We start from the raw sequence: 72,089 nt of genomic DNA, 5'->3' as shown, positions 1-72,089 counted from the left end.
GGGACCGATAGGATTCATGAAAGCCTCAGTGAGTAGCGGTTGTGTTTTTGTTGTGAATATTATTATAATACAGTTGGTTTGTATTGCATATTCTGTAGTTTCGTATTTTCTTTTGTTGATAGTGTTTGTTGTTGGTTTAGGATGTTGTCGTCTTTGTTTGTTGATTTGTTGACAAAAAGACGTTTTGGGATGAAAGAACGCACCCCACTTGGGGCGCATGTCATTTTCCTGGTTGAAAAAAGCCGGGGCAGAAGAGAGGATTCAGCAAAGGAGGTTGTTCTAGTAATGTACTGTCAAATCGTGATATATCATACATATATCTCAAGAAGTATTCCTTAAAAGTGTTTTATTACAATTCAGCTAAGTATCAATTGGTTGTTATATCTTGTGTTATTTTGTGGTATGCATACTGTCGAGGTGACATAATTTGTATTAATCGTTGATAACTGATAGTTTGCACTGGCAAAACCAGAACAGTTACTGTTAGTAAAGTTACGGTAAGCCTATGATTACTGTCGATTGTTTTTGAACATTTTAATGAAGTAGCAGAGAAAAGAGTCCATTTGTCTCTTAATAACGAGCCTGGGGGCGTGAAATAGAAATTTAATATATTTAACATCAATTATTTCACGCTTATTGAAATGTTTGTTTAGTTATTTATTTGGCTCTTATAAGTAACTAAAGTGGGTAGAGTAAAAGGAATGAAAAGGGTTGTAGCTAGGGGATGAAGGGACTCTGCGAAAAAACCTTAAGTGATGCCTACAGTGCACCGCAAGAGGTGCACTGACGGCCCTACCATCCTACGGGGGTTTCATGGATAGTTGTGAAAATAAATGGCCATCACCCTATACTAGTGATGCATTAAAAATGGTTTCAAACGGTTCTGTTAACAGGAGCTGAAAGTTCCTAGCTATGAGTTGCTGAAAAACCTCGTAAAACTAATTCCATCTGCTAACAGGAGAAATCCAAACATTACTCTGGACTTAATTTCTGTCTGGGGAAAAGTTTGCATGGTTTTAATGATTTTCAATTGATCAGCTATTTGGTAAGCATGCCCTATTATCTTAAATGATCTGTACCATTAGGGAGCTTCCTATAACCCCTATACCCAGAAATTTTCGGTTGTGAGAAAGGAAATACCAAGTTCGAACCCTCTGAAAATTCTATGAAGTCTAACGCCAACTTTACGCTTAGAAATTTAAATTCGGGAAAAACCTTTATGAATATTGGCCAAAACTTTGACTTAACCTAACTACAAATTTAGTCCATTCTCAGGAAGCTAAAATTCTAAACTAAAACATACCAAGACGCTGACCTGTACATACATTTAATTTGTTTTAATGCTGAATATTGCCGTTTGACGGCAAACATTAATTTCCTCAAACCTTAGGGAGCTTCTGCAAACTTAACTGAGTGGGAGGTACCCAAGCACATTTAAACACCTAATAGGTACCTACCTATCTGAACTTACAAGAAAACTAAGCAACAGGTTAAGTCTATACTTACCACCTGAAAGAAAGTTCAAAACCACCCAAGAACCTGCATAGTAGGTCATACGACCTACTATGCAGAACATGGGGGCTCCTCCACCCCTCCAGGGGCGCCGCCCCAAAGGGGTGGAGGATAAAGTAGTTGTTCAAGAACAGCATATACAAAATTAAAAAGTAAATTTATTACAAAAATTAATAAAGTAAATTTATTACAAAAATTAATAAAGTAAATTTATTACAAAAATTCAATAAGTAAATTTATACAAAAATTTTAAAAGTAAATTTACATAAAATTAAAAAAAAGTAAATTACAGACATTAAAAAGTAAATTACAAAAATTAAAGTAATTTATGAAAAATTAAAATAAATGTAACAAATAAAAAAATTAAATTTTTGACAAATAAACGAAAATTTGACAAAAAATTATTTAAAACTAATCTTGGCAAAAAAAAAAAAAAAAAAATCCTACATACCTGTTGCTAAAGAGAACAGGTTTATCACGCGTGAAGTTTCACCGTTAGAACAGGAACTCAAAGTCAGACTCGTACCAAAAACAACCTGGAAAAGGAAGCTTTAGAGCTGTGCGTAACTTACTTTCAATCGTGTAAATTTTGGGCGTTTCCTCACATCAGGTTATAGGTAAACGCCCACAGAAACCGTTATAATGACTGCCAAAGATTTGTACGAGACTTACGCGGCAAGATTCGAAAATCTCCAGAACAAATTAACTGTACGATATTAGCAATAACATACTAAGTTTCTAGTGTTACTTAGCAGAAGCCCGGGGTTTATGATAACTTGACTAACGAAGTGACAACAATCGATGGAAATCTAAGGCGCCAACTATGGTCTAGGCGCGTGATAAACGGTTTTGTAGTAAAAACTTCACAACAGAACCAATTTCTCTGCGATAAATTAAAGAGGAACTGAATACGCCACTCCTAAGGAAAGTAAATGGCCATTTTCGCAATTTCAAACTCAGTAACATTTTCTAGCTGAAGCTTTCGTTGAGGACATACATAGTCTGATGAAGATTCCTTGTAAAACCATTTGAATGTGTTGAAAGTGTACACAGAATTTTAATACTGAAGTAAATCTCAATAAATAGTTATGAATGATTATCGCTGACATAAAGATAAGCAATATTATTAATATAAAAGGTTCTAGATATAAATGATATAAAATATATTAATTGACCTTTCATAACCACTATTTATATAGAATAACTTTTTAAAAATTACACTCCTTTATTCAGCAACTGGCTTTTTCTGGGAAAATATTATGTACGAGAAATAAAACACTTCATTTCATTGAAAAACTAACTGCCTTAATGACAGCGCTGAATTCCTAGAATTTTCCAGGATTTTGTTGGTGTTAAATTACGGTACTGAAAGAAATTTTGACTAGAAATTCATAAATTCAGCATTTACTATCATTGCAGTAAATATTCTTGTCAAGTATTTTATTATAATCTTTTGAAATATGAATACGTAACTTGGAATAAAAGTAAATCATATTAAAATATTACAATAAAAATGTCATCACTGCAATGTATCTGCTTATGTTTGAATGTGACATAATGTTGAACGTTTCCTAATCGACGAGTATTGGCTGCTGTAGTAAGTTTTATGGAAAATTTTTAGGCTACAAGGTAAAATGTGAAAAGATTTAATTGTTCTTAAGAATAACACGAAAAAATATTCATTTTTATTTAAATGAAAGTTCATTTGAATTGGAATGCACATAAGCTTTGATTTACAGCCCTTTGTGGAACCGTTTGCGATGAATAACAAAACAAACGAATAAAACATATTTATGATAGAGAGAGAGAGAGAGAGAGAGAGAGAGAGAGAGAGAGAGAGAGAGAGAGAGAAGACCTAAGACTAATAATTCATGGTAATCTTGGAAGACAGACGACGCAGGAAAATAAGATTCTTGCATTACTGTTCGTAAAGAAAATATCTGGTGACTCACCAACATTAATGTATATACTCAAGATTATGTTAAGAGGATGAGGCGTTAAAGAAAAAAAGTAAAAACAAGGAAGAAATAGCAAGGAGGAAAAACATGATCGGGTAAAAGAGAGATGGGAGACGTTAGAATAAAGAAAGAAAAAGAGTTACTTGCAAAGAAGTGAATAGAGTTTTTGCTAGAAACAGGGTTTAAGTATGTTTTATGTAAAAAAAAAAAAAAAAAAAGCAATAAGGAAGAAGGAACTACTCAAAAGGGAACGAGAGCCTGAATTTTAGCCGTGATAACTGGCTGTCATTTTCATGACTTGACACTGCAGCCCTTGAGCAACCTGCCATTTGGCAAAGATAGTGGCAATTATGAGGCCCTCCTCATATAATAACACGTAAGGTTATTGCATATCAAAGTGGACGAAGTGGTAATGGAGAAATAGTTGTTCGTTTGGGCAAGTAGAGATGATAACTTAAATGTAAATTGTAGAATAAATATTATTAGATGTAAACTTAAATTTTCCAAATAATTTGCATGAAAATTGCATCACTTTTCCAATTTTTTTTTTTTTATCCATGTGTCAAACAGCGGCAAGAATATGAATCGGGTTATGGTTTATGCTCCATCTCATACAAATGACGGATCTTTGCGTCCTTCGATTTCCTATAAAGTTCATTTTTATTTCTATTTTTGCTGTAAAAGGAGAAAATGAACATCAGCCAAAAAGGAATGAAACATAGTTATTATCTTTTGCTCTTGTTTTTTATATTCATTTTAACTTTTGAGGTGATGATAATCAAGGATATGTGTGAAAGAGTTAAGATTAGTTGTAATTCATTTTTTGTTTTAGTCATTTCAATTTTTTACTTGCATATAGTAACTTTACTGTCATTTATAACCACAAATATAGCTCATGTTAGTTTTATGTTCTTTCTGGCATTTTATGAAATCTTGACTTTCGAAACTTGTATATTTAAAAGGAATACTGTATGGGAATTGTATTTGACGCTTTAAAATTACTTCTATACAAGTGGTATTTTCTTCATGCACACTGAGTATTAGCCTTTTGACGCCCAAATTGCTTTCTTTTTGTCCTGTTGATTTTTATAGTTGTTTCTTGTAGCTGCGACGACATGATCAGGACATGCATGTCACGACTGTCATAGATGTGCAAGAAAAAGCTTCTTTTATTTAGGGGTAAACAGAATTATAGAAGTTAATTGAGAGCAAAAGCTCACTTTAAAATATGAAATCAGAATAGACAATGTCATTGTATTGCGGAAATGAAAATAAACTAGATTATAGTAAACCGATGTCATACAGTCAGCTTTGCAAGACATGGTTGTGTATACGTCTTTATTTGATTATAAATTATTATTATGATATTTTTTAAGACAGCAAAATATTTCCGTGTAAATCTGCACTAATACATCGTATAGTTTCATTTTGTCTTCGGTATATATTAATTTATTGTTGAGTGATTTCTTAAGGCTTATTGGTTAAGTAATTACAACATTCGTTTGCATTTTCTTACAACTTATTTGCTATTCTGACGACAAAATTTATTTATGTTTATTTATATGTGAGAAGGGTTGTGCCACAATTTATTTTTCAAAGAATACCAGTTAAGAAGTTTCATTATTTTCTTATTCTTTAGTTTATTACAATAAATTAGTCACATGTGATTATATGTAGTTTCTCCCCACCCCCTCTATTTGGGGGGAGGGGGTGAAAACGAATATTACTGATTTGTGAAGTCATACTTTGTATTGCAGTGAGTGAAAATCCTTAAATAATATAGTCTTTTCATCCTAAATGTCGGATCTCCCCTTTTGCTTTTCTTTATTTCATAAAACATTGGAGCCGAAACAATCTTGTTAGATTTTTTCTGTGTGAATTCTGTTCCCTTGTTCTTATCTTACTTGGAGTCTGAAAAAGTAAGATGCGTATCAACTCCTCTCTAACAGACTTTTAATAACATTTCCTCTCAAGTCAGCTGTTTTCCAGACTCTGTGGTTCAGTTCGAGATTGTGCTTCGAGTGATAGGCACGAGACGAGCAAAAGGCATTTTCTCTTTCAGGAGAAGTTCCGTGGGTGTTTTGTACTCTGTTTTCGATAAAAGAGACAAATAGGAGGTTTTTATATGCTCTCTCTCTCTCTCTCTCTCTCTCTCTCTCTCTCTCTCTCTCTCTCTCTCAGTACTCGATAACTATGAACATAAGAGTATATGAGTATAGAAACTTAATCCTTATTTTGTACTGTGTACATAGGAGTATATATTGTGCATATATGGCTACATTCAAATACAAAATGATATTTAACAATAACACAAAAGTGAATTAACGTGAAATTATATCTAAGCTAGTATAAAAAAGAATAGGAAGAGGAACTAGTTAAGTACATGAACAATCTAAGTGCTATTTAACTCGTTCTCGTTTAGTATGCTTAAAGTATGGTAAAAAACTTTCATGTTATGATTAAGAAAACCCGTATATTTGGGAGAATATTGATTAAAAATATACTAAAATTATTTCATAAAAGCCTTCGAATTTGGTGATCTGAAAATTATATACAAACAGTTTTGACATAAACAATATCTTCCGAATCCCAAAAATTAATTTGCATATAATCTTCATAATAATAATACTCTCTATATTCAGAGGGATAACTTTCTAATTGAACTAGTAACTTCTAGAAGACTTTAGAGGAAAAATTCGTACCTCCTATTCTTTTTCCTCATCCTCTCATATTTGTTTGTGGGTTGTAGCTGAGTAATAGCTTTGCCGCGAATTTTCATTCATTCTCAGGGAGAGTCATTACTCATGGAATTAATATTTAACATACAAGTTACACTCTTCCATAAAATACATACCTCTGTATTTTCAGTAATTTACATGCGAACACTTTCCTTTTTACTGAGAAATTACAGTTGGACTTTTTCACCCTGTGGTCTTTCGCCATTTGACATTGGACGGGTTGGTATCGTTCTCAGCTAGCACTCTGCTGGGCCCGTGTTCGATTCCCCGACCAGCCAATGAAGAATTAGAGGAATTTATTTCTGGTGATAGAAATTAATTTCTCGTTTGAATACAGATTGAAAGTAATTCAGTACCTTACATTAATATGATGATAGTTTTTTTTTTTTAATATTCATTCATTCTTTTTTTTTAATATTCGAGGCATATTAGCCTCTGAAAGTGCATTTTTATATCAGTATATTATCTATACAGTGTGCTTTTCGACCTGCATTCTTCATATATATTTTTTTTTTTTGCTTTATTCGCTTATTTCTGTTAAATAAAATACTTAAAGCATTTTATATTCAATTTCATAATTACCGTTTATTTTATATTTCAGAACCAACTTAAATATCGATAGGCGTTATCATTAATAAGTGTCACTTTTTCGACATTTCCTAATGCAAGAGACTTACCGATTCTTTAAATTTGTCACTCCGTGTTTTATCAGCCTGACCCAGTTCCCTTAGAAATCCGCTAAGCCCCTCACATGAGGGGCATTAGGTCCCCAATGTCTTTTTTCCTCTGGATTCAACATATTCATTATTTACTTTTGCATACACAAAAGAGACTTGGGTGAACGATGTCTTTTATTCGCAAATATTTACCTCTTTAGACAATCCCTTTGTACTTTATCATATCTAGTGCTCCATCAGCCAGTCCTACTCAATATTGTATTAGTTTTCCAAATATTTTGTAATTATATTTAATTTTTTTTTACCGTTGTTGAATAATTACTAACTCTCAGTTTTTTTTTTTTGCTTCCTAAAAGTTCGTACTACCAAGGTTCATCTCGGGATAAACGAAGCTTTTGCATATTTATTACTTCTCTCGTTTACCGGCAACCGTTTGTTGCTACACTGAATTTAGGAAATGGCACCGACATTTTTGTGACCTAAAGAGCAAGCAGAAGGGCTCCATGTGCAAGAAATAGAGAAGACCAGAATGGGTTGGAAAAAGATAGTATGTGGTAGATCAGATTCTATGCTCAAGGTAGAACGGATCATACCGAAGTCCTGGTAGATTACTGACACGTTAGAATTCTCAAAATAAAAAAAGAAATTAATAACATGCTGAAACCTAAGTCGATGGTACATAGATAATAGATTACAGAGAACACTGCCAAGGTTAAGATTAATGCACAAATACTCCCGGAAGAATCAGCCGAAGACAGTATCATGTAAATGAAAGAATTACCCGAAAGTAATAATGAAAAAGTTAGCAATAAATCGGAGAGAAGAAAACTGAGTGACTTCCACGGGAAATGGTTCCAGTGAAGTTGTCGGGAGTTCTCGATTAGCTTGTAATGGTCGTGCCAAATAATGATTTAGACGAACTTAAAATACGTATAGTAGATATTGTCTCATAAATATTTCTCTGTCTGTCTGTTTGTCTCTCATACACACCCAAACCGAGCCATCTGTCGATATTTGTCGTCACATCTCTTCAGATTCAGTGACATCTTCGTGAGTAATTTGATAATTTGGGCATCCTAATCTCCTTTTAGTTAGTTCGTGTCACCTTTTAATTTCACTCAGAAACATCCCCCACCAATTACTAAGCCTTCTTTGTATTATTCTTCGAATAACATAGGTTTACCAAAGAGACAAGAAAGATAATAACTTAGCATATGGGTACGCTTGTATGAGACAACCGGAAATGTAAATTAGCAACGAAATATTTGCCCTGAGGCAGTTTGCGAAGACAAAGACATTAAAAGAGAAATGCAGAGTTACGAAAACCAAAACCAGTATTTACTGTATAATTTGTGAAGTGGCATAGAACGGAACTGAGCTCTCATAGACAGAATTGTGAGGAATACTAAAGTTCCTCGGGACAAGATACAGCATGACATTTTTAACGTAACACCCATTTTAGTCCTAAGAAATATTATGTAGTAGGATTAACAGTTCATAATAAATTGGGAACAATCTCTTGAGAAATTTTCGGTGATACTAGAGGATTAAATTTCTTTTGGCCTTTACTAGGTAGATGAAGAAGAGGAACTGGAGAATAAAGGGTGGGTGGTGAGTAGGATAGGGAGAGAGAAGCAACACGCGAGTGAAGTGATGAAGAATAAGAAAAAAAGGCGAGGTTTTTCAAGAAAAGAATGAAAAGAAAAGAGGATAATAAGTAGTAGAGTTAAAGTTTGAGAGAATAAGGAAGCAGAGCGATCAAGTCTAAAAAGGATTAAGTGATCAGAGTAAACAAGACCAAAGATGATAATTCCATCCCCTTTTTAAAGGCAAAGCCTATATAGAGTAAGACTTTACTGATAAAACCATAACTTAGTTGAAGGAAGAGAAAAGAGAGAGAGGGAGGAAAAAGTAACTGGATGTTGTAACCAAGGAGGTCTAAATCTTAAAAACTCGTCTACTTGCAATTGATATTGAATAAGATAAATGATTATTCAAGAACCAAACAAATAGAATGGACGTCAAAGAAAAGACATGATATTTATTCCCAGTCCTACAAATGGGTGTGTGTCTGCGTTTTAGTTTCTCTTCTGTGTGTTAATTTCAGATGCTGTCATCTGTCCATCGCACTTTTCTCTGTCCTGCCCTCAGATCTTGGGCATATCTTAGTTTAACCAGACCATTGAGCTGATTGTAGCTCCTAGGGCTGGCCCGAAGGATTAGACTTATTTTACGTGGCTAAGAACCAATTGGTTACCTGGCAACGGGACCTACAGCTTATTGTGGAATCCGAACTACATTATACCGAGAAATGAATTTCTATCACCAGAAATAAATTCCTCTAATTCTTCATTGGCCGGCCGGAGACTCGAACTCGGGCTTAGCAGAGTGCTAGCCGAGAACTCTACCGACTCGTCCAACAAGGAACTAAGATCTTTAAAAATAATGAGACCAGAGGGCTGCAAATCAGTAAGTTGATCATCCATCCTCCAATCATCAAATATCTCTCTCTCTCTCTCTCTCTCTCTCTCTCTCTCTCTTCCATTAGGCGCTATTTCAGTCGTTGTTGCGTCAAGCAGCGTAGGAGTGATCATTATCTCTATTGGAAGGCCTCAAACGCCCGTCAGGCTACCTCTTCCCACATACACCTTCAAAATGTGGTTGAGCGCTACCCTCCTTACCTTCTGTGATTTTACAGCATTGGCACTGGGACAGGCATTGGTTGTCCATCCCAGCGGCCTTTGCTTTGAAAGAGATAATGTTAGGTACTCAAAAAGTAATGATGGATGAAGTCTGGAGACGACAGTTTCATCAATCCATTTAGAAAACACAGCGCCGTGTATGCAGTCATTATCGAATCTTACGCAAACAAGTTACTAATCTGACTTTAGTCTTTATTTTTCTGAGACGTTAAGATGAAGCTGGCTGTTCAGCCTGAGGTTTCCTGAAACAAATAATAAGAATAACTGCGTGTCGCGGTATTTCATGTCTCCCTTCCTGTGTTTTGTTCTTCGTTATCGTCAAATTGTGCACAATAAATTATTAACAATAACGGTACTAATGAGTAATCATATATTTTTTTTCAGAGCTATCAATTCGAATATTTCATGTGGAAAATATTTGCTTTGAATGCATTCAATTTTGGAATGGAGTAAAACAATGAAGAATGCGAGAGTGAGAAATGTAGTAAATTTAAAACTTCAGATTAACTTTCAGGATGTCTGCGAACTTTACATTCTACTGCCTCTCCCTACTTACTAACCTGACACATAATGAAAAATGCCTCTCTCTCTCTCTCTCTCTCTCTCTCTCTCTCTCTCTCTCTCTCTCTCTCTCTCTCTAGCGCTTGCGCGTTCTTCCCAAAAAGTTTTTTTAACGAGTCAAGAAAGAAATAAATTACATTAAAAATATTAAGCACGTGAAATCAGAATCTTCATGCATAGCTCCAGCTGATATGAGAACAAGGGTAATAACATTTCTTTTTCGTCCTTGGAGTCATACATCTTTAATCCTATTTTGTGGCATAATAATGTTTTAGCGAACATAATTGTATATCGTTGTAACTACCGAGGTCACTGCTGATACTGAAACATTAGGACATATGTTCTGAAAAAAAGTTTTCTCAGAGCCGCTGGAAATATTTTTCAAGCACAGCAACAAAACTGTATGACACATGGCAGCACTAAACCAATTTACTTTTTCAAAAGAGTGTTTCCGCATTTAATGTTAAGTGAATGGAATGGCTTTTCCAGATCATAAACTTCAATATACACTGCTAGTAACAATGAGGAAACAGGTTTACTGTTCATGAAGGAATCGTTCTACTTTCACAAATTCCCACTTTGTCCATTTTAGGAAAGCGTCTTCCTTGGGTGAGCCACAACATCTCTCCCCGGCTCCACACCTCTCTCCCACCACACGCCTTTTAATTGCTTAAACAGATATACCGTATCATGCTGGGTATGAAAGAAAATGAAGGAACGAGACGGGGGAAAAGAAATCGTTAGAATATAAGTTAAGCGCAGTCCCTTGCAGAAATAAGATATATATATCATGATTTGATAATTAATATACCCATTTTTGGCATTTATGGCATTAATGTGCGCAAAACTTTGTTTCTAATAATATCATTTACCTAAAATTTTTATCTTAATCTGGTAGTTTCCTTCACAAAGATCGTTCTTACTGAAAGTTTCTCATTTCGCCCTTATTTATCAGTCGTTAGTGATCTAATAAAATTGACATCAGTCAGCTTTGATAGATGTCTAAAACCAACTACAATTTAAATAAAGAAATGGTTACTATCAACTCGAAGGCCCTCCAGAAACACAATGCTCTTTTATACTGATCAGTCCACTCATCGAACGTAATATCGCTCTTAAAAAGTCAGTGTTATTTTATATTCATCTGATTAATATTTTCTATTCTAACTTCCTTTGGCTCACTGTTGTCATCGTCTCGTGAATTTTGTCGCTCTAGTTATTAAAGCATTCTTTTGTCATCTCAATACGTTGAATGTCATAGGGAACGCTTTGTAATTTACTTATGACTTCTTTGTACCTAGCGTTCTAAGGATTTTCTGTATCATCATATCCTCACTATTTCCTGGTACTGAGAGAATATCAGATAGTCTTTTCGATGAAAAATCTCAGAAAGGTGTTCTTAAGCATCAGATCTGTGGTAAGTGCCGGTTCAGCTGATGTTCCTAGGGTTAAAGACTGGTAATAAATAGAGAGAGAACTTTTGTAAAGCGACGTTATCGACATTTAGTGTTTTATTGGTAACAATCTATATACAATAAACGAGTTTCATTGATATTATTATATTACACACACGCGCACACACACACACACCACACACACACACACACACACACACACACACACACACACACACACACACATATATATATATATATATATATATATATATATATAAAATGTATATTAATAGTGTATTTTTCCCAGAGTGTACTTCTAATTGTCGTATTTTTTCTGTACACAAGAGTTATTACACGTATGTAATATTAATAACTGCTGTTAAATTTCATTAATGTTAGATTATAAGTGTCTATTTAAGTTTCACAAGAATTAATAACGTAATTTAGAATCTTGAAGTAACGTAATAGCGTCGTTTAGAGATTACGTCATGTACTCTTTTTTTATGACCGTATCATATAATGGGGCTGTCACGGGATCTCTTTTGTTTTGATTCGAGCGATAAGTCACGTCATCAGACGAGGTAAGAGAAGTGTGCTTGGTCAAGCAAGCATTTTCTTGTTAAAGTCACGAGTTGAATGATCCCAGAGTCTTGCGTGCTTCTGAACATATATCGTTCTGTCTTAGTCAAGGCAGTATTACACAGTATTATGTATCATCCTTTGTCTCGGAAAGGGAGAGCACGTGGAAGTTACCTTATTTAAACTCTGATCAAGTATTGTTTGCCTTTGGTTTCTTGTAAAGAAACGTTTTGGCAGCAAAGATGACGTTATCCAGCTTCTGTAGGGCTCTGGGGTTTTTGATTGAAAAAGTAAATTTGTCATTCTGATTCTGGAGACCTTTTGTGGTGGTTCCCCCTCTCCCTCTCACCAAAAAAGTGAAATTATTAAGGAAAGTAAAATAGTTAGATGTTGGTCACTCCGTTTTGGTAACTTTTGTGAGATCTGATAACATAGTGATAATTAGTATTTATTGGTAACAGCGCCTATAGTGCGTTTTGTGAACAACAGCTGCAATTGTGAAAGTTTGTGTAAGGTACAGTTATCTTACAAATTAAAAAGCCATAGTTTTTTATTTGATTTAGTGTGCTATTCAACGTGAACTGATTTTTGTGAGTGTTTAAATTGATTTATAAGTTGGTGTTTAGATATTAAATAATTAAGTGAATTTATCACATTTTACAGTTTTCAGTTTTGTGTGTTGGTATATTCTTATTGTGTTTTCAAACTATTTACTTAGTTTTCCTTCACATCTTAATGTATCCTAATGGTTTAACTTTTGCTTACATAATTTTGTTTCACATTTTAACAATTGCGGTGATTTAATTTCATTTCACATCTAAGTTCAAGGATTAATTAAGATTGTGTCTCCAAGTGACAGTAATTTTTCTTCAAAGTAAAATTGTGAATTTTGATTTATTAATTTTGACTTGAGAATAAATTATTTGTATTTAGAGTTTTTACAGTAGTGTTTCATTTGCTGACCACCACTGGTAGGAATAACTTTGTGAATAAAGCAGAATGATAATAGTTTTGTTCCTTCAGTATTGTTGAAGTGACTTGAATCGAGGAGGAAAAGTTGCAGTTGTTCAGTGCTTTGGTATATTAATACCTCACAATTGTTTTGATAAACTTTAGTATATTTTGATATCTCACATGGTAGATAAACTTTTGGAAGGGATCACTGTTGACTTTAGAGCATTTAGTCACTTTTTTTTTTTTTTGTTATGAGAGTTCAGGTATCTGTCTGTACGTGAGTTAAGTTTTGAATTCTATGATTGGCATTGTGACAACCATGTAATTGGAAATTTCAGACAATATATATATATATATATATATATATATATATATATATATATATATATATATATATATATATATATATATATATATATATATATATATATATATATATATATAAGGTATATATATATATATATATATATATATATATATATATATATATATATATATATATATATATATATATATATATATATATATATATATATATATATGTGTGTGTGTGTGTGTGTGTGTGTGTGTGTGTGTGTGTGTTCAGGTGTCTGCAGTATTGTCAATGAAGTGTTCCTAAAATACCTGATTTTACAACACACACACACACACGCACATATATATATATATATATATATATATATATATATATATATATATATATATATATATATATATATATATATATATATACATACAGTATATATATGTTGTAGAAAACAATATAAAGGACATTGAGCTATGGTCTTTCTGAGCAATAAAATTTCGCCAATATTGAGTACATCAACGTGCTTCCTCTTAAACTGATGACCAAACGATATTAAGAAACCATTAGCAAAGTGATATTTAATATGAAGAGAGAGAGAGAGAGAGAGAGAGAGAGAGAGAGAGAGAGAGAGAGAGAGAGTCACTTGAATTAATTGCTTGTTGGCTCTGAAAGCCCTCGACGTATTGCAAAGTTATTCTAGGGAAATTATTTTTTGAGTGAATAGGAAAACTCCAAAATATTCTTATATTTCATTTCATAACTATTAAAAGCCATCAAAGCTGATGTTCCATTAAGGTAAATGACTCTTCATCTAATCAAATAATCTTGATGAAGCTCCTCAAGTGTTTTACCATCACAATTGCATCAAGATACATTATCTTTTTCGACTATCCACGCATAGAACAGATTAAGCTGGATTACCAATATTTGTAGTCTTTAACGACGATGAATAAGTAAACGAAAGGAAAAAGAAAAAACGGGTTTTCCTCTCTCTTGTATTTCTGTAATCGTAATGGCCGTGTTATACAGCGGTTACATTATCATTTTGATGAATCGCGCAAAATTGACCATTTAACTATTCATATTTCCAGTGCACTCGTAAGATATTATTTATTAAGAGAATGATGATTTTGTGGCTATCTCTGTTTAACTAAAAAAATCCAATATAAAGAATATATAGATACATACAGGCATACATAAACACACTAAGGAACACACATGCAAAAACACATTATATATATATATATATATATATATATATATATATATATATATATATATATATATATATATATATATATATATATATATATATATATAATTCTAATAGCCACAATGCCCTCTTAACTTCTCGAATTCTTCGCGCTTTTTTTTTTCTTTGGATGTGCTTGTAACTACGAAACCGTACATCCAGACACAAGAAACTGATGACTGTGATTGCCGGTCGCGGGACACGAACCCGCGTCGCCTTAACCACAAGGAGGTCACATTGCCGACCTGATCACGAGAAGAATAAAAGTCTATTGCCTCTCGTACATACATATACTTGTCGTTTTCAGATATATTTATTATAGCTGGAATAGACCCATCCTCACCATCGTAGCCAAGTGGGCAATCGTTTTTATTGCTTTTTAGGCTGAAATATATGAATTTGTTGAAACAAAGCATTGTGACACATATAATTCTAATAGCTACAATTGTATGGCTAGAGTTACATGTGTCTGGTAAAAGTGACCAGTAGATCTCCATATTATATATATATATATATATATATATAGCAGAGTATATATATATATATATATATATATATATTATATATATATATATATATATATATATATATATATATATATAGTATCACATATTCTGCCAATGCAGTTCCCATGTGGCTTCCCCTTCGTAATCATAACAATAACGTAAAAATAATCGTAAAAATAACCCACTCTTGATAATGATGGAACTCGATCGTTTCACATGAAAAAGACAAATCTTCGTCGTTTCCATATGAAACGACAGAGCTCCCATCATTTTCAAGTGGGGGTATTGTTATTAGGCTTTTTAATAGATCGGGGTAAAGTTTGCGGAGAACCGCGAAAAAAGTCGAAAAAGTCCAACTAGAATCGAAGTGCTTCAGAACCGCTCAGTGCTCCCATCATCACAAGAGGCATAATGATACTCATAACCCTTCAAGTTTTCACTAAGGAAAATGTAATAAGCACGTTTGAAAGAATAAATGATGACACTGAATGCGCTTTAAGAATAAATGATTAAAACAAAATTATTCATGAGCTGATGATAGCTGTGGCAAAAGAATGAATAAATTTATACCATGAACGAGGAACAAAAATAATACCTGACTTGAAAAATGTTGTAAGTTAGATAACGTGCTCATCATTGCGGAGGAATATTTCATATCTGCAAGGCAGCTTTCTCCTTGTTTTTAGAGTAATTGGATCTGGACATTTCTTGAAACTGACTGATTCAGTTTATTTATATTGATCAGATTAAAAATTGCTGATAAGAGAGTAATGTGGGCTGGTAAATCCATTAGAGATAAGAAATTTCCAGAGATACTGTTGTTATAGAAGAAATTACCAAACGTTAAATTATATCTCTATGCAAGCGATACTATTGTATTTACCATTATTGACAACAATTACTTTTCTAAAGAACTTTAGCTCTTTAATGGTATAATCTCGTTCTATCGCGCCACCTGACTCCCGATATTCTTCCTTAAGCTCTTCTGAAATCGAAATTCTCTTTCAGCTCTGGTTCCATTTTCATACCACGATTCCTCTCTGAATAGCCACAAAACCATATGATCTTTTTGTTTGATGATGTTAACAAGCAGAAAAGCAAACAACAAGCAAAAGAATAACATTTGTCGAAAGTAACAAATTCTCGAGAGAAACGTAGCAGCTTTCCTTTATTGAAAAATATCAAACGATGCTTCTCAGTTATGCAAAGTAATTGAAATACGCATTCGATATTTCAAAGGTGGCTGATCGTCATGGAAAAAATTCTAGATATCCAGACTCGTTCATGAAAAGATATCGCCCCTTTTTAAGAATGTGTAAGAATAGAGTAAAAATGGTGACTTTTCGATTACAATAAAGAGAGCGATGCTAAGGTCATGCAGAGCTGATCAGGACTTTTCTCGGTCAGTTTCTTTCACCGCAGTTTTCATCAGAGTTCCGACAATGTCTTTAGCTATTTTTAAACGAAAACGAATAGGAATCTTAGCTTTTTCATTATGATTCATGTTTTAAGTCATGCACGTAAAAAATAAAAAAGATTATGCAAAGGTACCAAGAAATGAAGAATGGACGACCAAAAATGCTGGAACCCAAAGGTCAAAAAGTGCGCTCGAAATTTTGCTTTTAACAGAACGGAATAATTCATAAATCGAAGTTCTTTTCTTTGAAATATTTCTTCACTTAGATGACGATTTATTAATGATTTTCATTAATGGAAAGCATAATTTCATATTTCTCAATCTCTTCTGATATATTAGAAATAGTTGATTAGTAAGAAGGTCTGCGGTCAGGTACTGTAGAAATATGCTTACTGGCTGCAGCCCGCAAGCATCAATAATCGAGGGCGTCGTTTTTCAGCAGTCTCACAGAGGTCGTTCAGGAGCGTTGCTGATTAAAACACACACACACACACACACACACACACACACACACACACACACACACACACACTAATAAACACACACAGACCATCTCTTATTAAGGGCACCGAAATAAAATTTAGCTGCAGACGTATTCTCTCTTTAAAGCTGGTAGTTTACCATTTCCTTTCGGTAATTTCCACTCATTTACGGTCATTTTAAATTATGTAAATGCATTGTATTAGGTATATGGTTTATTAACGAGATTGCAAAGGTAGCACTGAAATAACAAAATTAACGTAACATTCGTTATATTAATTTTATTTTACTTTAATTTCCTTCTCAATTTCCATAAGAAATCGGCGTCTACAGTAAAAACAAGAAGAATGCTTTACGAAGCAATTTATGTAATGGTGATGATAAGCGTGCTGATACTTTTATTAATGTGGTTTTATTATATCTATCGTCCTAATATTCTTCATACCTCTTTACTATGAACATAGCCTCAACAAACAACGCCCACAAAACCTAAACACACCTCTAACTAAACCTAAATGCAACCATCCACTAAGCCTAAATACTCACCCCTCACTAAACCTAAATACACATCCCTCACTAAACCTAAATGCACACACCACTAGACCTAAACAAACACCGTCCACTGAACCTAAACACACCCCACAAAACCTAAATACACACCACCCACTAAACCTAAACACACAGCGTCCACTAATTCTAAACACCCCCCCCACTAAACCTAAACACATCCCCACTAAACTAAAACACAACTACCCAATAAACCTAAATGCATAGCCCACTAAACCTAAACTCACCCCAACTAAACCTAAACACATATCACCCACAAAGGCTAAGTGCACACCCCACTAAACCTAAACACACCCTCACAAAACCTAAAGGCACACCACCCACTAAGCCTAAATGCACACCCCACTAAACCTAAAAAAAAAATCCCACTAAACCAAAATACACCTCCACTAAACCTAAACACATCCACCACTAAGCCTAAACTCCCCTCCCACCAAACCTAAACACATCCTCCACTAAACATAAGCACCTCTCCCATTAAACCTTATGCAAAATGCACCCTCCACTAAACCTAAACACAGCACCAATAAAACCTAAAAACATCTCTCACTAAACCTAAATGTACCCTCACTGTACCTAAACCCACACTCCCCACTAATCTTAAACACACCCCTCACTAAACCTAAGTGCACCACCACTAAACCTAAAAACACCCCTCACTAAACCTAAGTGCAACCCCCACTAAACCTAAACACATGCCCCATGCTAAAGCTAAACACAGCCCCCACCCCATGAAACCAAACACACCCCCTGCTAAACCTAAACTCATCCTCTCCTAACCTAAACACATGCCCCTACTAAACCTAAACTCATCCTCACCTAACATAAATACACGCCCCCACTAAACATAACTCATCCCCACCTAACCTAAACACAAGCCCCCACTAAACCTAAGTACACCCCTCACTAAACCTTAACACAAACCTTGATACAGAATTATTAATCACAGGAAAGAAGTGTTTTCAATAATACATTTTTATGGTCTCGAGTACTGGAAATGAGGTATGATAAACCCATAGAGTTTATTTACCACATTATAGGGAAGGTGGATGGGGCAAGGGGGCAGGGGCGTGGGTATGTGTTTGAAACCTACTCTATTACCTAAGTTGGGCCAAATGATGCTCACATGCCAAATTTTGTCTAGATCAGTCAAGCAGTTCGGATTTCTATAGCACACAAACATACAAACATTAATTTTATATTTAGGAAAGTTAGATTTCCTTCTCTAATAAATAAAAGAAGAAACATGTAAGAAAGAAAAATACCCTATATTCTTGGTTGTACAGCTATGCCCTTAAGTGATACTGCATGATTGCATAGATTTCATTCAAAATTCACAAACTGGCAACCTAACATGCTCCATATTTATCTATTTTTTTAATGCAAAAACACGATTAAGGCCGTAATACGTTTCATAAGAGTGAAATCTGTCATATATTTCAAAACTAATAAAATCTCGTGTAGCCAAATTTCGGAAAAACATTTTCAAAACTTCCGTTCACTTATTGCCGATGCTTTAAAAAAAAGTCATCATTAAACCTCAAATCGAGCGTTAGAATTATAGAAAAAAAAAGCAAAAAAATTTTTCATAACATTAATATTGCTTCCAATGCAACTATAAAATTTGAAATAGTCCTATTTGATTGTTTTTATGTCTCAGTGCTGAAAAAATGTAACAGTAAATACAAAAGTACTTTGTTGAACTTATTCAGAGTAGCCACATTAACTTATCTTGAAAAAATTATTTTATATTTGTTAGAGGAATATTTGGATTTTCACAAAAATAAAATTATTTAAGTTATATTTCTTAATAACCACTTCAAAAATTATGGCCTACTAGCAAAAATTCGCCTATGCAATTATTCTTTTGTTAAAGCCAAGATTTTGTTCCTAGGCCTAGATGGGTTAGATTTCTTTACTTACTATAAATACATAGCACTTATCATTCACATCTCTATACTAACAATTTCTGGCCAGAAAGCATATGAGGTTAGCTACACATTCTTGCACTTCAAGTTACCTTATGAATGACTAAATTATACACCAAAAACGAGCAGAAAGACTTTTAAGAAAATAATATTTTATGCCAGTTAAAAAACAAGTGTTTCATAGGCATTGATATTAATACAAATAGATATTTCGATTAATAGCTATGTTCTTCATTTAATTAAAATCATCATCATCTTTTATTCTTCAAAGAACAGGAGATTACATTTCAGAAGGCTTAGCTTTTTTTTTTAAGTCCTATAAATGATTTTGCAACGTACAGGCAGCTTGAACACGGCCTAAAACTTCAGTATTCAAAGAAAACTTGTAATTCATATGCCTATATTGAAAATTTTCTTATGACTGTTGAGCTTATTAGGTCTACTATTATAATGCTGCAGAGGTAGTGACGTCGACCAGCCCGAGGAGCATGTTTAGTGCTCTGTCGTTGATGGCAACATCGACCATATCACACTACGCTTTGATCTAAGCAACGTAAAAGAAAAAAATAATCAGTTCAAATTACACAGATTACGAATTATACCAATGCATAGAAAGGGATCATATTTATATAACCATAGGGAAATTAGTGTTAGCTGTGAATTCGCAAACTTGATATGTATGACATTGGAAATAAAAACAAAAAGTTCAACCTTAATTAATAACGTTATGTTGAGTCCAGATTTCGACGATGGTAAGCAGAGTCACAGCATCGCCTCAGGTTTTAGCATGACTGTACCAGAGCCGCCTGCACGGATTAAAAAAGGGAGACTCTTACTGGTCGGCTTAAAAGATATACTCATTGTGTTCTCCCTCCATCTGACTTCCGATTTTCCCTTTGCCATCTACCAGCACAAAGTGCCTCGGAAAGAAATGAGATTGTCTTCTCTTCCTGTGTGTCTTTCTACAAATTGCGTGCAGGAGCAAAGGGAAAATCCGTGAAAAAATTGGGCACATTTGCGTTCTTCGCACATCAAGCCCGGTCACCCACGAAACAAGAGTGCATATTCGGATTTTCTTGGCTGTAGGTTCTCCTGTGGGCTGTCCATAAGATGCCCTGACCAAAGAGGTCCTTGGCCTCCTTTAGGCTCTCATTCCGAGATGTTTTTTAGACTTGGAGGAAATTCGTAAAGAAGTCATCATGAAAAAGCTGTCACAGTGAACTGCCTCAGCGTTAGTAAGCCTAGACGAACAGCTTGAGAAGACCACGGGAAAAAATACCAAGTCCAGTAGGTGGGCTTTGAATCTCTCTCTCTCTCTCTCTCTCTCTCTCTCTCAAGACACTTGCTTGCAGGTGGATGTTGAGTGCATACATACATACATACATACATACGTATATATATATATATATATATATATATATATATATATATATATATATATATATATATATATATATATATATATATATATATATATATATATATATATATATATATATATATATATATATATATATATATATATATATATATATATATATATATATATATATATATATATATATATATGTGTGTGTGTGTGTGTGTGTGTGTGTGTGTGTATGTGTGTGTGCGTGTGTGTGCATGTGTGTGATTACATATTGTATATATATATATATATATATATATATATATATATATATATATATATATATATATATATATATATATATATATATATATATATACTGTATATATATTAGTCCATGGCCTGGGGGTCTCTGTGTGCATGAGATGTACCAATTCACCCACTTGCCTTTACAGTAGACACCTTGAATTATCTGGAAAATCAGGGTGGACTTTCTGAAACCTGCAGCAAGTGAGAAATTTAGCTTAATTCCACTATATCGGGTGATACTGACCTGGTAAACTCTGGGTAACTGACTTTTAAAATGCCCATATCTCCCTTTGAAAATTAACGTAGAAGGCTCATTTACCACTAAATGTCTTTTAGTTTTAATGAGTCTTTTCCCAATTATATATATATATATATATATATATATATATATATATATATATATATCTTTCCAATGATATATAAAGCCTTTTTAACTTTTAGGGGCTATATTAGGTCATAAATGCCCAAAATGTCACCAGAAATCGAGAAAGTTGATGAAAAAGGAAACATAAAAATCAAAACAATATTAAAGAATGAATGGCATATATTGACAATAATCAACACAGCAACACTATATTATTCAAATAATAAGCACTTTATTACTTTCTAAACACACACAAGCATACAGTAACTTTTCATAAAACTTTTTTTTTACATGCCCATTTATGGTCATTGATATCTAGGTGGCACTTTATCATGGTATGGGGATTAATATTTGATGATAAAGTACTTTGAAAAACTTCTCAAGTTAATAAAATTATAAAAATATATAGCTTGTGCCACTTAAATAATTATTGATTTTATAAATTCTGGATATACATGAAAATTTTATTAACCTATGACGTAGCTTTTTAGTATTAAGGGTACTATGACATTTGCAATGAAGAAGTTGTATTGGTTGAATTAAACTAATTCAAACATCCATAAACAATAGTTTTAATATCAAAAGATAAATTCAAAGGCAGTATATATATTTAATAATGTAAATACATGTATTGAATTTATAATTGAAATGTCTGTAGTTTATTTTCATGGCTAAATATTTCTAAGCTTTAACTTACATTCGTAAAGGAGTCAAATTTACACAAGTTCTTATGGATGAATGACAGTATTTGCTTCCTCATGATTATACTTTTAATAAGATTCCTCATTCCATACTGTAACCTAAAATATAGCTACATGTTGCATCACTTACAACTAAGACACTTTGACATTTACAAAAGCTGCAAGAAACATGATTGCTGGGTGACAGACAGGATATGTTCCACATTTCCAGCAACTGCACATCACAGTGAATTCCTCAGGTATTGGGGCTCTTCACCAGTTACACTAAAAGATCATTTACTTTATAACCATATAAATATATAGGATCAAGGGGCTCCTGTATTTAGGTTTAGATAAACAGAAATCATGTGATATGTGGTAGAGTATGCTTCTTATATGTTGTAATGGTTGCAGGGTAGTGATGGTGATTCTAAAACATGACCTCTTTGGAATGATGATAGTTTCAGGTGATCTGCTGCTTTCCACATTGTTGCCTGCTTCAGTACTTTGTCAAATACTCTTCAGCCATGATAACTCTGACTTCCAAAATTATTTTAGTCTCCAAATCTTTTTAAATATACTTCTGGGTGTGCTTTAGAGTAAGTAAGTTTAGTCGCAAATCTATTTTGTGTAATCACAGCCAGTCAAACACTGCAGGTAACACTTGGCATAGTTCCCTCCCCAGCTGAACAGTCAGTGTATGAATGGCAATATACCTGACTGAATCCCCAGATCCAGTTTTAATCCACAGTTCACTGCATCCTTGATAATGAAGCTCATTCCAGTAAGTTCGCATCTCTGCCACAATTCACAGGACAAACCTGAAAACATTTGCTTCACTTCATCAACCAAGCAAGTCATCAGAAAATACCAACAGAAATCAACTCTGCGTGAAGGTGCTCACTTGTATCGAATGCTTAATGTCGCTAAAGAACGAGGGCACTCTATGGAGGAATTACTTCAATATGATATTTCCTCTGCTTCATATTTTTTTTTATGAGGATGGCCAAATGACTAAAACAACAAAGATTTCCATAGTTCATAAGCTGGAGAAACAATTGAAGACTGAGGATCAAACTACACCTTCAACCGCCATGAAGACCGGATTCATTAGAGATGCAATGGCCAATGTTCAAATGAAGACATATCTAATATCAGAACATTTGGAGATTTTTGTAATAATATGTTAAATGCAACTCAGTGTATAGCAAAGTATAAGCTCAAAAATTTATTTTGTGTTTGACTTATGTTGAAATGTCAATAAAAAGATTCAGCTGTCAGAAAAGGAAAAGAAGCTCCACAGAACTGTGTATGACTGGGGTATGAGTGACGTACTGGCTGGGTGTTATGGTTTATTGCTGTTCCTTACTAAGATAACGACAGTTGTTGTTGTTTTAGATTTAGCTGGCCTTGTGCCAGCACGGGCTCTTGCTTCTAGGGCAGCCTGTAAGAAAATGTACAGAATCTTGGAAGATGTTATTGACGCGTGCGAGCGGTAATGTAGCGTTCACACACAGACAGGTAAAACAGAGATAAAGAGCTCAGGACATCTGTTTGTCGGCAGACAAACAGATGGCGATATCAAGAGATATGATTAACATACAGTGATGAAACATACATCAGTGGAAAGGCCAGGAAATTCTACACGGCCATTGCATGAGATTCAAGCTGCAGATTAATGGATACAATGCAGTAGCATAATATATGTGAAAATGGAGAGAGACATTTGGCGTCTTCACAAACAGAAAACACGTACAGTTTGATACAGAAGATTCGTTGGAACGTATGAGTACATGATTAGAATGCTTGCAATGGCAATGCAAGTAGTGGTGATTGTACATGCATTAAGACAACAATGCTTAGGGAGAAACAGACGGAAATATTGTATGGTTGAAATCGCGTTCCTGTAGAGGAAGAAACGAGACGCTCCTGTTTTGTCCTTGTCCACTTCGATGATGACGATTGACGAACACACGAACACACACGTGTTTGGAAGAGAAGAGCGTCAGGGTCTTACAACTATTACATCAATAAGAAGCTTACCTTGCCTGTGGAAATGGAGAGGTTTTGGCAATCAGTTGCAACAAGACAAAGCTGGAGCCTTCTTCATCAAATGGCTTCAGATTATCCACGGAAAGATACAGCAAGAGAGATTTATGTTGGCAATTTCCCAGAGGTCCAGATGAATATAAGCCCTCAAAGAAGATTGTCTGCTGGATTTGTATCTGAAGTTCCAGAACTGAATTCTGATGTAGAAGAAGCAGACCTACGAGGCATTGTTTGTGCACTTCATGCAGTTCAACAAGGATGTAACCAATTTATAATCCTTTCAACTGATACTGATGTCTTAATACTGTTCTTGCATTACTGGAATTAGCTTCATTATCAAGGATGCAGTGAACTGTGGATTAAAACTGGATCTGGGGAGTCAGTCAGGTATATTGCTATTCATACATTGACTGTTCAGCTAGGAGGAACTATGCCAAGTGTTGCCTGCAGTGCATTCCCTGACTGGCTGTGATTACACAAGCAAATTTATGACTAAACTTGCTGCTCTAAAAGCACATCCAGAAATGTATTTAAAAGAATCTGGAACTAAAAATAATTTTGGAAGTCACCTGAGAAACTATATGTATCATCATTCCAAGAGTTTATGTTTTAAGAACTTACCACCTACTAGCTATGCAAAAATACAACATATAAAAAGGCATACTTTACCACATATCACCTGATTTCTGTTTTATCTAAACCTAAATGGGAGCTCTGATCCTATGTTATATGGTTATAAAGTAGCAGATGATCTTTTGTGCCCAACTGGTGGAAAGAACTCAAAACCTGAGGGGAATTCACTGTGATGTGCAGTTGTACAAAATGGAACATTTCACTGTCTCTGTCGAAGCAGTCATATTCCTTGCTGCAGCTTTGTAAAATGTCAAAGTGTCTTAGTTGTAAGTGATGCAACATGTAGCAATATTTTAGGTTACAGTATGGAATGAGGAATCTTATGACAATCATGAGAAGCAAATACTGTCATTCGTCCATAAGAACTTGTGTAAATTTGACTCCTTTACGAATGTAAGTTAAAGTTTAGAATATTTAGCCATGAAAATAAACTACAGACATTTCAATTATAAACTCAATACATGTATTTACATTATTAAATATATACTGCCTTGAATTTATCTTTTTGATATTAAAACTATTGTTATGGATGTGCGAATTAGTTTAATTCAACCAATACAACTTCTTCATTTGCAATGTCATAGTACCCTTTTAATACTAAAGCTACGTCATAGGTTAATAAATTTTTCATGCTATATCCAGAATTTATAAAATCAATAATTATTTAAGGAAATTGTGCAAGCTATATATTTTATAATTTTATTAACTTGAGAAGTTTTTTTTTTTTCAAAGTACTTTATCATCAAATATTAATCCCCATACCATGATAAAGTGCCACCTAGATATCAATGACCATAAATGGGCATTTTAAAATAAAGTTTTTATGAAAAGTTACTGTATGCTTCTGTGTGTTTAGAAAGTAATAAAGTGCTTATTATTTGAATAATATAGTGTTGCTGTGTTGATTATTGTCAATATATGCTATTCATTCTTTAATATTGTTTGATTTTACCATTTTTCTTCATGAGGTAAATCATCAGCTTTCTCGATTTCTGGTGACATTTTGGGTATTTAGGACCTAACATAGCCCTAAAAGTTAACGATTTATATATCATTGGAAAGAGCTCATTAAAAGGAACATTTTGAGTGGTAAATGAGCCTTCTACGTTGATGTTCAAGGGAGATATGGGCATTTTAAGGTCAGGTACCCTGAGATTACGGGTCGAAATTATCACCCGATATAGTGAAATTGCCTCAAATTTCTCACTTGCTGCCAGGTTTCAGGAAAGTCCACCCTGATTTTCAGATAATTCAAGGTCTACTGTAAAAGGCAGAGTGGGTGAATTAGGGTACATCTCATGCACACGGGAACCCCCCCAGGCCATGTATTATATGTATTTCTTATTTTAACTATATGTTAATCCTAGCAAGAAAAACAGTTCTTAATGTATAGATTATGCAAAAGCATTCAGAGAGCACTGAGGATATATACTGTACTGCAGGACACTACTAAAACCACAGCAGTGAAGTGGAGGCATATTACATTTAATTTGGCATTTCTATTATCTAAATGTTTTCAACGATAAACGGGTTTTGCAATCACTTTTATGAACGTGAGTAACAGTTCCCCTTTCAGACTGTTGACATTCTAAATGCTATATGAATTTCTTTCCTTGTTCTGAACCTGAATCGTTAACGTTACAGATTCTTTTCTCTTCCTGCTTGCCCCTATTGTGTCGGTTTTGTACGTCTATTGATGTCTTTCTACTTCTCGCAATATCGTAGGCACTTTCTCAAAGAGTAGAGTCTTCAACACCCAGAGATGGCTAATGGAATGAGTCAGGCGGAGGTGTCGAGTTCAGTCACCTGCAAGCAAGGTGTCTGGAGAGAGAGAGAGAGAGAGAGAGAGAGAGAGAGAGAGAGAGAGAGAGAGAGGAGATTCAATCAAAGCCCACTTGCTGGACTTGTTATTTTTTTCCCGTGGTCTTCTCAAGCTGTCCGTCTAGGCTTACCAACGCTGAGGCAGTTCATTGTGACTATTGTTTCATGATGACTTCTTTACGAATTTCCTCCTAGTCTAAAAACATCTCGGAATGAGAGCCTAAGGGAGGCAAGGACCTCTTTGTCAGGGCATCTTATGGACAGCCACAGGAGAACCTACAGCCAAGAAAAATCTGAATATGCACTCTCTTGTTTCGTGGGTGACCGGGCTTGATGTGCGAAGAGCACGCAAATGTGCCCAATTTTTTCACGGATTTTCCCTTTGCTCCTGCACGCAATTTGTAGAAAGACACACAGAAAGAGAAGACAATCTCATTTCTTTCCGAGGCACTTTGTGCTGGTAGATGGCAAAGGGAAAATCGGAAGTCAGATGGAGGGAGAACACAATGAGTATATCTTTTAAGCCGACCAGTAAGAGTCTCCCTTTTTTAATCCGTGCAGGCGGCTCTGGTACAGTCATGCTAAAACCTGAGGCGATATGACTCTTTTTGCATCGTCCAAAATCTCAGACTCAACATAACGTTATTAATTAAGGTTGAACTTTTTGTTTTTATTTCCAATGTCATACATATCAAGTTTGCGAATTCACAGCTAACTTTAATTTCCCTATGGTTATATAAATATGATCCCTTTTATGCATTGGTATAATTCGTAATCTGTGTAATCTGAACTGATTATTTTTTTCTTTTACTTTGCTTAGATCAAAGCGTAGTGTGATACTGTCGACGTTGCCATCAACGACAGAGCACTAAACATGCTCCTCGGGCTGGTCAACGTCACTACCTCTGCAGCATTATAATAGTAGACCTAATTAGCTCAACAGTCATAAGTAACTTTTCAATATAGGCATATGAATTACAAGTTTTCTATGAATACTGAAGTTTTAGGCCATGATCAAGCTGCCTGTATGTTGCAAAATCATTTATACGACTTAAAAAAGTAATCTAAGCCTTCTGAGATGTACTCTCCGTTACTAAATAATTTATTTGTAGCGATTACCTGTTTTTTGAAGAATAAAAGATGATGATGATTTTAATTATATGGAAAACATAGCTATTAATCGAAATATCCATTAGTGTTAATATCAAGGCCTATGGAACACTTGTTTTTTAACTGGCATAAAATATTATTTTCTTAAAAGTCTTTCTGCTCGTTTTTGGTGTATAATTCATTCATTCATAAGGTAACTTGAAGTGCGAGAATGTGTAGCTAACCTCATATGCTTTGTGGCCAGAAATTGTTAGTATAGAGATGTGAATGATAAGTGCTATGAATTTATAGTAAGTAAAGAAATCTAATTCATCTAGGCCTAGGAACAAAATCTTGGCTTTAACAAGAGAATAACTGCATAGGCGAATTTTTGCTAGTAGGCCATAATTTTTGAAGTGGCTATTAAGAAATATAACTTAAATAAATTTATTGCTGTGAAAATCCAAATATTCCACTAACAAATATAAAACAATTTTTTCAAGATAAGTTTATTGTGGCTACTCACTATAGACCTAAGTTCCAGCAAGAGGAATACTTTTGTATTTACTCATTTACATTTTTTCAGCACTGAGACATAAAAACAATCAAATAGGACTATTTCAAATTTTATAGTTGCATTGGAAGCAATATTAATGTTATGAAAAATTTTTTTGCTTTTTTTTTTTATAATTCTAACGCTCGATTTGAGGTTTAATGATGACTTTTTTTGAAAGCATCGGCAATAAGTGAATGGAAGTTTTGAAAATGTTTTTCCGAAATTTGGCTACACGAGATTTTATTAGTTTTGAAATATATGACAGATTTCACTCTTATGAAACGTATTACGGCCTTAATCGTGTTTTTGCATTAAAAACAATAGATAAATATGGAGCATGTTAGGTTCCCAGTTTGTGAATTTTGAATGAAATCCTATGCAATCATGCAGTATCACTTAAGGGCAAAGCTGTACAACCAAGAATATAGGGTATTTTTCTTTCTTGCATGTTTTTCTTTTATTTATTAGAGAAGGAAATCTAACTTTCCTAAATATAAAATTAATGTTTGTATGTTTGTGTGCTATAGAAACCAAACTGCTTGACAGATCTAGACAAAATTTGGCATGTGAGCATCATTTGGCCCAACTTAGGTAATAGAGTAGGTTTCAAAACACATACCACGCCCTGCCCCTTGCCCCATCCACCTTCCCTATAATGTGGTAAATGAACTCTATGGGTTTATCATACCTCATTTTCATACTCAAGACCATAAAAATGTATTATTGAAAACACTTCTTTCCTGTGATTAATAATTCTGTATCAAGGTTTGTGTTAAGGTTTAGTGAGGGGTGTACTTAGGTTTAGTGGGGGCGTGTGTTTAGGTTAGGTGGGGATGAGTTATGTTTAGTGGGGGTGTGTATTTATGTTAGGTGAGGATGAGTTTAGGTTTAGTAGGGGCATGTGTTTAGGTTTTAGTTGGGGAGGTGTTTAGGTTTAGTTTAGTGGGGTGTGTTTAGGTTTACCAGGGGTGTGGTTAGATTTGTGGGGCTGTGTTTAGCTTTAGTTTGGGGCATGTGTTTAGGTTTAGTGGGGGTTGCACTTAGGTTTAGTGAGGGGTGTTTTTAGGTTTAGTGGTGGTGCACTTAGGTTTAGTGAGGGGTGTGTTTAAGATTAGTGGGGAGTGTGGGTTTAGGTACAGTGAGGGTACATTTAGGTTTAGTGAGAGATGTTTTTAGGTTTTATTGGTGCTGTGTTTAGGTTTAGTGGAGGGTGCATTTTGCATAAGGTTTAATGGGAGAGGTGCTTATGTTTAGTGGAGGATGTGTTTAGGTTTGGTGGGAGGGGAGTTTAGGCTTAGTGGTGGATGTGTTTAGGTTTAGTGGAGGTGTATTTTGGTTTAGTGGGATTTTTTTAGGTTTAGTGGGGTGTGCATTTAGGCTTAGTGGGTGGTGTGCCTTTAGGTTTAGTGAGGGTGTGTTTAGGTTTAGTGGGGTGTGCATTTAACTTTGTGGGTGATATGTGTTTAGGTTTAGTTGGGGTGAGTTTAGGTTTAGTGGGGTGTGCATTTAGGTTTAGTGGGTAGTTGTGTTTTAGTTTAGTGGGGATGTGTTTAGGTTTAGTGGGAGGGGTGTTTAGAATTAGTGGACGCTGTGTGTTTAGGTTTAGTGGGTGGTGTGTATTTAGGTTTTGTGGGGTGTGTTTAGGTTCAGTGGACGGTGTTTGTTTAGGTCTAGTGGTGTGTGCATTTAGGTTTAGTGAGGGATGTGTATTTAGGTTTAGTGAGGGGTGAGTATTTAGGTTTAGTGGAGGGTTGCATTTAGGTTTAGTTAGAGGTGTGTTTAGGTTTTGTGGGCGTTGTTTGTTGAGGCTATGTTCATAGTAAAGAGGTATGAAGAATATTAGGACAATAGATATAATAAAACCACATTAATAAAAGTATCAACACTCTTATCATCACAATTACATAAATTGCTTCCTAAAGCATTCTTCTTGTCTTTACTGTAGACGCCGATTTCTTATGGAAATTGAGAAGGAAATTAAAGTAAAATAAAATTAATATAACGAATGTTATATTAATTTTGGTATTTCAATGCTGCAGTTCGTTATTTTCTTTTTGTATATGGTTATATCATGAATGAAGCTGCTTGGTTACTTTTGCAATCTCGTTAATAAACCAGATACCTAATACAATGCATTTACATAATTTAAAATGACTGTAAATGAATGGAAATTACCGAAAGGAAATGGTAAACTGCCAGTTTTAAAGAGAGAATGCGTCTGCAGCTAAATTTTATTTCGGTGCCCCTAACAAGAGATAATTTTTTTTTTTTTAATCAACAACGCTCCTGTTTTGACCTCTTTGGTGAGACTACTGAAAGAAGCGACGCCCTCGATTATTGATACTTGCACGTACCGCAATCATTAAGCATATTTCCCAGCACCTGACCACCAGATCTTCTTACTAATTAACTATTTCCTAAAGTATCAGAGAAGGGCGAAATATGAAATTTTACAAATATTTAACAGAAAAATTTCGATTCCATAACTAGTCTTTTTTTTTTTTTTAACCGAACTAAAATTTTATTAATGCTTTTCCATTAATAAATCGTCATCTAAGTGAAGAAATATTTCAAAGAAAAGAACTTCGACTTATGAAATATTCCGTTCTGTTAAAAGCAAAATTTCGAGCGCACTTTTTGACCTTTGAGTTCCACCATTTTTAGTCGTCCATTCTTCATTTCTTGGTACCTTTGCTTAATCTTTATAATTTTTTACGTGCATCACTTAAAACATGAACCATAATAAAAAAAAAAACTAAGCTCCCTAACCGTTTTCGTTTAAAAATAGCTAAAGACATTATCGGAACTCTGATGAAAACTTCGGTGAACGAAACTGACCGAGAAAAGTCCTGATCAGCTCTGCATGACCTTAGCATCGTTCTCTTTATCGTAATCGAAAAGTCAGCATTTTCACTCTGTTCTTACACATTTTTAAAAAGGGGCGATATTTTTTAATGAAGGAGTCTAGATAGCTAGAATTTTTTCTATGACGATCAGCCACCTTTGAAATATCGAATGCGTATTTCAATTACTTTGCGTAACTGAGAAGCATCGTTTGATATTTTTCAGTAAAGGAAAGCTGCTACGTTTCTCTCGAGAATTTGTTACTTTCGACAAATGTTATTCTTTTGCTTGTTGTTTGCTTTTCTGCTTGTTAACATTATCAAACAAAAAGATACATATGGGTTATCACCAAAGGTTGGCTATTAATTAAACAGTGAGATGGCTGAGTGAGACTGGAAGTCAAACAGACAGAATCTGCATGTGAAAATTACGATTAGATACGAAATACTGCATGTGGCTGAACAAAGAGGAATTGTGGTATGAAAATGGAACTATAGCTGAAGGAAGAATATCGGGAGACAGTTGGCGCGATAGAACGAGATATTATACAATTAAAGAGCTAAAGTTCTTTAGAAAAGTAATTGTTGTCAATATTGGTAAATAAAATAGTATTGCTTGCATAGAGATATAATTTAACGTTTGGTAATTTCTTATATAACAACAGTATCTCTGGAAATTTCTTATCTCTAAAGGATTTACCAGCCCACATTGCTCTCTTATCAGTAATTTTTAAACTGATCATCAATATAAATAAATTGTATCAGTCAGTTTCAAGATATGACCAGATCCAATTACTCTAAAAACAAGGAGACTGCTGCCTTGCAGATATGAAATATTACTCCACAATGATCAGTATGTTAACTAACTTACAACACTTTTCAATTCAGGTATTATTTTATGTTCATCTAGTTCATAATTTTAAATTTATTCATTCTTTTGCCACAGCTATCATCAGCTCATGAATAATTTTGTTGTAATCATTTATTCTTAAAGCGCAATCAGTGTCATTTATTCTTTCAAACGTACTTATTACATTTTCCGTAGTGACAACTTGAAGGGTTATGAGTATCATTATGTTTCTTGTGATGATGGAAGCACAGCGATTCTGAGGCACTTCAATTTTAATTGGATTTTTCGACTTTTTTCGCGGTTCTCCGCAAACTTTTCCCCCGATCTATTAAAAAGCCTAATAACAATACCCCCACTTGAAAATGATGGGAGCTCTGTCGTTTCATATGGAAACGACGAAGATTTGTCTTTTTCATGTGAAACGATCGAGTTCCATCATTATCAAGAGTGGGTTATTTTTACGATTATTTTTACGTTATTGTTATAATTGCGAAGGGGAAGTCACATGGAAACTGCATTGGCAGAATATGTGATATTGAGACCTGGTAACAAATTAAAGATTTTTGGCAAAATTAGCAAATATTGATAATATATAAAATGCCATATATAGTATAAATATATAATATAGAGAGAGAGAGAGAGAGAGATATAGAGAGAGATAGAGATAGATGAATAATTTGAGTTCTTTCTCATGCTCACAGACGAACTTATTCACAAAACTGAAACCTGGACATTAAATTAATAAAATAAAAACTAGACAATGGCAGTAAATGAATTATATATATATATATATATATATATATATATATATATATATATATATATATATGAATGCGTTCTGAGGAAACTATTGTCTCTTTATTAGTTAAATGTCTAAAAATACTGAAATTCTTTTACGCTTTATTAGTCTTTCACTACTTTCATCTTGTACGACGGTGAATAGAGAGAAGAAAGAAAAATAAAAAAGCTCTTTCCTCTCTCTTGTCTATTTCTGTAATCGTAATGGAATGTTATACTGTTACATTATCATTTTGATGAATGTCGGCAAAGCTGACCATTTATTAATTATTAAGAGAATAATTACATTATGGCTATCTCTATTTACTTTTAAAAAAATCAATGTAAAGAATACATTTTAAATATAGGTATGGTAAACACACACAAACACACAATGACACACAAACATACACATATATATAAAATAATATATATATATATATATATATATATATATATATATATTATATATATATATATATATATATATATATATATATATATATATATATATATATATATATATATATATATATATATATATATATATATATATATATATATATATATATATATATATATATTTATATATGCATATATATATATATATATATAAATTTATGTATATATATATATATATCTATATATTATATTATATATTGGATTTTTAGTTAAACAGAGATAGCTACAAAATCATCATTCTATTAATAAATAATATCTTACGAGTGCACTAAATATGAATAGTTAAATATAAAGTTTGCGCGATTCATCAAAATGATAATATAAGCTGTATAACACGGCCATTACGATTACATAAATACATAAGAGTTGGAAAACCCATTTTTTCAATTTTCCTTTTGCACTTATTCATCGTTAAAGACTACAGCCAAGTATCAGTTTTAATAGTTCTATGCGTGGATTCGAAAATGTAATGTATCTTGATGCAATCTTCCTCCGTTGGTAAAACAACTGATGAGGAATTCATCAAAGATTATTTTGATTGACGATTGTTAAGGTCTCTTCTAGAGACACCTTGATGGTTACAAATGAGTTTTTACAAAGAAATATACATACATATTTTGTAGTTTACCGTTCCTTGAAAAAATAATTGTCAAAAATATAACTACTTTGCAATTATCAGGGCTTGTCAGAGCCAACTGGCCTGTTAACAATTACCAAGAATTGCTTTTAAAAAATAAATAAATAATAATAAACAAGTATATAATATTGAATAAAAATAAATAGATTAATAATGGTTTATAAAAGAAATGAAGATATATAAAAAGAAAAAAAAAAATGATATAAATTAAAAAAAAAAATTTTATTGCTCCAGAAACAACCATACGAAAATAAATGTTAAAATATTGTTTTCATATATATATATATATATATATATATATATATATATATATATATATATATATATATATATATATATATATATATATATATAATATATATATATGTGTGTGTGTTGTGTGTGTGTGTGTGTGTGCGCGCGTGTTTGTTCCTTAGTGTGTTTATGTATGGCAATATGTATGCATGTATTCCTTATATTGGATTTTTTAGTTAAATAGAGATAGCCACAATATCATCATTCTCATATAATAAATAATATCTTACGTGTGCACTTGAAAATGATAATGTAACCACTGTACAACACGTCCATTACGATTACAGAAATAGAAGAGAGAGAGGAAAAGCCGTTTTTTCTTTTTCCTTTCGTTTACTTATTCATCGTCGTTAAAGACTACAAATACTGGTAATCCAGCTTAATATGTTCTATGAGTGGATAGTCGAAAAAGATAATGTATCTTATTGCAATTGTGATGGTAAAACACTTGAGGAGCTTCATCAAGATTATTTGATTAGATGAAGAGTCATTTAGCTTAATGGAACATCAGCTTTGATGGCTTTTAATAGTTATTAAATGAAATATAAGAATATTTTGGAGTTTTCCTTTGACTAAAAAATAATGATCCCTAGAATAAGTTTATAATGCATCCATCCAGAGAACATATCAAAATATGGCTAAAGTTTATCAAAACAATTGTGAGGTATTAATATATCTCTCTCTCAACACTGAACAACTGCAACTTTTCCTCCTCTTAATTCAAGTCACTTCAACAATACTGAAGGAACAAAACTATTATATTCTGCTTTATTCACAAAGTTATTCCTACCAGTGGTGGTCAACAAATGAAACACTACTGTAAAAACTCTAAATACAAATAATTTATTCTCAAGTCAAAATTAATAAATAAAATTCATAATATATATATATATATTACTATAATATACATAATATATATATATAAATTGAATTAGATATGAAATGAAATTAAACATTTGCAATTGTTAAAATGTGAAACAAAATTATATAAGCAAAAGTTAAATATATTAGGATACATTAATATATAAAGAAAACTAAGTAAATAGTTTGAAAACAGAATAAGAATATACCAGGGCACACAAAACTGAAAACTGACAAAAACAGTTTTATTCTGACGTCGTTTTAATCATTTAATTTTAAACACCAACTTATAAATCAATTTAAACACTCACAAAAATCAATTCATTTTGAAAGACAAAAAAAATCAAATAAAAAAAATCCATTTTTAATTTGTAAAATAACTGTACCTTACTAAAACTTTTACAATTGGTGAAGCTGTTGAAACAAACACAGTTAAAATAGGCGCTGTTTTAATAAATACTAATTATCACTATGTTATCAGATCTCACAAAAGTTACCAAAAACGGAGTTTTTATTTTTAATTTTATTTTTTTTATCTTAAATAATAATTTCACTTTTGTCTCAGTTGAGACAAAAGGGAACAACTGTGTAAAAGGTCTAGTTGAATCAGAAGACAAATTTACTTTTTCAATCAAAATAATTTAGCCCACAGAAAATGCCTGGATAACGTCACATTTTACCTGCTGAAAATGCATTTCTCGAACAAGAAACAAAAAAGGACAAACAATTTTTTGATCAGAGTTTAAATAAGAGTAATTTCCACGTGCTTACCCTAAATTACGTTATTTTCTCTCTCAGAGACAAAAAGGATGATACATAATACTGTGTAATACTATTTTGACTAAGACAGAACGATATATGTTCAGAAGCACGCAAGACTCTGGGATCATTCAATTCGTGACTTTAATAAGAAAATGCTTGCTTGACCAAGCACACTTCTCTTACCTCGTCTGATGACGTGACTTATCGCTCGAATCAAAACAAAAGAGATCCCGTGACAGCCCCATTACATGATACAGTCATAAAAAAGAGTACATAAACCACGCTATATACGTTACTTCAAGATTCTAAATTACGTTATTAATTCTTGTGAAACTTAAATAGACACTTATAATCTAACACTAATGATATTTTAATAACAGTTATTATTATTACATACATGTAATAATAACTATTTGTACATAAAAAATACGACAATTATAAGTACACTCTGGGAAAAATATATATTAATATATTATATATATACATTATATATATATATATATATATATATATATATATATATATATATATATATATATATATATATATATATATATATATATATATATATATGTGTGTGTTGTGTGTGTGTGTGTGTGTGTGTGTGTGTGTGTGTGTAATATAATATCAATGAAACTCGTTTATTGTATATAGATTGTTACCAATAAAACACTAAATGTCGATAACGTCGCTTTGCAAAAGGGTCTCTCTCTCTTTATTAACAGTCTTTAACCCTAGGGACATCAGCTGAACCGGCACTTACCACAAATCCGATGCCAAAGAACACCTTTCTGAGATGTTTCATCGAAAAGACTATCTGATAATCTCTCAGTACCAGGAAATAGTGAGGAAATGATGATACAGAAAATCCTTAGAACGCTAGGCACAAAGAAGAGGTCATAAGCAAATTACAAAGCATTCCCTATGACATTCAACATATTGAGATGACAAATAAATGCTTTAATAACTAGAGCGACAAATTCACGAGACGATGACAACAGTGAGCCAAAAAGGAAGTTAAACTAGAAAATATTAATCAAATGAATATAAAATAACACCTGACTTTTTAAGGTGATATTACGTTCGATAAGTGGACTGATCAGTATAAAAGAGCATTGTTTCTGGAGGGCCTTCGAGTTGATCGTAACTATTTCTTTATTTAAATTGTAGTTGGTTTTAGACATCTATCAAAGCTGACTGATGTCAATTTTATTAGATCACTAACGACTGATAAATAAGGGCGAAATGAGAAACTTTCAGTAAGAACGATCTTTGTGAAGGAAACTACCAGATTAAGATAAAAATTTTAGGTAAATGATATTATTAGAAACAAAGTTTTGCGCACATTAATGCCATAAATGCCGAAAATGGGTATATTAATTATCAAATCATGATATATATATCTTATTTCTGCAAGGGACTGCGCTTAACTTTATATTCTAACGATTTCTTTCCCGTCTCGTTCCTTCATTTTCTTTCATACCCAGCATGATACGGTATATCTATTTAAGCCAACAAAGGGAGTGTGGTGGAAGAGAGAGAGGTGGGCGTGTGGGGGGGGGGGTTGTTGTTGTGGCTCACCCAAGGAAGACGCTTTCCTAAAATGGACAAAGTGGGAATTTGTGAAAGTAGAACGATTCCTTCATGAACAGTAAACCTGTTTCCTCATTGTTACTAGCAGTGTATATTGAAGTTTATGATCTGGAAAAGTCATTCCATTCACTTAACATTAAATGAGGAAACACTCTTTTGAAACAGTAAATTGGTTTAGAGCTGCTATGTGTGAAACATCATACAGTTTTTGTTGCACTGTGCTTGAAAAAATATTTCCAGCGGCTCTGAAAACTTTCTTTTTCAGAGAACATATCATCACAATGTTTCAGTATCAGTGACCTCGGTAGTTACAACGATATACAATTATGTTCGCTAAAACATTATTATGCCACAAAATAGGATTAAAGATGTATGACTCCAAGGACGAAAAAGAAATGTTATTACCCTTGTTCTCATATCAGCTGGAGCTATGCATGAAGATTCTGATTTCACGTGCTTAATATTTTTAATGTAATTTTATTTCTTTCTTGACTCGTTTAAAAAAAAAAACTTTTTGGGAAGAACGCGCAACCGCTTGAGAGAGAGAGAGAGAGAGAGAGAGAGAGAGAGAGAGAGAGAGAGAGAGAGAGAGAGAGAGAGAGAGAGAGAGAGAGGCATTTTTCATTATGTGTCAGGTTAGTAAGTAGGGAGAGGCAGTAGAATGTAAAGTTCGCAGACATCCTGAAAGTTAATCTGAAGTTTTAAATTTACTACATTTCTCACTCTCGCATTCTTCATTGTTTTACTCCATTCCAAAATTGAATGCATTCAAAGCAAATATTTTCCACATGAAATATTCGAATTGATAGCTCTGAAAAAAATTATATGATTACTCATTAATTATAGGTATTGTTAATAATTTATTATTAACAATTTGACGATAACGAAGAACAAAACACAGGAAGAGACATGAAGCCACCATGACACACCAGAAAGTTATTCCTATTATTTGTTTCAGGAAACCTCACGCTGAACAGCCAGGTTCATCTTAACGTCTCATAAAAATAAAGACTAAAGTCAGATTAGTAACTTGTTTGCGTAAGATTCGATAATGACTGCATACACGGCGCTGTGTTTTCTAAATGGATTGATGAAACTGCCGTCTCCAGACTTCATCCATCATTACTTTTTGAGTACCTAACATTATCTCTTTCAAAGCAAAGGCCGCTGGGATGGACGACCAATGCCTGTCCCAGTGCCAATGCTGTAAAATCACTGAAGGTAAGGAGAGTAGCGCTCAACCACATTTTGAAGGTGTATGTGGGAAGAGGTAGCCTGACGGGCGTTTGAGGCCTTCCAATAGAGATAATGATCACTCCTACGCTGCTTGACGCAACAACGACTGAAATAGCGCCTAATGGAAGAGAGAGAGAGAGAGAGAGAGAGAGAGAGAGAGAGAGAGAGAGAGAGATATTTGATGATTGGAGGATGGATGATCAACTTACTGATTTGCAGCCCTCTGGTCTCATTATTTTTAAAGATCTTAGTTCCTTGTTGGACGAGTCGGTAGAGTTCTCGGCTAGCACTCTGCTAAGCCCGAGTTCGAGTCTCCGGCCGGCCAATGAAGAATTAGAGGAATTTATTTCTGGTGATAGAAATTCATTTCTCGGTATAATGTGGTTCGGATTCCACAATAAGCTGTAGGTCCCGTTGCCAGGTAACCAATTGGTTCTTAGCCACGTAAAATAAGTCTAATCCTTCGGGCCAGCCCTAGGAGAGCTGTTAATCAGCTCAATGGTCTGGTTAAACTAAGATATACTTAAGATCTGAGGGCGGACAGAAAAGTGCGGACGGACAGATAAATAGCCATCACAATTGTTTTCTTTTACAGAAAACTAAAACATAGGGCTTTACCTACACCCATTTGTATGACTGGGAATAAATATCATGTCTTTTCTTTGACGTCCATTCTATTTGTTTGGTTCTTGAATAATCATTTATCTTATTCAATATCAATTGCAAGTAGACGAGTTTTTAAGATTTAGACCTCCTTGGTTACAACATCCAGTTACTTTTTCCTCCCTCTATCTCTTTTCTCTTCTTTCCTCTTCCTTCAACTAAGTTATGGTTTTATCAGTAAAGTCTTACTCTATATAGGCTTTGCCTTTAACAAGGGGCTGGAATTATCATCTTTGGTCTTGTTTACTCTGATCACTTAATCCTTTTTAGACGTGATCGCTCTGCTTCCTTATTCTCTCAAACTTTAACTCTACTACTTATTATCCTCTTTTCTTTTCATTCTTTTCTTGAAAAACCTCGCCTTTTTTTCTTATTCTTCATCACTTCACTCGCGTGTTGCTTCTCTCTCCCTATCCTACTCACCACCCACCCTTTATTCTCCAGTTCCTCTTCTTCATCTACCTAGTAAAGGCTAGAAGAAAATTAATCTTCTAGTATCAACGAAAATTTCTCAAGACCTTGTTCCTAATTTATTATGAACTGTTAATCCTACTACATAATATTTCTTAGGACTAAAATGGGTGTTACGTTAAAAATGTCATGCTGTATCTTGTCCCGAGGAACCTTAGTATTCCTCATAATTCCGTCTATGAGAGCTCAGTTCCGTTCTATGCCACTTCACAAATTATACAGTAAATACTGGTTTTGGTTTTCGTAGCGTTGCGTTTCTCTTTTAATGTCTTTGTCTTCGCAAACTGCCTCAGGGCAAATATTTCGTTGCTAATTTTACATTTCCGGTTGTCTCATACAAGCGTACCCATATGCTAAGTTATTATCTTTCTTGTCTCTTTGGTAAACCTATGTTATTCGAAGAATAATACAAAGAAGGCTTAGTAATTGGTGGGGGATGTTTCTGAGTGAAATTAAAAGGTGACACGAACTAACTAAAAGGAAATTAGGATGCCCAAATTATCAAATTACTCACGAAGATGTCACTGAATCTGAAGAGATGTGACGACAAATATCGACAGATGGCTCGGTTTGGGTGTGTATGAGAGACAAACAGACAGACAGAGAAATATTTATGAGACAATATCTACTATACGTATTTTAAGTTCGCCCTAAAATGTTTTAGCTTTTGACCCATTACAATAAATCCAGGGAACTCCCGACAACTTCACTGGAACCATTTCCCGTGGAAGTCACTCAGTTATGTAGACACCGACGTTTTCTCTCCGATTTATTGCTAACTTTTTCATTATTACTTTCGGGTAATTCTTTCATTTACATGATACTGTCTTCGGCTGATTCTTCCGGGAGTATTTGTGCATTAATCTTAACCTTGGCAGTGTTCTCTGTAATCTATTATCTATGTACCATCGACTTAGGTTTCAGCATGTTATTAATTTCTTTTTTTATTTTGAGAATTCTAACGTGTCAGTAATCTACCAGGACTTCGGTATGATCCGTTCTACCTTGAGCATAGAATCTGATCTACCACATACTATCTTTTTCCAACCCATTCTGGTCTTCTCTATTTCTTGCACATGGAGCCCTTCTGCTTGCTCTTTAGGTCACAAAAATGTCGGTGCCATTTCCTAAATTCAGTGTAGCAACAAACGGTTGCCGGTAAACGAGAGAAGTAATAAATATGCAAAAGCTTCGTTTATCCCGAGATGAACCTTGGTAGTGCGAACTTTTAGGAAGCAAAAAAAAAAACTGAGAGTTAGTAATTATTCAACAACGGTAACAAAAATTAAATATGATTACAAAATATTTGGAAAACTAATACAATAATGAGAGTAGGACTGGCTGATGGAGCACTAGATATGATAAAGTACAAAGTGATTGTCTAAAGAGGTAGATATTAGTGAATATAAAAAAATCGTTCACCCAAGTTTCTTTTGCGGATGCAAAAGTAAATAATGAGCTGTTGAATCTAGAGGAAAAAAAGACCTTGGGGACTTAATGGCCCTCATGAGAGGGGCTTCGCGGATTTCTAAGGGAACTGGGCCAGGCTGATAAAACACGGATAGAAATTTAAAGGATCGGTAAGTCTCTTGCATTAGGAAATGTCGAAAAAGTGACACTTATTAATGATAACGCCTATCGATATTAAGTTGGTTCTGAAATATAAAATAAACGGTAATTATGAAATTGAATATAAAATGCTTTAAGTATTTTATTTAACAGAAATAAGCGAATAAAGCAAAAAAAAAAAATATATGAAGAATGCAGGTCGAAAAGCACACTGTATAGATAATATACTGATATAAAAATGCACTTTCAGAGGCTAATATGCCTCGAATATTAAAAAAAAAGAATGAATGAATATTAAAAAAAAAAACTATCATCATATTAATGTAAGGTACTGAATTACTTTCAATCTGTATTCAAACGAGAAATTAATTTCTATCACCAGAAATAAATTCCTCTAATTCTTCATTGGCTGGTCGGGGAATCGAACACGGGCCCAGCAGAGTGCTAGCTGAGAACGATACCAACCCGTCCAATGTCAAATGGCGAAAGACCACAGGGTGAAAAAGTCCAACTGTAATTTCTCAGTAAAAAGGAAAGTGTTCGCATGTAAATTACTGAAAATACAGAGGTATGTATTTTATGGAAGAGTGTAACTTGTATGTTAAATATTAATTCCATGAGTAATGAGTCTCCCTGAGAATGAATGAAAACTCGCAGCAAAACTACCACTTTAGCTACAACTTACAAGCAAATATGAGAGGATGAGGAAAAAGAATAGGAGGTACGAATTTTTCCTCTAAAGTCTTCTAGAAGTTACTAGTTCAATTAGAAAGTTATCCCTCTGAATATAGAGAGTATTATTATTATGAAGATTATATGCAAATTAATTTTTGGGATTCGGAAGATATTGTTTATGTCAAAACTGTTTGTATATAATTTTCAGATCACCAAATTCGAAGGAAACTTATGAAATAATTTAGTATATTTTAATCAATATTTTCCCAATTGTACGGGTTTTCCTATTCATAACATGAAAGTTTTTTACCATACTTTAAGCATACTAAACGAGAACGAGTTAAATAGCACTTAGATTGTTCATGTACTTAACTAGTTCCTCTTCCTATTCTTTTTTATACTAGCTTAGATATAATTTCACGTTAATTCACTTTTGTGTTATTGTTAAATATCATTTTGTATTTGAATGTAGCCATATATGCACAATATATACTCCTATGTACACAGTACAAAATAAGGATTAAGTTTCTATACTCATATACTCTTATGTTCATAGTTATCGAGTACTGAGAGAGAGAGAGAGAGAGAGAGAGAGAGAGAGAGAGAGAGAGAGAGAGAGAGAGAGAGCATATGAAAACCTCCTATTTGTCTCTTTTATCGAAAACAGGGTACAAAACACCCAAGGAACTTCTCCTGAAAGAGAAAATGCCTTTTGCTCGACTCGTGCCTATCACTCGAAGCACAATCTCGAACTGAACCACAGAGTCTGGAAAACAGCTGACTTGAGAGGAAATGTTATTAAAAGTCTGTTAGAGAGGAGTTGATACGCATCTTACTTTTTCAGACTCCAAGTAAGATAAGAACAAGGGAACAGAATTCACACAGAAAAAATCTAACAAGATTGTTTCGGCTCCAATGTTTTATGAAATAAAGAAAAGCAAAAGGGGAGATCCGACATTTAAGATGAAAAGACTATATTATTTAAGGATTTTCACTCACTGCAATACAAAATATGACTTCACAAATCAGGGGGTGGGGAGAAACTACATATAATCACATGTGACTAATTTATTGTAACAGGCTAAAGAATAAGAAAATAATGAAACTTCTTAACTGGTATTCTTTGAGAAAAATAAATTGTGGCACAGCCACTTCTCACATATAAATAAACATAAATAAATTTTGTCGTCAGAATAGCAATAGGGATTATGAAAATGCAAACGAATGTTATGGTACTTAACCAATAAGCCTTAAGGAAATCACTCAACAATAAATTAATATCATACCGAAGACGAATGAAACTATAGTGCTAATTGTGCAGATTTACACGCAAATGTTTGCTGTCTAAAAAAATATCATAATAATAATTTATAATCAAATAAAGACGTATACACAACCATGTCTTGCAAAGCTGACTGTATGACATCGGTTTACTATAATCTAGTTTATTTTCATTTCCGCAATACAATGACGACTAATCTTATTCTGATTTCCTTATTTGCAGAAGTGAGCTTTTGCTCCTCTAAAATTAACTTCCTATAATTCTGTTTACCTAAATAAAAGAAGCTTTTTCTTGCACATCTATGACAGTCGTCACATGCAGGTCCTGATCATGTCGTCGCAGCCACAAGAAACAACAATAAAAATCAATAGGACAGAAATGGAAGTAATTTGAGCGTCAAAAGGCTAACACTCAGTGTACATGAAGAAAATACCACTTGTATAGAAGTAATTTTAAAGCGTCAAATACAATTCCCATACAGTATTCCTTTTAAATATACAAGTTTCGAAAGTCAAGATTTCATAAAATGCCAGAAAGAACATAAAACTAACATGAGCTATATTTGTGGTTATAAATGACAGTAAAGTTACTATATGCAAGTAAAAAAATTGAGATGACTAAAACGAAAAAAATGAATAACAACTAATCTTAACTCTTTCACACATATCCTTGATTATCATCACCTCAAAAGTTAAAATGAATATAAAAAACAAGAGCAAAAGATAATAACTATGTTTCATTCCTTTTTGGCTGATGTTCATTTTCTCCTTTTACAGCAAAAATAGAAATAAAAATGAACTTTATAGGAAATCGAAGGACGCAAAGATCCGTCATTTGTATGAGATGGAGCATAAACCATAACCCGATTCATATTCTTGCCGCTGTTTGACACATGGATAAAAAAAAAAAAATTGGAAAAGTGATGCAATTTTCATGCAAATTATTTGGAAAATTTAAGTTTACATCTAATAATATTTATTCTACAATTTACATTTAAGTTATCATCTCTACTTGCCCAAACGAACAACTATTTCTCATTACCACTTCGTCCGCTTTGATATGCAATAACCCGTGTTATTATGAGGCCTCATAATTGCTACTATCTTTGCCAAATGGCAGGATGCTCAAGGGAAGCAGTGTCAGGTCATGCAAATGACAGCCACTTATCACGGCTAAAATTCAGCCTCTCGTTGCCGTTTGAGTAGTTCCTTCTTTCTTATTTATTCATTTAATTATTTTTTTTTTTACATAAAACATACTTAAACCCTGTTTCTAGCAAAAACTCTATTCACTTCTTTGCAAGTAACTCTTTTTCTTTCTTTATTCTAACGTCTCCCATCTCTCTTTTACCCGATCATGTTTTTCCTCCTTGCTATTTCTTCCTTGTTTTTACTTTTTTTCTTTAACGCCTCATCCTCTTAACATAATCTTGAGTATATACATTAATGTTGGTGAGTCACCAGATATTTTCTTTACGAACAGTAATGCAAGAATCTTATTTTCCTGCGTCGTCTGTCTTCCAAGATTACCATGAATTATTAGTCTTAGGTCTTCTCTCTCTCTCTCTCTCTCTCTCTCTCTCTCTCTCTCTCTCTCTCTCTCTCTCTCTCTCATAAATATGTTTTATTCGTTTGTTTTGTTATTCATCGCAAACGGTTCCACAAAGGGCAGTAAATCAAAACTTATGTGTATTCCAATTCAAATGAACTTTCATTTAAATAAAAATGAATATTCTTTTCGTGTTATTCTTAAGAACATTAAAATCTTTTCACATTTTACCTTGTAGCCTAAAAATTTTCCATAAAACTTACTACAGCAGCAAATACTCGTCGATTAGGAAACGTTCAACATTATGTCACATTCAAACATAAGCAAAGGAAACTAGAAAGCCAGCTTAATCAAATAAGTATAAACGATAGATGTAAAAATAGAATCAGTACGGTATATACGCATTTACAAAAAAAAATTAATACATTGCAATGATGACATTTTTATTGTAATATTTTAATATGATTTACTTTTATTCCAAGTTACGTATTCATATTTCAAAAGATTATAATAAAATACTTGACAAGAATATTTACTGCAATGATAGTAAATATGCTGAATTTATGAATTTCTAGTCAAAATTTCTTTCAGTACCGTAATTTAACACCAACAAAATCCTGGAAAATTCTAGGAATTCAGCGCTGTCATTAAGGCAGTTAGTTTTTCAATGAAATGAAGTGTTTTATTCCTCGTACATAATATTTTCCCAGAAAAAGCCAGTTGCTGAATAAAGGAGTGTAATTTTTAAAAAGTTATTCTATATAAATAGTGGTTATAAAAGGTCAAGTAATATATTTTATGTCGTTTATATCCAGAACCTTTTATATTAATAATATTGCTTATCTTTATGTCAGCAATAATCATTCATAACTATTTATTGAGATTTACTTCAGTATTAAAATTCTGTGTACACTTTCAACACATTCAAATGGTTTTACAAGGAATCTTCATCAGACTATGTATGTCCTTAAAAGCTTCAGCTATAAAATGTTATTTACTGAGTTTGGTAAGTATTCCTTATTTCCTTAGGAGTGGCGTATTCAGTTCCTCTTTAATTTATCGCAGAGAAATTGGTTCTGTTGTGAAGTTTTTACTACAAAACCGTTTATCACGCGCCTAGACCATAGTTGGCGCCTGAGATTTCCATCGATTGTTGTCACTTCGTTAGTCAAGTTATCATAAACCCCGGGCTTCTGCTAAGTAACACTAGAAACTTAGTATGTTATTGCTAATATCGTACAGTAAATTTGTTCTGGAGATTTTCGAATCTTGCTGCGTAAGTCTCGTACAAATCTTTGGCAGTCATTATAACGGTTTCTGTGGGCGTTTACCTATAATCTGACGTGAGGAAACGCCCAAAATTTACACGATTTAAAGTAAGTTACGCACAGCTCTAAAGCTTCCTTTTCCAGGTTGTTTTTGGTACGAGTCTGACTTTGAGTTCCTGTTCTAACGGTGAAACTTCACGCGTGATAAACCTGTTCTCTTTAGCAACAGGTATGTAGGTTTTTTTTTTTTTTTTTTTTTTTTGCCAAGATTAGTTTTAAATAATTTTTTGTCAAATTTTCGTTTATTTGTCAAAAATTTAATTTTTTTTATTTGTTACATTTATTTTCATTTGTCATAAACTACTTTAATTTTTGTAATTTACTTTTTTAATGTCTGTAATTTACTTTTTTAATTTTTGTAATAAATTTACTTTTTAAAATTTTTGTATAAATTTACTTATTGAATTTTTGTAATAAATTTACTTTATTAATTTTTGTAATAAATTTACTTTATTAATTTTTGTAATAAATTTACTTTTTTAATTGGTATAGGCTGTTCTTTAACAACTTCACTTTATCCTCCACCCCTTTAGGGGCGGCGCCCCTGGAGGTGTGGAGGAAATCCCATGTTCTGCATAGTAGGTCGTATGTAGGTTCATGGGTGGTTTTCAACAACAAGCCCACTAATCAAACTTTCTTTCAGGTGGTAAGTATAGACTTAACCTGTTGCTTAGTTTTCTTGTAAGTTCAGATAGGTACCTATTAGGTGTTTAAATGTGCTTGGGTACCTCCCACTCAGTTAAGTTTGCAGAAGCTCCCTAAGGTTTGAGGAAATTAATGTTTGCCGTCAAACGGCAATATTCAGCATTAAAACAAATTAAATTTATGTATAGGTCTGCGTCTTGGTATGTTTTAGTTTAGAATTTTAGCTTCCTGAAAATGAACTAAATTTGTGGTTAGGTTAAGTCAAAGTTTTGGCCAATATTCATAAAGGTTTTTCCCGAATTTAAATTTCTCAGCTTAAAGTTGGCGTTAGACTTCATAGAATTTTCAGAGGGTTCGAACTTGGTATTTCCTTTCTCACAACCGAAAATTTCTGGTTATAGGGGTTATAGGAAGCTCCCTAATGGTACAAATCATTTAAGATAATAGGGCATGCTTACCAAATAGCTAATCAATTGAAAATCATTAAAACCATGCAAAATTTTCCCCAGACAGAAATTAAGTCCAGAGTAATGTTTGGATTTCTCCTGTTAGCAGATGGAATTAGTTTTACGAGGTTTTTCAGCAACTCATAGCTAGGAACTTTCAGCTCCTGTTAACAGACAGCACGAAACCATTTTTTTAATGCATCACTAGTATAGGGTGATGGCCATTTATTTTCACAACTATCCATGAAACCCCCGTAGGATGGTAGGGCCGTCAGTGCACCTCTTGCGGTGCACTGTAGGCATCACTTAAGGTTTTTTCGCAGCGTCCCTTCGTCCCTTAGCTACAGCTCTTTTCATTCCTTTTACTCTACCCACATTTATATTTCTCAATATCTTTCTTTCTACCCTCTGCTATTAATTGTTTAACAACCAATTGATACTTAGCTGAATAGTGCAACTTTGAGGTTTCCTTCCCAAGGAAAATGACGCATGCGCCCCAAAGTGGGTGCATTCTTTCATCACCAAAACGTTTCTTTATCCCATAACAAGCTAAACCAACAACAAAAACACTATCATCAACAAAAGAAAATACGAAACTACAGAATAATACAAACCAACTGTATTATAATAATATTCACAACAAAAACACAACCGCTCACTAATCTTTCTTTCTACCCTCTGCTATCAATTGTTTTTTCATCAGGGAGAATTTCTTTTTAACTTTCAAGCATGCTTTCTATTTTCTTTTCGGACGAGGGTCTTGTCGCGAAGTGGCTGGTACTGTACCGGTGAACTGACGTCTCGAGAGCTTGGCCGTCTTGGTCTTATTTCGACATTGCATTGAAGTATCGATAATGACGACGTTAACGGAGATCTTCTTCGATGTAGTGTGGTATTGTCGTGACCATGCAATGGTTTAAGTGAGACGTAGCCGCAATGTTAAAAGAAGAGCTGGGCTTACGGACGTTTCATGAAGCTCTTAACAACCGAAGAGGAAAGTGAGAGTGGAAGACTTTGGTGGCAGTTGGTTACCATTGGTACCTAGGTTTGCGCACGCCTGCGGGGATTTCTACACGTGCGACTGTGTGATATGTTGTAACTGGCCCCACCAAGGCTCTTGTAACACTGACTGTCACTTGCTTTGCAAATGTTGAGAGCGCTCCTGAGGAGAAAGGACCATTTTTCCTACTGGAGATGCTTCAAGGTGTATTTGAAGACTCTTGGATCTACCCGAAGTTAAGCGTCCTTTTCAACACTTATAATTTCTCAGCAAGATGGGTATCTGCATGGTTTGAATGTTATCAAGAATCTAGGACTTGCTATTGTCACTTTAACATGTATAACGTTAAGTATTCGTGTGTTCTCTAATTATTAGCACTTGAATTATTGTTAATAAATTCATTAAATATTTAGTTTTTATCCATAAGCCTTTCTTGTACTGGGCTTGTCTATGGAACATTAAGAACGGATATGTTTTGTATAAAGAACCTGGTTATGGGATAACTAGACCCATAACAGTTACACTTGTAAAACCTTTCCACTCTCAATTTTCCCTTTCAGCGCTGAATGACCTCATAGGTCTTAGCGCTTGGCCTTGGGATTAAATGCTATATTTTATTCTATTCTATCCATGAAACCAATTTAAAGACCAATAATTCTTAGGACTGGCTGTTTAGGATAGTGACTAGTACGGATACTATTGGCTTAGTGAGTTTGTGAATTTGACACCGAATAGGAGATAAATGAGCAAAATAGTCGAACTTAGTAATCAAAGACGTTCGGAAGATTTTAACACGACTGCCGGTAGATATGAGTTTTGTGGCATTACTAACCGCATCAGGCGTAAGGTCATCACCAGAGTATCAGCTGTAATTGGTCAAAATTTGATTGGATTCCATATGTGAACCTCACTCTTTCATTGCGGAACACGTCAAATGACTTCGATGCTTGTGAGGAGCTTGCTACACAAAACCTTGCCATGGCTAATGATTACTCCATTATGCAGTTATAATTGCAGATACATTTAGAAACAAAGTGGCAGAGATGTTCCTGTGTCTTCAGATAGTACCGATAAGTCCAAATCAGCTGACTGACTCGTGGGGTCATTCTTATCAATGTTGCAGTAAACGAATGGCGATAAAATTGCTAAGGGATAAGTTAAGAGGGTAGCTTTTATAAATGCTCACAAAACAAGAATATAATAAAAAAAAAAAGCTCTGCCATTTTTGCATTAAGTTAAATGTGAAAAGAAGTAAACAAAATGAATGAAGGAAGTTGTGGTGGGTGTGAGGACATTTTGCCGTTCCTTCATACAGGAAGTTCTGTAACCTGCCTTTGTTTCAGTTAACTTCCATAAGCAAAGCCTTTTTTTTTGTTTAGTCATACTTCCATGCCTTTTCAACAATATTAATTTTTCCTCAGTTTCTGATATTTATCCATCCACTTTCTTCGAAATTGCCATAAATTTTCTTTAATGCCAGAACTAAATAAAAAAGAGAAATTAATTTTGGTGTACCAGTATAGAATCGTTTGCTCATTTTTAGCAGGTTCAACATTTAAATAAATTATGAATTATAGAACCTCATTTCATTGGCTCTTTGGCAGATCGTAACCGTTACAACTAACGGGAGTACTGCTGCGATCTTTGGAATACTGTTTGAATGTTGAAAATATTATTCTTATCTTCGTTTTATTCTCAAAATTGCAAAAGTTGATATAAAACTGACTATCGGATCATAATGATGTGCCGTAAATATATCTTCAGTAATTTGTGCCCGAGACCCACCATTTAACCGTTAGCGCTTTGGTGTCAATACTCCGAACCGAAAATCAAACCAAACCTATTTACCAAAGCAAGTCTATGAAAAGGATAGATTTTACAAGACTACCAAAGCATGTAATTGTGTGTGTATGTCTGTGTATTGGACAGGACCTATTTCTGTGTTTATGAAGCAAAAGTTAATGATTCACTGGAAGTCTTTTCTTTCGTCTTTTTAATACTAAATAATCTCACAAAATCATCTCCGATTCCGATTACTCGTACAGCAGTTGAACAATCATATTAGTAAAGAAATTGGTAACTTGAGTCTTTCTCTTAATGAATGGAGCAAAAGCTTCCAACCTCCGTTTCAGTGCATGAACTCTTCATTCCGAAATTGATGTCATTAATTATGTTTGCATTGCTGTCTTTGATTTATATTCCTTTTGTTTCCTGGAATTAGTTCAATTAACTTCCTCCAAAAAAAATTTCCTTTAGCCTTTGATGACCCCATTGCTTATCAAGAAAGCTCAAATGCCAGTCCGATGGACTTTCATTAACTGGTCCATTATGTTTTGCAATCGGCACTCTCTCTATCAGTTTGAATTCTCATTCTCTTCAAAGGACAATGGTTTCTGAATACTGACCTCTCTCAATTATGAAGAGTTATTTCGCCTTCAAAAGTACATGCAGGGCATTAGCGGATCCAGAAAAATTTCATGGGGGGGGGCCCCACCAATTTTATTTATATATTTATATATATATTATATATATTATATATATATATATATATATATATATATATATATATATATATATATATATATATATATATATATATATATATATATATATATATAGGTATATATGTGCATATATATATATATATATATATATATATATATATATATATATATATATATATATATATATATATATATATATATATATATATATATATATATATATATATATATATATATACACATGCAGAGAGAGAGAGAGAGAGAGAGGAAAGCCTGCATGAATGTGAAGAGTCTAACATATTTTACTTTAGTGTAAAATATGAAAGAATCTTCATATTTCATGCATATTTTTTGTATAGAATAAACAAAACTTTCACGAAAGAAGTTGGGCAAATAAACTCTGTTAAATATCGCAGGTATAACGTCCTAAAGACTGACACTTAATGAAATTGCATGTGATCCCATAGCGTGGAATCCATTATTACTTTTTTTCTCTATTTATGTGTACAAGAGAGAGAGAGAGAGAGAGAGAGAGAGAGAGAGAGAGAGAGAGAGAGAGAGAGAGAGAACTTTCCTCTTTATGTTTCACTTTTTATTACTCAATTTTCTTCTTCTCTCCTCGTTTTTCTATTCTTATTTTTTATAACACCAAGGATGCACGCTGTTCCCGCATTACCAGAATTTACGAGACCAGTCTTTCTCTTTCTCTCTCTATGCTCACCTCACAAGAATTTACGAACCTCTCTTTCTCTCTTCTTGCTTACTGTTTCCACCTTACAAAAATTTATGAGACAACTCTCTCTCTCTCTCTCTCTCTCTCTCTCTCTCTCTCTCTCTCTCTGTAGGAGTCGTTCTTTATGGATGCTGTTTTCACCAAGTGTCCCGACATAACTTCATTTGATGTTTATTTTTACTCAAGCGGGAAAAAAGAATTTTTTCCTTATTCTTGGATTATTTCAAACCCAATTTAGTTTCTTACCATACTTTTTTTTTTTGTATTTGGTGGGGCTCTCATGCAGCAGTATCATTGTGCGCTTTCTCTTTCTCTTGTGGAACAATTTTCCGTGGTAGATGTCTATTTTTCTCTTTGCCTCAGAATAAAAAGGAACCTCTCTTCACCTATTCACGGGTAATATTTGTACGCATGGATATTTTGCACATGAATGACTGAATGTGGGAGCGTATACAACTTCGTTTATTCTTATATTTGTGGAAAAAACTATGTATGTAATTTATTTATAAGTTTCTCTTAAACATGTATGTATGTATGTACATTATACTCACAAACCGGTTAAATATTACAAAAAAAGTTCAGATATAGTGTTAATTTTCCTCGAATATATTTTGCCTTCGTTTGCACTCTTCAGTATCTTCCGTACGTCTTTGTTTTTAATTTCTTTGTTTCTTTTTCTTCATATTGCTTTATTGAAAAAATGAGAATTAAGTGGTGGTGATTTGATGATGATGATAATGGTTCAACATAAAACCAGTAAGATTTAAGAATTCCTGTCATACTTTCGTGTTTGACTTATATCTCGTTAGGTATGAATGCGATGTGTTTCTTATTCAACAATAAAAAGTGCAGTTATATCTGTAACTCTCTCTCTCTCTCTCTCTCTCTCTCTCTCTCTCTCTTTCTATTTATCAGTATATTTATCAAGCTCTGGTTTCTTCCTGGTGCCTCTTGGCAATTTACTCCTTGCGTCTCATTTCCCTTTTGAAAATAAAAAAAAATTAAATCACTCGATATGTTTCATTAGAAAATCAAATTTTACAAAAACTTCATGGATTCATTACAGGTAAAATTTTTGCCTTCCTTCTACTATAAACTAAAATTATTTAAATTTTAGTGTTCATGTTTACCTCATATTTTTCCTCTATTTGCTTTAATTCTTTTCTCTATCAGCTATCGGATTATTTCTGTTGGAAAGTCGACTTTGAAAAAAAGAAAATATGCTATCAATAGTATTAAGAAATCTTTGATGACATCGTTCACTATTCAAACCTAAGCTAACGTAGCACAGTTCTGTCGAATCATAACGGAAATTCTGTAGCTTGTACGAAGAACTGTTATTCAGTTACGTGGATTCCTTTGTATATTCACATGTTTCATACTATAAATCATACTAGTAGTTTAATGTTAACCTCAATATACGCCATTTTCTTCACATATTCAACTACAACTATTAATCAAAGACTGCATGCACACACAGAAATAGAAAAAAAATCATGCATAAATATTTAAATCCAGTGTTTATTGTATTTTATATTATAGTTTAGTTTTTTTTTCATTAGTTATTAAAGGTTTTGAAATACAGAGAGCAGAAGGGAAAGAAAGTATTGCGGTTTTGGGGAAAGGAAACTTTTGCAGACTTTCTCTCGATCCCCCGACTGTTATTATATATACATATATATATATATATATATATATATATATATATATATATATATATATATATATATATATATATATATATATATATATATATATATATATATATATATATATATATATATATATATTAATATATATATAAATATAATAACAATAGTTACTCACATTTTTCTTCTCTATGAGCTGTAACAAATAGGGAAATTCTGTCAATATTAAGTTTTCAAATATTAACAATGTAACATTTTTTTCTTGCTTTTCGAAATTTGTCATTAATGAAGTTTTCAAAGATTATGAAACTCGCTTTTAAAATCGCAATTTAGCACATTCCTCTGGACCGCAGTTCCATTTAATATTCCGACTCATAATGAGTTCACATTCTAATGTCGTCAATCCCCAGATATAATGCAAAACATTGTTGTAAATGTCGACACTCTCCAGGTCAAGTAGTGCACATTTCATTTTAACTTGAAGTCATAGAATCTTTTCAAAAACGTTTCGTTTTTACTCGATTCCCTTTCATAGATTGAATGTCCTCATTCAAAGTGATGTTCCAACCCTTGGAATCGTGAAATTGATGAATGGCAGCCCTAGTAGAATCAGTTACCATTTTGCAAAGTTCTTTCAAAATCTTTTTCCCTCGACATTAACATGAATAATTAATTTGATTATGATCAACTGAAATAATAAAACACGTTATTTAAAAGGAAAATCCTTAAGTATAGAATCGTTATATGAGTCTGGTAAATTTCGAAAATATAAAATCCTCTCTCTCTCTCTCTCTCTCTCTCTCTCTCTCTCTCTCTCTCTCTCTCTCTCTCTCTCTCACACACACATACACACGCCCGCTCTTCCCTGAGTAGAATATTAGATTCATATTTAAGAGACGGTAAGATTAAGTGCAGTGAGGATTAAATGCCTTCAGTATTGAAGTTCTAACGGTCAGCAGTTTTTGTTTTGCACTTACTGTTTAATTAAAGCGTTTCTCTGTTTACTGTACGTTGCAGTAAGTAAAATATATTATAGTCAACACTTGCACATTAAATGCAAAATATGATTTTCATGTTACGTGAAAGATTAAAGATCTGGAAATTTTTTCGTTTTATAACATTCTCATTCTCATTATTTAAAGCGGTAATTGGAACAACATTGAAGTAGTTTTTGCATTATAATAATTTTTGTAAACAGTCCGTGTTAAGTAATAATCAAATATTTTAACTGTGAAGAAATAGAAATATTAAAAGATCCATTACAATAATTCCAGTAAACAAAGTATCCACTTTGAATGATTTTTTGTCATATACAGAAAGTTTAGAGAGAGAGAGAGAGAAAAGAAAAGAGACACATACAGAGAGAGAGAGAGAGAGAGAGAGTAAATTACGAACGTTGTATTGATTTTTGTTTTCTTATTAAAATTCTGGTCATTTGAATTAATTCACACACTGTTATTCAGTTAATTATCTTTCGTTAAAACTGATTTGTAACTTATCTTATCAATCAAGTATGAATAAAATCAAAAGCATAGGAGATAAACCTGCCAATAAAAAGGAGGAATTGGTTTTGCTCTGCGACATTATATCAAATATGACAATATTCCTGTGATTTGGGTGGTCTAGCTTTTCCATTATAATCTGTATTATAGAACAATTTGATGCGTTGCTTCAGCTGGATAAAAACTCTGTAGCTTGACGAACTAAGTAAAAGGATCCAACAGAAGGAGTCTTAATCACCGAAGAAGAAAGAGCAAGACAGTTCCCTTCTGACAAATAATCCAATGGAAAACACCCGCCCAGAACCCTCCTGACGGTGGAATGACTCATGACTGCCACCGTAAGAAAAAACAGGCAGCCTTCGTTTAAAAATTTCGAAGAAATAAAAGTTTCCTCGTGCTGTTTCGACTTCCTTGACAGCGATATTCATACCAAAAATTGTAACCAAAAGGCGTTGAAGAGAGTACTATGAATCATTAATTGCATCTAACTTTCACAACACCTTAAAGTTCTTGGTCTCATCTTTTACCGCCACATCAGCTTTCATTTGCCTGCTGAGCTCCATAGTTAAAGGTGAATTTTTCCAATTGCATAATTTCCTACGAATATATGAAAAGTTCTGACGAGTTCCCGTATATATCTGACTGTGGTCAGGGTCAATGTCTGAAGCTAAATCAGCATATTTGTTGCATTTTGTGTTTATACTCATTAGAATATAAATATAAGTATTACAGACATACACCACCGTTACAAAATCATCTGCCACACTTATATTTATATAGTAAAAGTGCGTTGTTTTTCTTTATTTGTTTTTTATGATTATACTTCATCATTGTGTTCTGTTCTTAGAGATATGAGAGTCACTTGGTATATGCATGTTAGTTCATCTATCCTTTATGCCCGAATATCGCTTCTACCACTGAAATTGTAACTAAATTTAGCCATGGGAACAGAAACCGTATGCCAGCGGAGTCAGACAACCTCAGCTGGTCACCCTTCCTGTCACCGAACTTTTCAATTCCGTTGGCAGTTACAGTAACGCTTATTGCTCGTCAGTAAAGCAGCAATATTCAATGTTTGTAATTTGGTTAAAATTCACAATTCCTAACTCGTCAGTACGTCACCGCAAATCTTAGTCTTACGTCTGTAAGAAAGTCTTTGAATTTTTATTTTCTCTTTTCTGATGTAATTGGTAGTAAAAATGCTCTCTTTACTTAATTCTAATGATCTCCTAGAGAATTCTCTATATCTTGCTAAACTTACTCTCCTTTTCTTTTCACAGAAGAAAACAAATCAGGCACTGGAATCAATAACTTTTTCTCTCCGAACAGAAAGTTGAAATTTACACCTAAGGTTCAACAAAACCACAATCAGCGGTCGTTACACAATTTGAAAAATAAAAGTTCGCTAATCTATTTCATAGTAAAAGATACAAACAGACGAAAAGTTTTATAAATGAGTTACATAGACTGAACTCCACTTCTGAATACACAAACACAAATAAATTAGTATTTGTATATATATACATATGTATACATATGTACGTATACACACACAACACACACACACACACACACACATATATCTATATATATATATATATATATAATATATATATATATATATTTTATATATATATATATACATACATACATACATACATACATACATACACACACACTCATTTATTTGTGTTTGTGTATTCATAAGTGAGTTCAGTCTATGTAACTCATTTATAACTTTTTTTACGTCAGTTTGTATATTTTATTATGAAATAGGTTAGCGAAACTTTTATTTTTCTAATTGTGTAACGACCGCTGATTATGGTTTTGTTGAACCTTTTGTGTAAATTTGAACTTTCTGTTCGGAGAGAAAAAGTTATTGATTCCAGTGCCTGATTTGTTTTCTTTTGTGAAAAGAAATGGACAGTAGTTTTAGCAAGATATAGAGAATTCTGCAGGAGATCATTAGAATTAAGTAAAGAGAGTTTTTATACTACCAATTGCATCAGAAAAAAGAAAAAAGAAATTCAAAGATTTTCTCATAGACGTGGAAATAAGATAGATAGATAGATAGATAGATAGATAGATAGATAGATAGATAGATAGATATATGTGTGTGTTTATGTGCATGTGAGTGTGTGTGTATAAACATCTGACTTCATTGAGCTAATAATAATCTTGATAAGGAAGACTGGTAAAGATAAATGATGCGAAGTAAATAGAGTAATAAATAAAGCGTAAGATAAAACTGTCCCGCTGTTTGCAGAAACCAATGGCAAGAGCCGCGGAGCCAGTGGAGGGAGCCAAACTAAGTAATGAGTTTCGATGAGTAACCATTGCCACTGTAGCTATTGGTTGAGGAACTTGACAGATAACAGTGTAGGCATGGCCTCTGCTGAATACTTCTCTTGTGTTCTCGTGTATTCTTCATCTTGTTAGTTTTGTAATTTTGCTGCGTTCTCTGAACATATTAGCGATTGTTTTCTACTATTGAAGGTGTGCTGATGTTGCCGTTCCTAATAATTGTAACAGCGATACTTCTTCTCATTAATAATATCCTCATCATTTGAATATTGGGAATCAGCGGATAACAGAAGTTCCATGATGAAACTTCCTGATTGCACGCGAGTGCATGCGAGGAAGAGGTGAATGATGATACATAATTAGGGACTTAACATGCTGATAGGTTCGTAGAAACGACTGGAAGATTGTACATCGATTTTTCTCGATGTGACCGTCCTTGAAATAACAGCGAGCGTTGTTTTGTTTTCTCTGACATAAAACTTCTTGTCATTTACTGAATCTAGGCAGTAGAAGAGAGGCAGAGCTTAAAAAAGTAAATTTCGTAGGAGTTATCTAAGTCTGAGTATGCTTGCAGAATTGAGTGACCGTTTAGGATGTGAGGAAGACAATTAATACTTTCAAGAATAGAAAGATACCAGGCAAGTGAGATTTTGCTTTATGGTGGTGAAAGCATAATTATGTTGCTGATAAGTGTGTATGTGTGTAAGGTATGCCTGGACAAGTGAAAAGTTCCAGATGAATGAGTGATCAGAATAACTGCTAATTTCTTTAGAGGGATGAGGAACAGTAAAAATCTCAGGTATAGCTTTACTTTTCACAACGGGGAATAAGTATTGTAGAATTGGATGGAGAATGTAAGACAGTTGACAGCAGGATAGATAGGGGAAGAGCAGTGTGAGTTTACACAAGGAAGAGGGTGTGAGGATTTTTTTTTTTTTTTAAGCATTTACGCGAGAATGATAATGAAAATTTCCTCTTATCTTTACAAGAAATGGAGAATATTGTAAGTGTTATGAGGTGTACTGGTAATTGTGGTAGTAGTGTTGCTTTGCAATACAAATGACATAGTTCTGACTGCAGTTATACATTTAGGTATGAAAATTTTGGCAAAGTACGTCTATAAAAAGTAAAGGGCGTGAAAAAAGGGAAGGAAGGGGAAAGAGTTATAGGGAAAAAACACATAATGTTCCATTGCTTGTGGGATGCAACACGAACTTGGTGAAAGAGGAATAATTCAGGATATGGCACCTAGTCACGGATCCCTAAACTTTCACATAAAACATACCTTAGAAAAAGAGAATACAAGAAACCACACTAAAAAAATAGAGATTGCAAGGCGCATGTGATTGCTATAAATTTTTAATATCATTGTAAAGAATTGAATATTCATCCAGAAGAGAATGGAGTCTTGGGCACTGAAGTGTCATTTGATGCCACTTGGATCACACTAGGGCATTCATCCTTGGTTGGGGTAGGCATAGTGATGGAGTGCCACAATGGTACCATTCTTGATGCTCAAGTGTTCTAAAAAATTTGTCATGTTTGTCAACAATGGAATGCTATGCTGAGGAAGAAAAGAAGCCTTCTACGGTATCAAAAAGTGGTGCTCACACACAAGTGTGGTAAAAATTCTTGTAAGTATGCCACATCTGTGGAAGTAGCTGCAGCTGCTAAACCTGGCAGTGCTCTCTTGAAAAGAATTTTAAATATACAATGTTTTTGGGGATGGCAATAGTTCTGCATATAATTCTGTATTAGCCATGAATGATGGAGAAGGGCCTTATGGAAGTGACCATAAAAGTTGTAAAAGGGGAATGTATTAACCATTTTTTAAAAGGGTTAAATACAGACTGAAAGCTCTGATACCGAAAATGTCACTGGTTGTGGAGACAAAAAAAGGTAAGCAAATCAGAAGGAGTGCCATAGGTAGAGCAGTGCAGCTAACCGTCAGTGATATACACTATCTTCAAAATATTTTTGCCCACACTGTTCGTCGACATGCAAGGAAATCCACACTTCATTTGCTAAAGAAGAACCTGGTTGCTACTACTCCTTATTCAACTAGCAGAGATGAGAAACAAAAGCTTACTAACTTGTCCAACAGGCCGTGAAAGCTGGTGCTTTTATAATTAAGCACTAGCCAACAATGTGACGTACCACAACCTCACACAAAAGGTTTGACCTATCAGATCAGTCTGTCAGAGGAGGCCCTAAAGCAGGTTTACCTTGTATAAGGTGAACTCACGGACATCCAGGTAATAGGGAGGCTATCAAGAGCCCAAACGCAAAATTGAAAAAAAAAAAAATTTAAAGGAAAAATTGCATGGTTATTTTACTGTAACTTGTGCATATCAGTTGAGTACCACAGAACAAAATATGGGGTATATGCATGGCAGTATCTTGAATGAAATACTTAGTGGCATACCAAAGGGTTCATTTATACCTAAATAAAAGAAGAGAGGAGACTCAGCTGGGCAGTGGATTCTAGAAAAGAAGAAGGGAAGGAGAACAAAAGGTGAAGGATTTTATGCTCCAGAAGGCTTCTAAAGCTTTTGCACTCCTGTATAGTAGTTGTCAGTACCAACAGACAGTGACAGGAGATTAGGCCTACTGGGGAAACTTCTAAAAAACCAGCCTAGTGTGATACCTCATTAGTGGTCTGGAAAATCATACACAGCAGACACAATGGTACAGTAAGTGCCTGACATGGATTTTCTATCTTGCCATGTGCAATATACAGATTTTAAGGGCATTAAAAATAAATTATTTTTAGGTATTTTAAATAAAAAAGTGTTTTCAAATGTTTTTGTAGATAAATGCCAATTTTCACATAGAAATGTCCATCCCTATGTTAACTACTCAGGTATCAATGTTCCCTGAACTCTGAAACATGAGTGCACTTGAATCTTAATAACTCTTTTACTTTATGCTGAATTTTTAAAATTCAGAAGTATTAGAATCCTTATGCAATTTGGAATAATGTACATTGTGCTTTTTCTGTTAATTAAACATTTTAATTTTTATATTCTATTTATATATCTAATAAGAATATATATATATATATTTTTAAATCAATACTAACTCTATTAATTTTGCCAACATGAAAAATAAACTTCAATGAAATATTCAGATAATGGAAAATACTATAAATTGAGACAGAAAAAACTATATTAAAATATATTTGAAAGATATTATTAAGATTTGAAAATATTAATAAAATTTTACAAAAATACTAATAAGTCACAAATCGTTCAACCAGTTTGTTTAAAAATTTTTGTGTAATTATCTTTAATTACCCTTAATTCATGCAAAAAGTTTGAAACAAATTGAATGATCAATAATGGGAGTAAATGTTAAGTGACACCTCCCCCCTTCAGAAGTCCAACCCACCTGAAGGGATGTATGGGGTGGAAAATCAGTACAAGATCTACTAATCAATAGTATTTTTGTTTTAATGGAGTTCGGCCTGATACCCAGCCGACTATGCCATTCACTAATCTGCTCCATGTCACTACTGAAACCAAAGGCAGCTTCATTTCTCAGAAATGGAGAGCTAACTACACCTACAAGTGTTGCATCATCGGCACATGGAATGCCAGGCCGACAGCCATATCATTTGCATACACTGCGAACAGAAGTGTACCAAGAACACATTGTGGAACTCCAAACACAATAGGTCTTGGTTCATAGATCCCAACAACAGCAGCTCACTGCTGCCTACCTGTAAGGAAATTTTGAAGTACAGTAATCCTAAAACATAACTACCCACTCCAAGATTATGAAGATTATGTATAAGGGCCTTATGTTTTACTAAATTGAAAGCAGTTCTCTTGCAAATGGCATGTTAGAGATTAAAGAACATCCTATACTTGTTGACACTCGGCTAAAAATCGTTTGGATTCCACATACTTGTAAAGTGGCTATAAAATAAGTTTTTATGCAACTTTGGAGAGCACAGGGAGAATAGAATTTGGCCTGTAGTTTGCAGTCTGCAGATATGCCTCTCTTTGAAACAGTCACTGTATTTCTAAATTTCTCTCATCCTCAAATATACTATGTCAACCCATAAATCTATTAAATCTACAACAAAAACCTTAAAAAAAAAACGAAGAAACCAACTGGATCAAATTTCTCAGTAATAATAATCAAATAGTTAAATGGTAAGGGACATAAAAAAGAACTGATGAGGCGAGAGTGAAGAGAAAATGTGTTATATATATATATATATATATATATATATATATATATATATATATATATATATATATATATATATATATATATATATATATATATATATATATATATATATATATATATATATATATATATATATATATATATATATATATATATATATATATATATATATATATATATATGTATGTATATGTATATATGCTTATATGTCACCTCGAAAATGTGTTGAAATAACACGAAAGTGCTTGGTACGCCTTTATTTTTCCTGTGGCCTTGGATATATATATATATATATATATATATATATATATATATATATATATATATATATATATATATATATATATATATATATATAATATATATATATATATATATATATATATATATATATATATATATATATATATATATATATATATATATATATATATATATATATATATATATATATATATATAATATATATATATGTATATATATATATATATATGTATATATATATATATATATATATATATATATATATATATATATATATATATATTCAATTTAAATCACTTATATTTACATTGACAACAATATAAGAAAAAGGGGAATTATTGAGGCAGGGAAACAGAGTTCTGCTGAATAACTAAATTACATTGACAAATAATAGTTGAAAAATGTCGAAGAAATCCACTTCATTGGCACTGTTGGGTTAAATGGCTATGGCTTGGACCACGGCAGGGCACAATCAAAAGGAAGATTACACAGCAAGCGTCTCCATCTGCAATGGAAGAAACAGCTTAATCAAAAGAAAAGTCGAGAAGTGCACCGAAGGTGGCAAGGTATCTCGATTTACGGCACTAGAAACACTTACAATTTAAATTAATGCACTGAAATAATGAGGTTAGGTCTAACATGGAATTCTGCACTTGAAAATGAATGGGAAAAATCAGTGAAAAAATAATAAGGGTACATTACCTTTGTTTGGGTGTTGTCTTAGTTGTAGATAAGGAGGGAGGAGGAAATGAGGCAGTTGTCACTGGAAGAAATACTTGGGCTTAGGCAATAAAGCCACGTGTTGGGAATATGGCCCAGATGGAGCGGGCGTCAAAGGGGGAGCTGCTTCGGGTGCTGCAGCCAAGATGCCTCTCTAAGTTTTTACTCGTTGTGGGTCGTTGTTGGCCATTTTATGACTTCGGAGGATTAGCTTCCCACCCTCTCTTGACACTCCATTTTCTATGATTGCTCCTGGGGATCATTGGTGTGCTGTCTTTGACCCGGTCATCCACATGGCAGGGCCTCTGAACTTTCTCCTCGAGTATATCCTCTTCACCAGCTCGTCTTAGCCTATGGCAGAGATTTGTCTCCAAACGGCTTCGTTCCTGGAACAGAGGTATTCAGAGCAGTCAGGGGTCCAAAGAAAAGGAGATTAAGGATTGTCTAGGGAGCAATAAGTTAGAGTAAATATTAAGAAGGGTATATATATATATATATATATATATATATATATATATATATATATATATATATATATATAAATATATATATATACTTTTTTTTCACCATGATTCATAGCAAACGTCCTTTAATATCCTGTATATTTTCATATATGTTACCGAAGGAGAATTTTTAGTTGATAATAAGTACGCCGTCCCGTGGGCTCGAACCAACGAAGGACAGTCAGGATACAGGGTATATATATATATATATATATATATATATATATATATATATATATATATATATATATATATATATATATATATATGTGTGTCTGTGGGTATATTTATGAGTGATTGTGTTGAAGCAGTCTTCCCAAGCACGCACCCTATATGGGAAACAACCTACAAAAGCTTTTCTGATTTAAAGATTAGTATTTTTCTTCCTGTGTTCGAACTATAGGAGCACTTTAATGAAGGTCCTGTCGCCTATCATGCTCTGTTAATTCATAATAATTTTTTTTCTATTTATCATGGTTTGAAAAGTACTTCATCAGGACGAAGATCTCTTGACTGAAAAGAACCCTTTCCTCTGACAGCTTTTTTCTTGTGATCTCACTTGTAATTTTAAAGAAATGTTTTCCAAAAAAGGGTACATAGAGCGATGCGTTCGGCTTATCCATGTATTTTAAAGAATAAAAATTGGAAAGAGACAGGAAATAGAAAGGAAGAAAAAATAAAAATGAAAGAAAAATGAACAAAATAATAAAAATGGGAACCACAAAGGGATTATCAATTTTTACGTAGAAGAGCCACTCGCGTAAATTTTTCTTGGGTGAAGCTGATCCCGGTGTGGGATTTTCCAAGCAGTGCCTGCCTCAAACAACAAAAAAAAAAACTAGAAAAGTTTATCATTCTAGTATCCAGCACACACTAGCATTATAGCTTTATAATGTTGATCTCTGCGAAAATTGTGGAAATCTTAGCTAAATGAAGCTCAACAAAAATGTTTATGTGTGCTGAATATCTCTGATCATATATGCATGACAGTTATTTTTTTATATGCATACGACAGTAGTGCAGGAATTCACTTAATTTATTGATTACTTCCCCAACAACACACCACACCCAACAATTTTACTCCTCCTCATTCTCCTTCTCCTGCCTCCTCTCTCCAATCAATACCCGGCCCACACACAGAAAAAAAGTATAAAATATTTGAATATGATGTCATATCCGGTCAATGCAAAAATAAAATTGAGCAACATATTTATCGGATGCGTTAAAAATCAACTTTCAGTTTGATGCATCGGGGTAAAAAATGACCGACGTGGGCCACACAAAGATAATATCTGATCAATGTTATCTGACTGGGTCGCGCAAACCGTTCCGAGTATATTATTTCTGAAAATGCAATAATGATGAATATGTTTGTTCAGTTTTTAGTTCTTGTAACTGAGCTTAATTGCGCGTTTCATTAGGAATATGAAAATGTACCACATTGTTAAGAAAGTAAAGAGATTAAAGAGATTGTCTCCAGTTGGCAAAGCTATGCTTAATTTCGCGAGTTTTTGTTTAATGCTGAATTAACCCAGTATTGCTCTGGATAACTTTCGTTAAGGCGACAGGGGTCTCTTTCTTTTTACATGCTTTTATTTAACTTGACTTCTGCGTCTGTCCAATTGTTTAGGTCAAATCTTGTAACTCAATTTTCGACCTGTTCCCTTCGTCCGATGGACTTGAAATTTTGCATGGTTACTCAATCCCGGTGACAATATAACTTACATGATCAGTAGGTCAGCAGTGACCTTTATTGACCCAACAGTGATCTCTCCAAGTATCTCAGGATTTTATGAAACCGGCATTGAGTAACATGCAAAATTTCAAGACCATCGGAAGAGGGAAACAGGTCGAAAATTAAGTTACAAATTTTTACCCAAACAGACAGACAGACAGACAGTACAAACACAAGTCAAGTTTTAAAAGTTTTCAGCTTTTATTAAAATGAGCTAAAAAAGTGAAAAATAATATTTTTTTCAGACACCAGGATTTTCTTACAATTAATCATGTCCACAAAAATAAAAGCGTGGGGCCAAACTTGGAAGAAATAAAAAAATATATATATTTCTTTTCTTGTAGTATTTTCTTCCATGTTTGGCATCTTTGCTTTCATTTTTGTAGACATGATTAATTGGAAGAAAATCCTGGTGTCTCAAAAATTATTATTTTTACTTTTTTAGCTCATTTTAATAAAAGCGTGGTATTTTTACATGGTTTTATTTAACTTGACTTCTGTGTCTGTGCGTCTGTCTGTTTGGGACAAAATTTGTAACTTAATTTTCGACCTGTTCCCCTCCTCCGATGGACTTACATGATCAGGTCAGCAGTGACCTCTATTGACCCTACAGTGACCTCTCCCAGTATCTCAAGATTTGTATGAAACGCTTCGGATTTTTCACAACTTTGACTTGGTAAAATAAGTTAATATCTCTAAGAATTTTTCAAACCTTCTTTGTCTCGACAGGATATCACGTTGGATTTTTTTAGTTGCAGTCATAAAACGGTTACAATTTCTGTCAAAACTAAAAAGTATAGAATAAAAAAAATTTAATTTTTCTTAAAACATGCTTTTATTAAAATGCACTAAAAAGTAAAAAATAATTTTTTGAGACACTAGGATTTTCTTACAATTTATCATGTCTACAAAAATAAAAGCGTTGGCGCCAAAATGGAAGGGAATGCTACAAGAAATAAATAAACATTTCTTTTGTAAAGATATCGATGAAAAATGCTGCTAAATAGTTTTTATAGAGTTTGTGATTCCAAATCAGAACTCATCAAAACTAAAACTTTAGTTCCCATTGAGAATAAAATGACCTGTTGGCAATTCCAACCGAATCGTTATTTATACTTAGGTTTCACCCTCAAAAAATAGAAAAATAAATAAAAATCAAAATGAAGAATACAAACAAAATGGTTCATAGATGTTGCCAGCTGAAGTGAGATTTACATACGAAGGACAAAAAAATTGGACAAGTCAGCGTTTCTGAGAACTTTCCTTTTGGTAAGACCCGTCGGTGCTCTGAATCCAAGGAACGTCTTCCTTCTGCAGGAGCAGTCCGGGACGTTCACCAAAAGAGGAAAATGTTGTACCCGAGGGCTTTAGTCTTCCTGTCCCTTTCCTTTTTCTTTTCATTTTGTTTTCTTGCGATCACGTTTTCATTCTTCCTTCTCTTTCCCTCTGCCGCCGTCTAATTTTGATTTATTTTGACACGTTCTTCCTATGTTTGACATAACATAATGTCCTTCCCTCTTGTTATTTATTCCTTCTATTCTTCTCTTTTATTGTCCACCTATCATTCCATTATTCTTATCTTTGTTCTTATTGTTTGTTTCCATTTTCATTTCTTAGTCATTACCCATCTTCCAATTAGGTTCCTCCTATTTTTCTCTCCTTTCGTCTTCATTTTTGTTTTAAGTGTTCAGTTTATTGTATTCCTCCGTTTGATCTATTTTCAGTCACTCATTTTTACCTTCGTTTTTCCATCTTCTTCTGCAATCGTTCAGACATTTCTGTTTTCTTTCCCCGTCTCCTGGCTTCATCCTTGCTGCATTCTTGCTCTTCGTGGAATTTAACTCTTTTTCCCCATTTTCTACTCCATTTTCTTCATTTTGACCTTTCATAATCCCATTTAGACATGTTCCCGTCTTTTCCCTGTCTCTCTTACTACATATTTATTGTTCATATACCTTTTCCGGCCCAGTTTTTTCATTGTCTTCCGTTCATTTAATATCCTACAATGATTTTATCTACTGTCAATTAGCTTCCTCCTTTTTTCTTGTCCCTGACTTTTTCGCATTTTTCATTTCATATCTACCGTTTTCCTCCCTTCTTTTTCTTTCCTTCTATATCTCTTTTGTTTCTTAATTCGTTGTCTCTTTTGAGGCCTTTATCGTCATATTTTCCTGCCTTTCATTCTCATTTTTCTCTTCTTCTCACTTGTATACTAATATCACACTTGTGGTCCAGTTTCTTGGTAAAAGATGATTGAATATGTAAAATAAATATGAAAATTAACAAATAAGTAGTTCAGCTATTTAAATAAAAAACAAATCAGTGATTAAATCAGTAGGTAAAGAAATAAATAAAACCATAATTTTGGAGATTAAACTATAAATGTAAACATTCTCTTTAAAAACATCTCACATATAAAAAAGTTATTTCAATCACTCCCAAAATATTCCGGCATTATCTTGCCCTCTCTCACCCTGCAACAAGCGATATTTTCATGAAAATTAAAACAAGCGCAATCTCATTTTATTTTGACATCTATATATATGACAGGATTCTCACTTGGTAAAGTCTCAGACACTCTTCATAAATAAGATGCTGCATAAACCCTTACAATAAGAACATTCCTTTTTACATAAAAACCATCACATTGGAACGACACCGTAGAATACTCAGCAGAATACTCATGCGGATTTGAGGGAGCTGACCTAAACGATAAAAGAGTGGAAGACCTGTTGTAGGTTTGAAAATGCTTGTCAGTGACTCATGCCGATGTTAGGAGAGCAAGTAAAAGGTTGACGACAACAAGAGGTGACGGGATTAGGCGTGAAATGTTGAAAGTGCCATTGTGAAACGTGATTTGAGTAGTCGAACAGAGTGTAAACAATGTCAAAATGAGGAAAATGTTCTCCTGCGTGAGGGTGAGGATGACATCAAAAGAAAGTGAAAATGGAACTAAAGAAAGATTCTAGTTGTGTAGCATTACTTACTATAACAGTAGTGGAATTATAAAGCCGCATTTTTATTGACTGGGAAAACAGATGGCAGTTGGACTGACTGGGGAAGATCAGTGGGGGTTGAGGTAAGGGAGAAGGTGTCTGGGACGAGTGTTTTCCATGAAAAATTTGTGAGAATTTGAGAGTGAAAGGAAACTGATAAAAATGCGCCGAAGTTTCTTCGGCGCAGCCGAGTTTTCTGTACAGCGTATAATGCGGTATGCAACTCTCAGCCACGGCCCATGAAACTCTCAACCGCGGCCGGTGGTGGCCTATGTTGTTGGAACATTTAGCGGTGCCAGACGCACGATCATGACTAACTTTATATTTAAATAAAATAAAAACTGGTGAGGCCAAAGGGCTGCAATTTGGTATGTTTGATGATTGGAGAGTGGAAGATCAACATACCAATTTGCAGCCCTCTACCCTCAGTAGTTTTTAAGATCTGAGGGCGGACAGAGAAAAAGTGAGGACTGGCAGACAAATAGCCATCGCCATATTTTCTTTTACAGACCTAGAAACGGCTCAAGAAACTGTCGATAAAAAAGTTGGTGGCCTGTGAGGTTATAAGGTATAAAAGATATTGCTTTTTGCCCGATGGAACTGATGTTAGAATTTCTAGGGACTGGTCTGGAATAAAAATTAAAACAAGGGTGTTATGTGAGGTTCTCTGAGTTAACATCTTTCTTTGATGACAGACACTGGATGTAAAAAAGTTATGCAAAATGATTGGAAAAGTTATTGAAGAGGAAAATCAAAGGTGATGGTTGGCTCATATCTGCATATTACCTGTTGTAGTTTTAAGAAAATATTGAGACGGTTCCAGAGGCAAGAAAGCGAGTAAATGTGAGGAAGAATAAGAACATGATGACGAAGGGTACCTGGAAACGATTCAAATTTTACATGGACCGAAGAATGAAAGCAGTTGGTTTAGCAAGTTTTTGTTGTAAATATACCATTTAACGTGTAATGAGTGAATACATGTCAATGAATTGGTGAATAAAAAGATAATGGTTTTATCATGTCAATGGAACTGAAGCCTGTGTTAAATTTGCAAATACCTCATTAGGGAATGTCATATGTTTTTCTTATAGGGATGGTTTAGAAATATATAAACATAATAACCAACAAAAATATGTTCACAGTTCTATATCGAGAATAACGCTGTTCTCTGACCCAGTTAACATCATTTCCTTTGATCGACGCTAAAACATCAATGGATGCCAATGAATAATAACTGCAGATGAACTGGCCCAGTAGTGACAATGGCCAGTGAAATTATTGTAATTAGCAGGAAAATGATTGGCAGGGTGATGGTTGGCTCATATCTGCATATTATACTCCTGTTTCAGAGGTAGTGCAGAGAAAATAATTGAGACTATTGGCGAAAGTTATCTATTAAAAAGAGTCGCAAGTATTGGGGCTACAGAAAGATTGAAGTAACAATAGTTGAGTGTTCAAAAGATACTGCATATATGCCATGAAACGTTGGAGTAGTTATTGGTTTTTAGAAGGAAAAATGGAGCAAATGACATGTCTGTACTTGGACTGCCAGTTAAATGAATGAAAAAGCTTGATGAACATCAGAGGACAAAAGTTTTGTTTTGACTCTAAAGCATTTACCATTTAATGGTACAATTCACTAACACGGAGTCGTGGCTTGAACTGGTGCAGTGGCGAAAATTATATGTTTTTTTTTGTAATAACCTGGGGGGACAGCAGGCAGCTAACTCTGCTTTACGATTAAAGTCCTTTCTCTCTTAGAAACATTGTCTGCTTCTGACTGAAAGAAAATGATGGTCTGTTGTCAAACCTCCTAACACAAAATAGTAGATGATCATTTAGGCCTCTCTCACAGCAGGTTTGTATGAGGGAGATGCGTTTCAGTAATCACCGATGTAGAAATTCAGTCAAACTGATTACACATTTAACAGGCCATTGAAGGAATGCAGAGTAGAATACAACTTTGATTTCTCTCACTGTTTAAAACCAAAACTAAATTTAAGAGTTTACAAGAACTGTTCAGCTAAAATTGATCGTTAGAGATTCATTTATAAACCGATATAAAGAAGGCTGGATTAGGGAATAAAAATAAATATTATATACGTTTTCTTATATCTGATGGTTTAAAATATGAAATGATAATAATCAACAGAATATAAAATATGACTTCACAGTTCTATATCGAGAATTTAAACATTTCAAAAGATGCATGAAAAAAGCGGATACCAGAGACAGAAAAAGTTTAGCGACATTCCTGTAAGTCTCCGTGATCGACGCTAGTACATCAGTCCGCAGTAACAGAGCCATTTATTTTTATCGCATCAATGAATCAGCGACAACTGTAACAGAAAAGCAGGATAATGTTTAAAGATCCAAAATGAACTGGCGTGAAAAATTCATGAAGAAGAGCGGCCAGTTACAGTCAGAAATTTTTGACTTCCGGAAATATGAAAATATTTGAGCTATAATGAACAGGCTCGATTAGTTTGTCTTCGAGAAAATTCTGATGCTAAATTTTGATGTGATATTACAAAAAGTGTAGTTTCAAAGGTCTTCCCGAATGTCTTATGCTTCTTACTGTCATGGCGATGATTTCTATATAAGAAACAGAATGTTCAGTATTGGCTCTAGTTAATACATTAGAATTAAAGCTTGAACAATAAATGGCTTAGAAATGCATAATATAATTTAATTACCTGATATATATATATGCAAATATATTGATATATAGTATATGCAATATTATATTTTTATAATATAATAAGTATATATATATATATATTATATATATATATATGAACATTTTCATAGAAGATTAGTAATAGTATAACAATAGTTCAGTGTTCAAAAGAAACTGCAAGTTATATATACAAATGGCCACTGAAAAGTTGCAGAAAGGTATTGAGTTTTTAGAAGAAAAATAAAAAAGTAAAAGCAAAAACTACTAAAAGTACATGCGCAGTTAACTCTTGGCAAGCCATTTCTTAAATGTTCGTATCCTAAAGCTGATTCTGATGAACATCAGCGGACAAAAACTTAAAGAATAAAAACTTATGATAAATTAGGATTTTGATCTAACAGATTTTTGAGTTTCAGTGAAAAGGTTTCACTTCCAGCGAAATAAACACATGGCCAAAGTTTTTTACAGAAAAGTAAAAATGGAAATCATTGTGATTTTTCCGACATAACGGCTTGTTCTCTGAAAAATCAGGCGGACAAGTTAAATTTTTCGGTTAATTTTCAAATGTTGCGGCTGCCACTTGAAAATTCTGTGGATCCCTCGCTATTTTTTAACGTAATAACCTCATGGGGGGCAGCAGGCTATGAAAGCTAACTGTTTTACGATTAGAAGTAAAACAGGGAATCATCAAACATTTTACGCTTTTGACTGAATGAAAATAGATGGATCGTGGTTTTCATACCTCCTAACCCATTAACAGCAACTTCATATGGAGCAGAAGATATTTTCAATGCTAACAGACAAGTGGAGCTCCTCATCAAAGGTTTGTATATGATGGGAGATGCGTTCCAATAATCACCGCATTGAAATTCAGTCAAGTTGATTAACATTTAGTAGGCCATTGAAGGGATGCAGTGTAGTATACAAAATGATTTCTCTCACTGTTAAAAAACATAAAATGCGTAGGCTTACGCGGAAATCCATATGAAGCCGAGCCGTTTGTGTATTGGAACTTCATAAGGACTTTTTCCATATTTTCTTCCATTGTGTCATCACAGACAATCTTTTTAACGGAGCTCATATCAATAATTATGAATTTATAACGCTAGCGTATGACTATGTGTATGTTTGTATGTGATATCTATAAAGATAATATGCACACTTAATGTGAATATTTTGGACATTGCAATATTTTGCAAAATGAGACATATATGACAATAATATATACACATATATATATATATATATATATATATATATATATATATATATATATATATATATATATATATATATATATATATATATATATATATATATATATATATATATATATATATATATATATATATATATATATATATATATATATATATATATATATATATATGTATATATATAAAGATGTATATTATATACATCCTGTTTTTTTCTTACAAGGGGTCTGTCCATATAGGCATTATCCTTCCATCTCTAAGCTGCCCTTCGCCTTTAACCCAATGGCATTTCATTGCGATCACCTAAGTAAGTACTGACTAGACTAGTGCCATTACCAACTTCATCCATTATTTTAATGAACAAATTAGTAGCAAATATTTTCTCTTTCAGTTTTCGTAGTGCATCATATGCATGAATGCAACAACAGACTTTGAACTGTGAATACTCAAAACATTTAATCATAACTTCTTAATTGCGATGCCTGCCAGCACGTTCTCCCCTTTGTCCTTCTCCACTGAAATCTCTCTCTCTCTCTCTCTCTCTCTCTCTCTCTCTCTCTCTCTCTCTCTCTCTCTTAAAGTTTTTGAAGTTATATCGTATTATGGTTAAAAGAAACGCAGCTGTAATTATTTCAGACTCGCGCAGGGAGGAGTGTACAAAATAGACCATTTGAATTTATTGTTGACAAGAAGAAAATAATAGTGAATTAAAAATACTAGGAAAATTAATATTTCTCTCCATAAAAGCAATGAGCG

This window comes from Macrobrachium rosenbergii, chromosome 55, assembly GCF_040412425.1.
Source record: "Macrobrachium rosenbergii isolate ZJJX-2024 chromosome 55, ASM4041242v1, whole genome shotgun sequence".
Classification (NCBI taxonomy): Eukaryota; Metazoa; Arthropoda; class Malacostraca; order Decapoda; family Palaemonidae; genus Macrobrachium; species Macrobrachium rosenbergii.
The sequence above is the reverse complement of the archived record's forward strand: the minus strand, read 5'-3'. Positions refer to the sequence as shown.